This window comes from Octopus sinensis, linkage group LG5, assembly GCF_006345805.1.
Source record: "Octopus sinensis linkage group LG5, ASM634580v1, whole genome shotgun sequence".
NCBI lineage: Eukaryota > Metazoa > Mollusca > Cephalopoda > Octopoda > Octopodidae > Octopus > Octopus sinensis.
Window position 1 is genome coordinate 62,854,610 of NC_043001.1, and position 64,560 is coordinate 62,919,169.

General features: G+C 39.2%; 2 protein-coding genes and 1 pseudogene across 2 annotated transcripts; 2 read left to right on the forward strand and 1 right to left on the reverse strand.

The window, feature by feature from the left end:
• Positions 1-21,377: 21,377 nt before the first annotated feature.
• Positions 21,378-23,413, forward strand: LOC115212159 (annotated as a pseudogene).
• A 14,462-nt stretch (positions 23,414-37,875) lies between these two features.
• LOC115211926 (DNA-directed RNA polymerase II subunit RPB9) lies at positions 37,876-38,731 on the reverse strand. Its single transcript, XM_029780673.2, has one exon. The coding sequence runs from the start codon at positions 38,624-38,626 to the stop codon at positions 38,234-38,236; it is 393 nt and encodes a 130-aa protein (XP_029636533.1). The 5' UTR covers positions 38,627-38,731; the 3' UTR covers positions 37,876-38,233.
• Positions 38,732-39,238: 507 nt separating this feature from the next.
• On the forward strand, positions 39,239-59,730 carry LOC115212030 (KRR1 small subunit processome component homolog). Its single transcript, XM_029780830.2, has 7 exons — positions 39,239-39,391; positions 40,100-40,287; positions 44,191-44,325; positions 46,920-47,045; positions 56,054-56,137; positions 57,622-57,678; positions 59,686-59,730. Exons 1-7 carry the CDS (start codon positions 39,346-39,348, stop codon positions 59,728-59,730), a joined length of 681 nt encoding a protein of 226 aa, XP_029636690.2. The 5' UTR covers positions 39,239-39,345.
• Positions 59,731-64,560: the final 4,830 nt, after the last annotated feature.

Genomic DNA, 64,560 nt, shown 5'->3' on the forward strand with positions numbered 1-64,560 from the left:
CAGGAGTTCCAACTTTAAGTGCTAATATGTGTGGAGGTAGTCCAGGAGGCTCCAGTGAACTGAGAAATTCAGGAGGATAGTTCACAACTTCATTTATATCTGGAATTGTATCAACAGACTTGTAAGTGTGTATAGTGCCGGGAAGATTAGCTGTTGATTAATTTTGTTAACAGTGACATTTTTTGGAGCTAATATTGCTCTTTCACACAGCCAATTGAGATTTTGGTAGTTTTGTGTGAAGTTGGGAAAGACTTTGTTTTTGAGGTCATCTACAGAATTAACAACAGAGGAAAATGACCACACTTCCATTTGTCCTGCAGCATCGAGAGGCATCTTGCCTTCACCAAGTGTCAAAATGTCCTGTGCAAACTTTGTGGACATTTTGTCGCCGTGTAGCTGAGCTCTCATGTTAGTGGTGAGACTGAGGATTGTAACATGATGCCACAGGGTAGAGGACTTTAGGCATGCTTGAACTTCATCAGCTCTAGTGCCTTTCAGAATGACAGGAAGAGTTGGCCTGAAATCACCTGAGAACAGAAGCGTTACACCTCCCATTGGAGCCTGACAGTCTCGGATGTCTTTCAGGTCTCTATCTAATGCTTCCAAAGTATCCCTTGTGAGCCATAGTGCACTCATCCCAGACAATTACGTAACACATTTTAAGTACTTGTCCCTGATCTGAGCTTTTGTTGATGTTGCATGAAGGCATTTCGGATGCTGCTAAATTGAAAGGGAGTTTAAAAGTTGAGTGTGCTGTCCTACCACTGGGTAACAAAGTAGCTGCAATGCCAGAGGAGGCTACAGCTACTGCAATGCTACCTAACTTCTGCAAGGAGAAGCTTTGTAATAAATGTTTTTCCTGTCCCTCCAGGAGCATCGAGGAAGAAGATTCGTCCCTCGTGTTCGCGTACACTGTTAAGAATAGTTCTGTAGTCCTGCAGCTGGTCCAGAAGTAATTTAGGCTCATTTTCAACAATGTACTTTGAAAGCACTTCAGTGTTGTAGGTTGTTTCACAAATGACAGCAATGGGAAGGCTATTTGACCCTGACCTGAATGCTTGTGGCAGGCCATACGTCGACAATTCATTTCCACCCAGTTTAGCAATTCTGTCTTCAACGTCAATGAGTGTTTTGTTATAGATTTCATTGCTGATACCCTCCATGTCAGGATAGAGCAGTTGAGCTTGGTGCTGAAGGGGACAATGTTTTTGAGATTCCGGTTCGAATGTAAGGCAGGTTTGAAAGTGTTCCCAACAGTTATTAGTTGTAGTGGTAGAGTGTTTATGCTGAATATGTACGTATGCATGTATATATATGTATGTATGCCTGTATATATGTACGAAATCCACTGAGAAGGCTTTTGTTGGTCTGAAGCTACAGCAGAAGACACATGCCAAGTCACCACACAGTGGGACTGAACCCAGGACCATGTGTTTGGAACGTAGTTTGTTACCACACAGCCACACCTGCCCCTGTGTGTGTGTGCGCGCATATGTGTGTATGGGTAGATATATTATGCATGTATATATGTGTACATATTACATGTACATCTATATATATATATACATCTACACATGAAATACAAAATACAAAGTTATATCTTGATATCGCCAGTGATAACAATACTCAAAATATATATCAGACTGGAATTGTCTCTTGCAATTTCGATCAATTGGATTTTGTCCTCCCTCTTGTATAGAAGTGTACGGCTGCAGCGAAATTCATTTTTGGACTTTCTTCTGTCAAAGGCATTTTAACAAAAATGCTTCCGTAAAGACGGTGAAAATATTGTCAATTTCCCCAAACAGGGACACAATTCAATTTTTAAACAATAACCAAAGCCCCTTCTCCAAAAGGGGGAGGGTTACGGTTTACAATTATTTAACAAATGCAACACAACAACGTTTCCCTGACGAGGAACCAACAAACGTGATTACAATAGTCAAACAGTAATAATAATAACAACAAGCCTTTTTAATTTATCCCTATTTATGTGAAACCACTTATTCAAGTTCAAGTCATTGATGCGATTTTGTACGAATTGCTAATACACACACACACATAATAAGGGTGAAAAATTGAATATTAATTTGATTAATATGAATTGAAAACCAGTGGTGTAGCATATAAGACCATAGCAGATCTTCCTCTAGCAAAAAGGATGACCACTATTAATGGCTCATCCCTGTTATATAATACTTTCACTTTAATAGTTTCACACTTGCAAAGAGAAAGTAGGAGAAAGTGTGGTGGTAATAGCAGGAGTAAACCACTTGAAATGAGAGAGGTAAATCGTAAAATATTGAGTTTTCTCGAATTTTTGCTTAATTGGGGGTCAAATTGAAAAAACTTTTTATGCCATGACCCAATCGAATCTACTTGGAAAAATCATAGGTAAATTCCAATTGAAGAAATTCTATATTGTAGAATTGTATTAAAAAGGAACATGGGAACAGGCAGAGAAAATCTGCTTTTTATCATAAGAGATACTGTGTTTTCTTTTCCTTTAATGTAAACTATCAAATTTAACCCAAACACCCTAAATATATGAATATATAAACACACACAAACGTGCACATACACACACACACAAACACAAGCACACACACACACACACACACACACACAATATAGGCTTGTTTCAATTTCTGTCTACTAAATCCACTAACAAGGCTTTGGTTGACCTGAGACTATAGTAGAAGACACCAGCCCAAGTTGCAATGTGGGACTGAAACCAAAATGGTTCCGAAGCAAACTTACTAGCCTTATGGCCATGCCTGTACCTATCATCATCATCATTTAACACCCATTATCAATGCTGGCCTGGGTTGGATGGTTTGACAGGTATTAGCAAGCAAGAGAAGTGCACCAAGTTCCATTGCTGGCTTTATGGAACTCTCATCAGTCCCAAATAAGATGCTCTTGGTAACCTGAGAGCATATGATCCAAAGGAACAAAATTGATCAGGGAACATAACTCCTGTTATTTATGTATCTTGATCAATTCTCTTGCTTTGCATCAAGTGATTTCAGGTTAAAATCACCATCTTATTTGAAATTGATGAGACCATAAGAAACCTAGCTTGCTTGCTTCATGCTTTTGTTTGATTGTGCTGGGGTCATCCCAAGTTAGTTCCAGAGACGTCATCATGCATGGAGCCAACCAAGTCCACCAGTGTTCTCCATCACTGGCAGTCCCATGCCAGCCCTTCTGCATCCTCCAAGGTGATGTTGAGCCTCTGGAGTTCCAGCCATCTGGTGCGAGGCCTGCCAATCACATCCAGCCATCTTGTGCAGGGCTTGCTACAAGGCCTCTTCTAGCCCACAGCTTCTGTGTTGAATGAGAGTAAAGCCTTGTTGATCTAGCAGAAGATGGAGGACATGTTCATACCAGTGCATGCAATGGATAGCTATGAGGTGTGAGGCTATGGGCTGCTGTGTGTGCATATACAGTAGTTTATTGGAAATGTGATAGTACCATCTCATGTTCTTGATGGTTCTCAGGGCTCTACTATTGAAGCTATTAATCATCTTTGTCAGGGTCTTCAAGAGGGGCCATGTTTCTGACCATAGAAGAGAATGGAGAGAGCAGATGCATTGTGCGTGCAGAGTTTCATCTTCCAAGAGATAGAGTAGTGTGTGAGTGTGTATACATGCTGGTATCAAACGATAAGAATAAGCACTCCACATTGCATTGAAGGATAAATATTCTTAATCCATAATGTGTGTCTGTGTGTGTAGTTGTGTGTGTGTGTGTGCGTGCATGCAGGGAACATGTGAAGACCAGAAAGAAATGGAGCTAGTATGCTTTGATGCATATACAACATTATTGTAGTGTACAACCAAGTACAAATATGTTGCAAGAGAAACTGAGCATAAGGAGCATCAGATGAGGTGTGCAACAGAAATAACTGCTCTTGTATGGTTATGTGATGCAAACAGATAAGGATAGCTGTATAAAGAAATACTGATTACTAAAAGAGGAAGGAACCTGTGGAAGAGGGAGACCAGAAGAGACATGAGATGAAGTGGTAAAGATTGACTTTAAGTTATTGCATCTCTTGGAGAAAATGACATGGACCTGAGATGAATGGCAATATGCTGTGCTTGAGAAGACCCATCCATCTCAGCAAAAATGAGGTTCTGTCTAGCTTTCTCCTACATTGTATCCCTTGTCCCTCCTACCTACTGACCACTCCTATTTCCTTCTTCACTCCCCCACCAAACTGATATTTACTGTGCCCAACTCAATCTCCCTCTCTAATCATGTGTCACACTATTTTCACTTTGGCACCCTTGTCTACCTACCCACCTTTTCTTCTATGTCCTATACTCTTTTAAATTTACCTTGTACCTTAACTTCACATTTCTCTTTGTCTCTCACTCTCTCTTTTTCAGAGATGGGAAAGCCATGTATGCATTTATAATGGCAGGAAGGTTTTTATGATACTTTTGGGGTATCTTCTTCCATTATAATTATTCTGTTGATTCAAGGAGCTTGAAATATGAAGAATGAAGTTCTCAGGCAGAGTAAATTCAATAACTGTTTATTCACAGCTGCTTCGTACAAAGGGTTTGCTTTCAATAACCATCTTCACAGCAGTGTGTAGTTAGCCTTCTCACCCATACACGTGAGGTTCAATAACCTCTGGAGACAATGCATGCGGTTTCACAGCAGGACAAAAGTCCACTGTGAGCTCCTGGCTTCAAAGTCTTGCTTGGCATCTGCGTGAGAAGAATGAGATAGCAAATGTTGTCTTTTCCTTAAATAATGGTTGCAGGCGAGATCTCGTTTTTGTCTCGTGTATGAAAATGGTTGCAAGTGAGATCTCACTGTTTCAAAATGGCACTGGCTTCTTTGTGCCTTGCTACAGGGGCTTCCCCCTGAGAACGCCAGTGTGAAAATAGAGAATAACTGGAGCAGGCACAAGAAAAGAGCAAAGATGGTAACCGATCGCAAACAACAAGATATGGTACAAAAATGTGACACGTCAAAATGAAAAATAATTGCAAGAAATATAAATTGGCATGCACAAAATTTGACAAAATGTTCAATGGTAGAGTATTGGAATTGTTCAGTAACACAAGAAAGCAACTGTCTGTCACAGGAAACACAAAAGAGATTGTCAGATATAAATAGTTTTGGTAAGTTTTTGGGGCCAATGCACAGTACAACCTGTCCTGATGACATAAGATTTGTTTGTGTTAAGTTGTGGCAATGAAGGTGGAAGACAGATAAGTAAGAACACACAGCTGATTTCATGCTTTAGTGAACTAGGCTACACTACTTCATGATGTGTATTTTAGCATTTGCTGTATTTTAATGATTTTATATGCATTTATTCTTATTTATTGTAACATGATTTTATGTGCTTTTAATGTTTTTTAGTGTTTTACGATTCCAATATTGTTGGCGGGCCAACATAAAGTCAAATAAAATGACTTAACTTGACTTTTATCTTTCCCTATATTATTTTTGAAAACCGACATATCTTCAAGAATGACCTAAGTTGAAACGACTTAAGCCGAGGTATCCCTGTATATATATGTCTATGTACATACATGTGCATTTGGCACACCGCCAAATATCATGAACTACAAGTGGTGATGTTGTTCTGTCTCCTATCAACAAATCATTCACTGGCTTAAGGATCCCTTACTTGAAAACAGGAAATCAATCTGGCTGTGAAGCAATGACTCGATAAGATATTCATCTAATCCTAAAATGGACCTGTAAACATTGAGAAACGAGCATAAAAACAAATTTTGTGTGTGTGTAATAAGCTTGTATGTTGATATTCCATGGTGTCACCGGTTGAGTGAAGCAATGGTCATGTTGACATTATGGCTGATCATTCTGTGTTTTCCAAGACTTGTGAAATAAAGGAATCCCTTACTTGAGAAGTAGGTAATGGTTGGCAGCAAAAAGAGCATCCAGCAGTAAAATTTTGCCTTAAATAATGTTTTGTGAAAGTGCATGGCTCAGTGGTTAGAGCGATGAACTTACGACCGTGAGGTTGTGAGTTCGAATCCTGGACCGGGTTGCATGTTGTGTTCTTGAGCAAGACACTTTATTTCATGTTGCTCAAGTTCACTCAGCTGTAGAAATGAGTTGCGACATCACTGGTGCCAAGCTATATCAGCTTTTGTCTTTCCCTTGGATAACATCGGTGGCATGGAGCGGGGAGGCTGGTATGCATTGGCAACTGCTGACCTTCCGTAAACAACCTTGCCTGGACTTGTGCCTTGGAGGGTAACTTTCTAGGTGCAATCATTCATGACCAAACTGGGTCTCCGAAATAATGTTCCATCTAAACCTATGGAAAAATGGATGTTGAATGAATGAATAATTGTTGTGCTCTCTACCATTTCCCCAAGCTTACAAGGAAGCCTCTATTGGTCTCTGTTTGCCTCAAACACCAGCCAAGTCTCCCTCAAATTACACCCTACCATAATAAAAAAAGGAGAGACACATTCCTTTTTCTTTAATCCTGGATATGGAAAGATCATGGTTTAAATATTTTGGTCATAGGTCAGCGTGATCAGAGTAGGGTTGGAGTTAAACAACTGTAACTATTTTCTATATGGTAATATATATGTCTATGAATTCCTAATAAAAACAAAAAAAAGCTTTATAACTTACCTTGAAAAGAAGCTTAGTTTGGAAAAATATGGCATTCATGTCCAGTTTTCATTTGATGATTAATCTCAATAAACTGCAATTTGATCAGATTTATTTCATGTTAGTCTTAAAAAATACACTGAACTGCAAAAGAAACATGATTTTTTTCAAATGTCATTTTTATATGGTAAATTCTGAAAATTTATTTCAGAGATGTAGGTGTAAATATTCCAAGACATACCAGTTTATGGCTGAGATCCAAATTGCAGGTAACCTTTCAACTTTCCCTGAAACGAGATGCCAAAATGCAGCTGTGTTGAATGCCATGGGTGACAGTCACAAACAATTGTCACGAAAACCAAAATGTATGTGCATCTTGTGGAGGTTATGGGTACAAAAATCAACTTGAACTGCATTCCTGGCATTCATAATTTGGATGCATCAGGTATGACTCAACGGTCAGCAGCACAGAGAAAACAAGCTATTGGCCCGTTGCAAGCATGGCGGTACACCCTGGTTGTTGCGAAAGCTTACAATGTCCATGTCAGCACCTTCTATTGCCTGCAACAGTGATACAAAACCAATAGCACTACAGACCATGCCTGAAGAGGGCACCTCCAGGTGACCATGCTCAGGCAGGACCGTTTCATCCACCTGCAACACCTCTGTGATCACTTCAGACCAACTAGTGGGACAGCTCACAGGACCAATGGCACTGGACAGCAACCCATCAGTGACGACACTGCACAACTGGCTGCCAACAACCTGCATCGCTGTCGTTCTGCTCAAGGGCCTGTCCTCACTGCCTGCCACTATCAGGCACAACTAGAGTGGGCTACACAACACCGACATTAGCGGCATCAACAATGGAGGTCGATAGTCTTCTCTGACGAGAGCTGGTACTGCGTTTTTACCTCGAATGGCAGAGTGAGAGTGTGGCATAGGAGGGCTGAATGCTACAGAGTTGCATGTGTCATGGAGAGAGACATGTGGGGTGGCTAAAGCATCATGGTTGGGGGTGCTATAGGCCTGAATCAGACAATTGGGCCCCATGTGTTCCAAAATGTTGGTGCAGGCAGAGGGAATGGCATCACAGCACAGCTCTACATTGACCAGATCCTAAGACCTCACATCACACCCTTCGTTGTGCATCACCATAGCCACATGATCCAGTAGGACAATGCTCCCTCCAACATGGCCAGGGTCACCATAGACTTCCTACATCAGCACAACATCAAAACCATGCTGTGGCCAGCTCTCAGCCTGGATTTAAACCCAACTGAGCACCTGTGGGATGAAATCCAGAGATGGCTGAACCAGGTGGTCCTAAGACCAACAACTTGTGTGGAACTGGAGGCAGCTTTCCTCAGGGTGTGGGCACAGGTGCCTATGGCTTTTGTGAATCACCTCATGCGCTCCATGTACCAATGGTGTATGGTCGTTTTGAACACCCAGTGAGAGCAAACACAGTATTGAACATGTCATGCCCTACAATCTCGCTGGATCCACCCACTACCAGAACACATGACAACTCATAGACAACTCATCCAAGAAATTGACTTTATCAGATTTATCAAAATTTATCTCTGACATAATGAAATTAAAACATATTTCACAGTCACACACATCTCGTGTTTCTTTTGTGGTTCAGCATAGTTTCAAAGAAAACTTATAACTTTATAGAATGGTTGTATACTGTCAATCTAATGTGAACGTGACAGTAGGGGGTTACACCACCGCTGTTTACCCCTAGGAAGCATCAACGCTTCCTGCTGGCTTCGACACATTTTTCCTGTGTCCTTATATACATTTACGAAGGGGAGACAAACACCCCCAGCAGCCAGGCCTGCATCTAGAGACACGCATGTCTCAGGATCATTGTCCATCATCGGTCTAGAGTAGCAGACGCCCGCCAGCCGAGAATATCTGTCCCAATTTGCAAATGTATATATCTAATTTTCAGTGAAGTTTATTCACTGATTACCAAAATCAGAAATATTAAATTTCTAAATCTCTCATAGAGATATATAAAGTGGTGGGGCGATAGAATGGTTGTATACTGTCTTTATATCCTTAATTGCTTCATCTATCATATTAATGTCGACTTTGAATAGAGAATAGAGATATTGTGGGTGAGAAAAGACAGGAAAAGCCCCTGGACCATCAGGATTACCACTGAGATTATTAAAATATCTGGCGGAATAGGATATAGCCTGGTCACTTGTATAGTTAATATACTGAGATTTGGTCTGTAATTCTCAGTAGATTGTCCCACAGGAACTTCCAATTGTTCCCTAAGCTATATATATGTGAGCCCAATAAAATATAAAACAATACACTTAGACCAAGCATCCAGCCTGAATGTTTGCAACAGAATGGACTCCACTAAAGGTAGCCAAGGATCAGTAGTGATGTTAACTGGGTGACAACAGAGTGGACTTCTACTAAAGGTACCCAAGGACCATGGTGGTGTTAAACCACACAATGGGTTATGTCTACCACCTAAATAATACTTCAGAATATTTCATTTTCTCACCTATGAAATGAACATTGATATGGTTTGTTGACAATCAATGTTTCATTTATTAAAATTCTAATACAACTTGATATTTTTCCACTCATAACCAAGTCCCAGCCAGACCAAGGGTGACATGGTGGTGGAACAAAGAAGTAGACAGTGCTATAAAAGCAAAGAGAAAAATTGTTGCAGCAGATAATTATATTGGGTAACTGGAAGGGAAGCTATGCAATAGGTTTACATAGCAAAGAGAAAAGCAGAAAGTAGGAGACTGCCATGTCTTACTGTGTGAGGTATCCCAGATTGCAAAGAAGTGTATCAGAGAGAGAGAGAGAATAGAGATATTGTGGGTGAGAAATGTGTGCAAATAGATAATGGTATACTTGTACTTAGTGATTCAGAGAAGAAAAATGCATGGAAATGCCACAATAAAAGTTTGCTAAATGTGGAGTATTCATGGGAGGAGAGTCAAATATGGACCCAACTGAGGGACCAGCCATCAAAGTCGACATTAATATGATAGATGAAGCAATTAAGGATATAAAAACAGGAAAAGCCCCTGGACCATCAGGATTACCACTGAGATTATTAAAATATCTGGCGGAATAGGATATAGCCTAGTCACTTGTATAGTTAATCAGGTTATCCAGGAAGGCATCATCCCCAATGACTGGTGGAGTAGCAGCTATAAGGGTAAAGATGATACTTTAGATAGAAACTACTACAGAGGACTAGGTCATGTAAGTTACAGAGAGAGTTATACCCCAATTGATTAGGGACAGAATTAAACTAGATGAGACACTGTTTTGTTTTGTACCAGTGATACAGCTGCAGAAGTATCTAGCCAAAAGTAAATCAATGTACTTGGTGTTGTTAAGGTTGGGAGAAGCAGCCGCTATTTCTAGCGTTCGGGTCGGGCTGTGTTAAAGGATCCATTTCCGCTGAAGGGTCTCCATCTGAGCGAAGAGAAGGTAGGTGCCTTATTTCGAATCTCTCGCATACACCACAAGCTATTTCGGCACTCTATATAAGACGTCACCACGATGGCAGCGAAAATCAGGATCGCCAGTGACATCATCAGACCCTTTAATGGTGAAGGCGATGTAGTGGCCTGGATGCGAAAAATCAGGCTGGTGGCAAGACTGCAAGGTATAAGCGATGTGGCAAGTCTTATGGTGCTGTATTTGGAAGGGAGCACGTTGACGCTATATCTTGAGATGGACGAGGAAGAACGTCTGAGCAAGGAAAAGATAGAGCAACGTCTGAGGGATGCCTATACAGAGTGTGAATACACAGCTTTTGCTAAGCTGGGTACAATTAGATGGTGGACGAGTACGAGGCAGAAGTTCAAAGGTTCCCTTTATGGTTTTATTTTACCCTACTGGAGAGTACAGTTGTGTATCATGAGAGAGCTAGAGGTATTGTTATATTTTTCTTGTTGAATTAGTTTTTGTTACTGTTTTGGTGTTGTTACACATGCTGCTATTAGCAGATTTATTTTTCAAGATTTTCCCCTTTTTAAAGGGAGAACCTTTTATTTTTGTTTAATTTTTGAAAAAAAAAGGGAAATGAGCAACATTAAACGCTCACCAGGGCAAAATTCCTGAATTACTGGACGAAATAGTCCCGGAGTTACTGAATACCAAAGAAAAAGATAATTTACAAATGATGACAGGAATACCACAAAAAAAAAAAAAGGATTTTGCAGCAGTAGTTACCATTAATAGTAAAACTGTAAACATAAAAATCAACAAACTAGATAAATACAAATGCCTCCTACAAAAGGAGGGAAACAATGTAAAGCTGATGCCACCAGGTAATGTTACACACTACAAAAAGGGGGACAATAATTTATAAGACATTTTCGGTGAAAACAAAAAAAAGCAGACATGGCTTCTAAGGAAGCAACAGAAAAATGCCTTAGGCCTATCTGGCAAGAGACAATGTATGTGGTGAGAGGCAAAAAATTCACAACCATTGAAGTCTGGTTTCAAAAAGAGGAGAAAGCAAGGCAACACTCTACCACTTCACTGAAAACAGCAGACCTGGTTCTCCTACTGACATACCTTGAAAGCTGTACTTCCAAGGTGGAGGAAATTTTACCAGAGGTGGATGTTGCCAGGCTATCATCCTTGGCTTGAAAGATAAAATTATCATCCTCCAAGACACAAAGTACCACCAACAGTACTAGCAGGAGCAGGGACTTGAAATGTTAATTCAAGCTATCCCAACGGATTTGGAAGAAATTGCAGATCAAAGGGGACGAGACTACACTGAGGGTTATGGAGGAGGGTCACAATCCCCACTATTATAAGTGAGGTCAGAAGGGTCGCATCAGGGCTGAATGCCCACCTCCAGCCACATCCCTCTACCCTCTAACCCTCCACAAGAAAAAACAACAAAAAGGAATGAAAAGCTACCTCCAAGGAAGGAGCCAGCGAGACTAGCTGAGAAATAACCTACCACCACTCAACCAGCCACCATTCAACCTACCACCACAGAACAAAACTGGCAAATTGTAAGCCCCAAAACAAGAAGAGAAAAAATTCCCTCCCACCCCACACAGACAAAAACACACATGCACTCACCACAAGCACACAGGAACCCCAAACTCCCCTCCCACAACCACCCAAAACAATAATAAATCTAACCACAATAAATGTGAATAATACTGAACTCATAGAAAAATTCAAAAAATCCCACATGCCAAACCATACAACACATTAAACAATCTGAAGACATTGGCCCTCTCCAGAACTTCTCTGCTTATTTGTACAACCAGTTCAGAGGGAGCACCCCTCAAACCACACCACATATCACTATGGAAGAGCAAGTACATGCACCCCTCCTCAAAGAATTTTTTAAAAAAACAAAAAAAAAGAAAGTTAGTAAACCTTTTCTTATGTTCTTGTTCAATGTAGGTTATATAAATGTATGTGGTCTGGGGTCAGATTGGAAGCAAAGATGCCTCCTCGAAGATCTCAGGTTGCATAGATTGGATTTAGTAGTCACTACTGAAACTAGATGGAGAGGAAATCCTTGCCTCAGTGGTCTACTAAATCATTTTCAGCTAGCAGACCGATTTAGACTGGATCACCTGGATGTCTCATTGTGGACATGGGCAAATAACAATGGGTCTTACAGATCTTTTCTAGATAGGATTATTGTTAGAATTAAGAATAAGAATAGTTAGTTGTCCTCAACATCATATTTTCAACTACAGTGATCGCAAATTTGTGGCCTGTAGGTTTGACTTAGTATGTGTAGACAGGGACCCAGTTACTGGAAGCTAAACAGGTCACTAATGGTCTATGAAGCCTACAGGCAGTTAGTGATAAAGGACATTAACAGGCACTATTACTACAACAAAAGGTGGGATGCCCTCAAAAGTACCATTAAATTTAGTAAGGAACTAGTCAATAATAGAAATAGAATAAAAAGGATTTTAGTTATGGCTCTAGAAGAGGCAATGGAGTCAGGCTCTTCATCCAGAGTTTTAGCTGCAAGGCTGGCACTCGATCAATATCCAAAAACTAAGCATGAAGGATACATTATCAGGGCTAAGTTACGTGCAATGGGACAAGAGGGAATCAACATTGCTGGATGGGCCCATGTATTAGAGACCCAATGTGACAATAGAACCATAATAAGGTCTTTGACAGACCAACACGAATGTTCAGTAAACGAACCCGAGGAGATGTGCAAGAGGTTTCACGAGCATTTTGCCCAGCTTTTTGGGAGGGGTGGTGAATAGGAGCATGGGGAGGACCTTGCAGACTTCCTCACCAGTTTGCCACACCTCTTGGTGCAGGAAACAGAATGCTGTGAAGGGCCAATCACAGCTGCAGAGGTGGAGGAGGCATTGTCGAAATGTGGCGAGGACAAGCATCTTGAAAAGAAGGAGTAGACATAGAAGATAATGTAGTCCTCAATACATGATACTACCCGAGAAAAAGATAGGATGGTCACAATTTGAATGCTTTTTAAAGTAACACCTTTTCACCTATAAACACTGTTTGGCAACTGATTAACTCACCTCACTTCTAGCCGGAAGATGACCTCTTAGAGTCATGCAGATTTGATCTTTTGCACAGATGAAACATTTTTCAGCTATGAAAAGTTGGTTTTAACTGCTATTTCACACAGGCTAAAAATTTAGTGTCTCAGTCATTGTTATTAGACAATACTATTAGTATATTAACTCAGTCTTCACACAATTACTGTAAGATTGTTATGGTATTAAATAACAGACTAACATATCACAGAGGGATGACTTCAAACCTTTGAAACACAAGTATACAATTTTGAGCTAGAGGAAAGAAATGAGACTTTGATGGCAACAATTAATTAAATGGAGAATTCCTTTGGCAGACTCTCATCATCCCATTCATTCTCCACATTTAACAGTCTTTCGTAATGGCTTCTCCAAGCCTCTTTCTTTGCAGAAGCATTAAACTTACGGGCACCATCATCCATGTAGACATATTTCTCTCCTATGACATCACGATTGTCTCTCACTCACTGTCTTGCAACACGAAACACCTCAAGTCTTTGACAAATTACTTCTTTTCTGCTTCCCTTTTGGCTATTTGATACAATCTCCTGCTACCCCCACTCTTCCAGGCCTGTTTCTTTGCTCTAATGGCCCTGTCTACAGTGTTGTGGCCCTGAATATGCTAATTGATTACCATTTGGTAATTATGATACTACTTCTACAATTGAAGATAATCTTAATAAACAAAGAATTTATGTATTATTGTGTTTGATACCTGTCTATTGTCTACGTTGTTCACATAAATGCCAGTACCAGGCAGAGGTGGTTTCCAGCAGTAACAGAACTGTAAGAATAAATGGAAATATGTAGGTGAAACAAAGTTAGTAACCACAAGTCACCTTTTACACTCTCAGTGTTGTGATAAGAGTCAAAGTACCCTCTTGTGAGGAATGGACTGAACTGAGAGAGTATATATGGTTTGTGTGGGTTGGTTTGTTCATTTGGAATATTTATTCTTGGTTCGTGAGAGATAGTTACATTCTTATTGCTACTGCATTATCTTATTGTATCGCACTGGTACTGTGTATTGTAGGCCATTATCCCAATAGTGGTGGTACTACTATATTGGATACAAACCACATTATAGCATCTGGCGACGAGAGTTTCGAAGCTTACATAGGTTGTATTTCACCTGCAAACCAAGCATTAAATCCTTTCTTACCAGATTGTCAGTCTTATGAAATTCCTTTGCCCATGTTTTTTCTTCAGCAGTCATCAACATATTCAAGATCGACTGCATCAATCTTACCAGTTTTTAAGGCACAGCTCTTGCCTTTCGTCTGAAAAGGAATGAAAAAGCCAAGGATATAGCCCCCTTTATCCAGCCAAATTGTTCAAATAAAACAGTGAGAAAAAAAACACCCACTGCTATTCCTGTGAATTAATAAGCTGTATACTATATCAAACTGAGCCCACATCATCATCTTTAACATGTCTCACAGCTCAAACATCATCATCATCATTATCATCATGATGAAAACCTTATACTAAATATTTTATCCAATCATTTCTCTCCAAAATATGCGGAAAAATACAGAGATTATGATTCTCTTTTACTCTTTTACTTGTTTCAGTTATTTAACTGCAGCCATGCTGGAGCACTGCCTTTAGTTGAGCAAATCTACCCCAGGACTTATTCTATTGGTCTCTTTTGCCGAACCACTAAGTTACAGGGACATAAACACACCAACATTGGTTGTCAAGCGATGTTGGGGGGGGATAAACACAGACACAAACATATATATACATATATACGACGGGCTTCTTTCAGTTTCCGTCTACCAAATCCACTCACAAGGCTTTGGTTGGCCTGAGGATATAGAAGACACTTGCCCAAGGTGCCCCGCAGTGGGACTGAACCCAGAACCACGTGGTTGGTAAGCAAGTCCAGCACCTATAAAATCTGATAAAAATTCAAAAAAAGTTTTGTAAATTTTTTTTTTCTAAATATGCAGAAAAATATGGACGTTATGATTTGGACAAAAATTTCAAAACATTTCTGTAGTTAGGGTTAGAGTTATGGTTAGCAATGGGGAAAAAAGTCAAAATTGAAGAATGGGTGGGGGGGAATTTAACAGTGCCGATTTTTGGCAATTTTCCGAAAACGTGGGCTTTTGGCAAAAAATGAAATTTTTAAATTAACAAATTTGGGAGAAAATGGTGGTGGGGTGGGTGGGCGGAAGTCTTTCCATAATTTCAAACCAGTAGAAAACCACAAAACGTTCTTTTTTCAGGGGAAGTGGGGGTGTACTTGATTTAATTGATCCCAATAATCAAGTAAAACTATTTTATCACACTTTTTTGTGTGACGATGAAAGAATCATTTAGGAAATGTACAAGAATCAAATAGTTTTTCTAGTTATCTACTCCTTGCATTTAATATGTTAACAACTAGTGCTTTTTAAGTGTAATTTACAGGTTAGAAAGAAAACAAACAAAATATAGAGTAAAGACTGAAAATAGTAGCTGAAAAACAGAAAAAATAAGCAATTTCAAAAAAGCTAAAAGCAGTAAAAAACGCATGAACAATTATGGTGGTGGTGGGATGTTGGTGTTTGTCTGAAAGGTAATGAAGTATACGTGCTTCTGATACACTTGTTTATTCATACGGACGTAACTGAGATAAAATGTTTTAAATAACAGTGACAAATGAATTATACACTGCCGAAAGTTGTTGTTTGTAATCAACAGCAGTAATTCTCTTCAGCTGAATAAACGTCATTGATTGGTTGAAATTACCCAAATATGACAACTTTAACACGAAATAACTTCTAAAATACAAACTTTTGTCAACAATGATAAGAGTAAAAACTCTTCTATATGACACATTCTACTAGTATCCAAAGTTTCAAAGTGTTTAGTTAAAGAAAATTAATTAATCGACTTGGCTACCAGATTGAAAAGATCTTTGTGTCACTGACATACATAACTTCTCTCTCTCTCCCTCTTTTTTTCTGTCAATCACTCACACATTCACTACAAGTAAATAATTATAAAAATTTTCATTTATCTCTCTCTCAATCACACACACCAGCAAAACACCTTCACATACATACACATTTTTTCTGGCAAACCCTATCAACACACATCTATTGCCTCTCTGTCTCTTCACACACATTAACAAAACAACTTCAGGATCTTTACCTTTTGACCTACATATTTAAAAAAATTTTTTTTGCAACTAAACACTTTAAAACTTCGAGCACTGGTAGAATGTGTCATATAAAACATCTTTTAGCATTTTTGAGAAAAACTTATATTTACAAAGTAATTTCACATTAAAGTTGTCGTATTTCAGTAATTTCAACCAATCAGTGATGTGTGTGCCGATGCATAAACATCGATTCTGTTTTCTGCTTGGAAATTTGTGGATTTTACATACACACATGAAAAAAAAAGCAGGTAAGAACAAATATGCAAGGCTTTTTGCTGGCATAATTCGTTATATCTATATTCCACAACACATAAATACATAAAAAACAGAACAAGCACACATGCACACACAACCTATTAGCTTTCTTCTTCTCCTACCGCTTTAGTAGCTGTCACAAAGATATCCGAAGGAAATTGTTGAGTTGTCACGGAAACAACCGACTTCTTGTCAGTGAATCGTCGAGTTAATTTGAAAGATTGCCCAATTTTATTTAATCCCATACAGTTTTAGATTTAACATTTATTTACCACATTGTAGCCCTTGCGCACAAATAGTAGCAGCAACAGCAGTGGAGATGGTGGCGGTTGAGGCTAACTCCCAGGATGGAAGTGGAGTAATATGGAATCGACTTCAGATTACTAGATGTAGGTAACTTGAAGTTGTCTACGTATGGCTCCAAATAAGAATATGTGGTTAATACAAGGCACTAGCGTAGTAGGGGGTGGGGACGGCAGCAGTTTTAAAGGAGCATCACTTTTGGGTCTGCTGTGGGCAATGTGTTTTTTTTGGGGTCAAGAAGTGGCACACATTCTAGCTACGCTAGTGGTACAAGGGTACCTTTGATCTGTAGCATAGACATGTGTGAAATTCCTCTCTCCCTTTATTATATATACGTGCATTGGCCACTATTTGGATCCCGTTGTGTCCACAACGTAGCAGGGAACAGCTAACCATTGGCTGCTATTTGTGTCCACTATGATTGGTTGGTATTGGAGCAATTTGTCTCTTATTCGAGTGTGCCAACTGCCATGTATAACCAGTCAGAATCCCTAAATAGGACCATGTGGGACAGTCTGTTTACCACCTATTTTGAACCTACTGCTCCTTATAAAAAACTCAGCTTTTCCTCGTTTCAACGTCCTTAGTTCCAGACCTTTTAAGGTCTAGCCACTGACCACAATGATACAGCCAGTTCCAGTGACAACACCAGAAATCACCAACACAGCAGCTATGTTGAGACTCACCAACAAATTGCCCCAATACCAACCAATCTGAGTAGTGGACACAATGGGATCCAAATAGCAGCCAAAGGGTAGCTGTTCCCTGCTACGTTCTAATGCATATATATAATAAAGGGAGAAAAGAATTTCACCCATGTCTACGCTACAGACCTAAGTATGTTAAATATTCCTGTTATAGTAGAGTTACTACTTTTTTTAGTTTTAGGTAAATGAGCATAAATAAGTGAATTATTTTTCTAGTATAGAGCTTGGCAAAGTCATCTGACTTACCAGCATCTCTCAAACTGCCAAGCTCATGCTAGCATGGAAGGAGGATGTTAAATGATGGTGCTAATTTCTAAAAAATTCATGTTTATTAAAATGTAGCATGAAATTTCAAAGAATAAAACTTGAATAACAAAATGAAATAGCTTTAACTTCAACAGCTTTTAATTGCTAAGTTTGAAAACAGTAGGTTTACGGCAGGTAGGTAGGAATTACTATTTAATGCTACAAAGATAGTATTCATATCATCATCCATTTGGTTTTTCTTGTTTATTATCATATTAGTTAGAATTGAAACCAATGTTTCACAGGAATATATTGATGAAAAAATGGTTAGCAGAAATATTACAAAAACAGCCATAATGTTTTGGAATACAATTCCATACTTTCAGACTTTACATCTGAAAGTTTATTTGGAATTTAATTTCTTAAGAATGTGCTCTAAGTCCAATGAATTTTACTTCCAAACAGGACTAGATTGGAAGGCAACTCACTTGAAATCTTCATCAAGAGATTTTAGAAATTGTTTTGTTTTCTCTAACTTTCTGTCACAGACTTAGCATTTGTATAAACAATTACGCATTTTGTTTAAGATTCTTACACTTGATTTCACCATCATCATTTAACATCCATGTTCCATGCTGGCATGAACCGAATGATCTGACAGGTACAAGGACTGCATCATGCTCCACTATCTACTTTGGAATAGTTTCTTCAGCAGAGTGTCCTTCCTAACAGCAAAGTTGATTTCTTTTGGAAAGTACATGAAACTTTCAAAATCACACTGAAACATGTTGACTTTACATTTAAAACTCTTACTTAATCATGACTCAACCATTGTACATTATTGTATATTAGTAAAGTATTGTAAACTGATTTGCCATCATTTGAAAGTAAATTGAATTCTTATCTCTAATAGCCATCAAACAACCACAACTCTCACATCAGTAAAATCTTTAACACCTACGTTTGTGCACTATAGTTCATGATGTATAGATCTTCATTCAATAGAGTAGCCCCTTATTACAATGAAACCAGTTTAAGCATGAAATTAAATAGACAATATCATGCATGTAAAAAATTTAAAAATGTAAAATCATTTGACACTCGCTGTTTGTGTACATGTCATAAGGTCATAAACTGTGCATACAAAATGTAATTCAGGTATTTCAAAATTAGTCCTTTATTGAGCAAACGTGTTTACAATATCCAAACATATTGGGTTAACTGGAAATAAATTTAAAGAATTATTTTATCAACATCTACATCCTTTCAGAAAGCCAGAAAGGTCTTGGGACACAAGTTTGTGAAAATACAAATAGTCCTTGAAAAATAATTACCATATTTGATAGCCTATAAGATACACTTTTGTTTACCCCAAAATGGCATAAAAAATAAATCCCCCTACATCCAGTGCACTCAATGTAGGCTCAAAACAGTATGTATGTTTACAAAATGTGTGCTGCCATCTATTGATGAACAATCGCCTACGGTATGTTTATACTGAATGTGGATGTAATTGCTTATAATTACTGGTAATAACATAAAGTTATACAGGTAACTGGAGGAATTAAAACATTATTTTAGTGGTAATTTATTTTACAAAAGTATAGCTTAGGCTAGGATGCATCCTATGTACTCGTGCATCTTATAGGCCATCAAATACATATGTACAAGGCTGTATAAAATTATTTAGAATAACTACAGTGTGGGGATGAGGTGAACCAGAAGTAAAGGGTCAGTGACGTCAACAGCTGAGGGGCCCTACCAGAAGAGCAGGAGTGAGGGGGATCACATGGGTGGAAGTAGGACAAGCATGGGCCTCTCTGCTCTGGTGCGCAGGGTGCCTTTTGGATGTAGCCTAGCTGGAAAATTGACACTGCAAGAGAACCTGAGAAGTAGGTGAATCACACTTTGCTCTTCATACAAGCTATTTCAGCCTTCATGTATTTTTTTTGTCCTCTTCCATGATATGTTAGCAAAAATAAGGATTGGTAGTGATGCCATCAGACCTGTCTGTGGCGAAGATGTTATCATCTGGATTCGAAAGATCAAGGTGGTGGCCAGGCTGCAAAGCATTGAAAATGTAGCAGGTCTCATAGCTCTGCTTTGAAGAGAAATGCATTGGCACTGTACCTTGAAATGGATGAAACAGACCAACTGGTTGCAGAGAAGATTGAACAGCGCTTAAAGGAAACATTTACAGAAGGATCATATGCTGCATTCACCGAGTTAGGAAAGGCCAGGAGGACATATATGCAGCAAAATTTCAGTGACTGACCATACTCTCTGGTTTTACTGGAGAAGGATTAGAAAAGTCAGCACAGTTGGCATTCACGAATGGCTTCCCTGATGAGATATTGTTGTGGCTGCAACAGCTGCCGAGTAGTGAGAAGATAATGAATGAACTCATCACTGAAGCCTGTGTGTCGATGCAAAACGCCAAAATGCAGTGGCAATTGCAACTACAGAAGCCCACAGTATCATGTGACAATTGTAGAAGAATGAGGAGAGAAAAGTCACTGTAAAGCAGCCATTACCATTTATGGGCCAGTATTTTAAGTATCAGGGACTGCACATGGCAAAGGACTGTGAGGAGTCAAAGCCTGAACCCATCTGCTACCAGTGCAAGTGGACAGAGCATATCACTAGAAACTGCAGCCAGGGAAAAGGCCACAGGGAAGTTGCTGCCTCTCAAACTTTCCATGTGAGCATGTAGAGGCTCTTGTACAGTTGCTGCCTATAGTTGATGTCCTGCTGGAGGAAAGGTGTTCAAAGTCCTCATGGATACAGGCTGTACAATGTCTCTTGTGACCCTAAAGGTGACTAAAACATGGAAGGGGATGAGTAGTGTTAGGGCAGTTGATGGCAGTGTAATGTAGAAGTGGAGATGGCAGTGTGGGGCACAACACTAAGAGAGCAAATAATAGAGATTGATCATGTGGTAGAAGGAATTGATGTAGTGATGAGCAAGGATGTAATCAACTGCCTAGGAGGTGTCATTGTTAGTAGAGACATGGCTTTATTTGGTAGCGCAGGAGCATCATGCACTGTGAGTCTGCAACAAGAAAGAGGGAAGAGTTCCAGTGAGTACTGTACTGCTTACACCAGACATGTCAAACTCCCAGCCCATGCAGCAATTTCATCTGGCCCACGGGACCATTTTGCTATCAGCATGAAACTGATCAAATGGTGGCATCAGCAGGACATTACATTATATATAGCATTGACTGCACTACCTTTCTTACTAAGAGTATCACCAAAGTAGCAATAATTTAATACACAACTAGAAACAACACCACTGTAACTAATACACCCTGTTTGTGCAAACAAACACATTAAAGAGGCATGATAACACAGTCACAAGTCTTAATTGTAACTGCAACAAAGCATGCTAGAAATGCCTCCTTCTATTCTCTAATTGCGTGTTGTGAAGCGCTACTAATCCCATAATGCACTGCAATTGCCGCCTTCAGGTGATCATTTTCATGGGACGTCATTCAGTAGTAGTAACTATCTATATCAATGGCCAAGAGAAAAGTCAATGCTGAAAACAGAGCCTTTCAAATCCGGTGGCAAGCTGAGTACCTGTTTACTGACATTGATGGCAAACCCGCGTGTCTTAATTGTGGTACTAACGTTGCTGTACTTAAAGAGTATAATCTCAAACGCTACTAGACAAAACATCAGGATAAGTATAAATACCTCGCTGCTGAGCAGAAGTAATGAAAGGTAGACGAGTTGAAGAGGAATCTCACATTACAAGAGACTTTTTTTAACCAAAGCAAAATCTCAAAGTGAAGCTGCTGTCAAAGCAAGTTTTATTGTGAGCTTTATTGTGGCAGAGGAGATCACAAAACCAGCTTGACCAGAGTTTGTGAAGAGCTGTGTGATGAAAATGTGTAACATTTTGTGTCCAGACAAGAACCAACTGAGTATTAGCAGAAATATGGTTGCTAATCAGGTGTGTGAGATGGCCACTAATTTGAAAACACAGTTGATTGAAAAAGGAAAAGATTTTGTTGCATACTCTCTTGCTGTGGATGAGACTACTGACACGACCGATATGGCACAGCTGGCTATCATCATCTGTGGAGTGGACTCCAATTTGTTCATCATGGAGGAAATTTTGGACATTAAATTGATGCATGGGACAACAGGAAAGGACCTTTTTGAAAAAACATGTCAGTGTAACTGACATGAAACTGCCTTGCGACAAACTTGTTGGACTTATAATAGATGGAGCACTGGTGATGTGCTGTGAAAAAAGTGGGCTAGTGGGTAGGATAGATTTAAAGATGCAAGAAGAGAACTGTGCTGGTGAGTTGACAACATATCACTGCATTACACCAGGAAATGCTGTGCACTAAAGCCATGAAAATGGAACATGTAATGAGCACTGTAATGCAAACCATAAACTTTATCCAAGTCAAAAGGGTTAAATCACAGTCAATTTCAGTCTTTCCTGCTGGTTCAGTGATGTGCCTTATCATACAGAAGTGTGGTGGCTCAGTCAGAGAGAGGTCCTCAATATAGTTTTTGAGCTGGTTGAGGAGATATGTCAGTTCATGGACAGTAAAAGAAAAGAATACAAAGTTCTGCGGAATAATAAGGGGAAATGCGAGTTGGTGTTTCTGGTTGACAAAACTGCGCATCTCAATGTTTTAAACATCTAGCTCCAGGGATGGGATCACATGATCTGTGATACATATGACGCAGTGAAGGCATTTCAAGCGCACTTATGGGAAACACAAATGCACGAATTGAACTTGTCTCATTTTCCCTATTGCCAAGTAATGTTCAGCACCACGGTGTTCCCAAAGCAACACTTTGCTGATAAATTGAATGTGCCCCACACTGAATTCACACAGGGCTTTAGTGACTTTGAAGCACAAAAAAATAATTTTGAGCTGCTTTGCAACCCATTTGCTGTCAATGTGGAAACTACCTCTACAGATTCAAACGAAGCTGATAGAACTGCAGTGTAATGAGACATTAAAAGCAAATTACAACTCTGGGGCCTGCATAGTTCACTTGCTTCATATATTGGCGAAAGCGATGTGGTGGACAACGAAAAACCTGGCTGATGACAGTCAAGGCTGATCTGGAACCCAACCTAGGCCCCGATATCTATGGCGTTCGCTGCTGGAATAAGGAGTGGTTGGAGATCACGCAGTCATTAGCTTCAAATCGCCAGGCCTGGTCGGCGTTTGTGAGAGATGCAGCATTGAGGATGAATGAAGCCAGCTCAACCCACCCTGGGTGAATGCTGTCAAGTCAGTCAGTCTTCATACATGAAACAATTCCCCAGCTCCGTTTACACAAAGCTCAAATGCTGTCTTTGTTTGGAAGCACATATCTGTGTGAACAGCTGTTCTCTGTGATGAAGATGAATAAAATGTCACATAGGAGTTGTCTCACAGATGAACACCAGCAATCCATCATGAAAATCTCAACAACACAGAACCTAGCCCCAAACATCAATGAACTCATTGCCAAGAAAAGATGCCAAGTATGTAGCTTGGACAAAATTGCATAAAGAAAATTGAAAGTTTCGATTTATTATTTTAATTTTCACAGAAAGCACATTTTTGACAGGAGATATTTTTATGCAGAGCAAAATATTTTAAGTAATTTAAGTTGGAACAAATTTATATACCGTTTCAATACATGTTCATGTTCAAAAGGTTTTAGTCTGTTCAATAAATGTTTATCTTGTTCAGCCCACAACCTAAAGTGTGCTTTGAGTTTTGGCCCCCTGTGCAATTGACACTCTTGGCTTACACCATTGAAGATAAGGTTTTCAGGCAGCGTTCAATGTGGACAGTTGAATGGCGCTGGAAAGGTGAGCACCTGACACTTGAATAACAGGCTAAGCTTTTATCAGCATACCTTGAAAAGAGATGCCACGAATGAGTTTGAAGGAGAGGTAGAGGGATGGATCAAGGAGGATATCCTAATCCAGTGGAAGGAGAAAGCAAAGAGCAGAGTGCTGCCACTAATGGCAGTGGTGCAGCCAACGAAGGGCAAGACAGGCTGGAACTGGACTTTTGAGAGCTGAATGACTATGTGTTTTGATACACTGGAAGCAAGATTACTGTTTGTGGGGAGATGATACAAGAATGGAGGCAGATGATGAGGGCTGCAACAATTGTCGACTTGAAGTTGGCATATCTGCAGCTCCATGTGAACAAGAAATTGTGGAAGTATCAGCTTGTGAGACATAAGGGCCAGACATACTGTTTGACTAGGCTGGGTTTCAGGCTGAATTCTGCACCAAAGATAATAGCAACAGTGCTCAAATTTACCCTGGGAAAGGTGGATAAAGTAAAAAAGGCCACCAATTCCTGTATGGACGACGACAGCCTTGGTAGACAAGACTGTCGTATCTGCTGCAGAGGTCACAGGGCATCTGAAGAAGTTCAGGCTAACCACAAAACTACTGGAGCCAATGGTTAGAAGAGCTGCACTGGGGCATCTGAAGAAGTTTAGGCTAACCATGAAACCACTGGAGCCAATGGTTAGAAGAGCTGCACTGGGGCTTAAGCTACAAAGAGACAAGACAGGGGTGTTGGTATTTCAGAGAGGAAATGAGATTCTGGAACAGGGCACCAGCACGAACAGATAAGAACTGTTCTTGATGTGTGGGAGACTATTGGGCCACTATTCAATTGTGGGGTGGCTTCAAACAGCATGCAGCTATGTCAAGACATGAGCAGACAAGCTGTGAAGACAAAGTGGGAGAGAGGACCATGGTGATGATGCAGAAGATCCGAGAGAAGGTAAGAGCAGAAGACCCAGTAAGAGGAAGCTGGTATGTGCCCAAATTGAAGAAAGGAACCATATAGTGTGATGCTAGCAGCATAGCAATAGGGGTTGCCCTGAAAATCAGGGGTATTGAAGTGGAGGATGTAGTTCAGTTCAGAAAAGTAGATGATTACAACCACATAAACGTGGGTGAATTGGACAGTGCTGAAAGGGGTGAACCTGGTCCTGAGATGGGGACTGCATACTATTGAAATCCAAACTGATTCGGCTACTGTTTGGATGGGTGGTATCAGTGATCACTAATGAATGGAAGGTTCAGACAAAAGGGGCTGCAGAGATGTTAGTGAAGCACCGCCTAGGGGTTCTAGGAGAGTTAGCCGTCAAATTTAGTTTGAAGTTGTACGTAGTCAGAAAGGAATATGGCAGACATTATAACCAGGATGGTTGGTAGTGCCAGAAGATCTGGAGCAGGGGAGCACTGCAGTGTGTCAGCCAGGTGACTGCATACCATGCATCTTATCAGTGTGGATAGAACCTTGTATCTTTCCAGGAAGGTTGACTCTGACGTTACTAGGCAGAGCATTCAAAAAGTGATCAGGAGCTGTGACATATGTCAATCTCTCCAGGTGTGCATGAGTCAGGAAATATCTCAGTAAAGCATAACTGGAGATGATTGGCAGTGGATGTGACACACTACCAGCAGGGGACACATCTCTCAATGGTTGACTGTGGACCAGGGCAGATGGCAATATGGGCACTGCAGATGAGGTTGCACAAACCTTGAACAAGGGCCCTGTGGATGTATTGCTGATGGACAATGGCACTGAAGTTTGTTTGGAGGTGCTGGATAAGTGTCATGTGCACTGCTTCTTCAGGCTGAGTAGAAACGAGATTGTGGAAAGATACTATCACATGCTCAAGGCCATGGCAGAGAGGGGATGCATCTCACCACTAGAGGAGATATTTTGGTACAATATGTCACCCCAATCAGGACAGGCCAAAGAGTCATTTCCACACAGAGTGATATTCAGGTATGAATGACGACACCCATGTACAGCTTCACAGTGCCTTGTGAAAGAGAGAGAGAAAGAGCCTGCCTTCGTGCAGGTAGGAGGTGAGGTCTGGGTCAAGACTTCAAAGGCATGCAGCACATCTCAGTGAAATAGATGAATACTGACGGCTGTTAATTTCAAAAATAATATCTCTGTGAATTGAATGTCATGTCATGTTTTGGATGTTTGAAGAATTGATGCTTCATTGGATAATGGAAGGGGTGGAGAGGACGTGAACCGGCACTCCATCCCCGTGTGGATTTTAACATGGAGTGAAGTGAGGTGATCTTTGAGATCAGGAGGCATGTGGGGATGAAGTGAACCAGAAGTAAAGAGTCAATAATGTCAATGGCTGAGTGGCCCTACCGGAAGAGCAGAATAGAGGGAGGTTAAATGGACCTCTTCACTTTGAGGCAATTACTGCAGATGGATGCATGTCAATGTATGATCTAGAGAGGGAATTTGCTGTTAGGTACTGGCCTTAGATTAGGTGGATAGGGCGCCTTTCAGATGTAACCCAGCTGGAAAGTTGATGCTGCAAGAGAACCCGAGAGGTAGGTGAATTGCACTTCCTTCCTCATACTACACACAGCATGCCAAACTAAATAGTCATCAACATTTTAACATCAACTTTTCCATGTGTGCATGGGCCAGACAGAGTTCCTTGAGGCAGATTTTTTAATATCAGATGCCCTTCCTGTTGTCAACCATACCAGTTTCCAAGCAAGGTAATATTTTCCAGTAGCTGGACGTTTCAAAGAGTGGAAATGAAGAACACCATTTGTACGATGGTGATGCTTTTTTAGAACAATGATGTGATGTCAAGACAAGGAGCCACAAACACACACCTCCACATGAACGCATATGATACGTATACGATGGGTTTATTTTAGTTTTCGTCAACCAAATCCACTCATTGGCTGAAATGCAATGCAACGGGACTGAACCCAAAATCATGTGGTTGCAAAGCAAACGTTTTTTATGCCAGTGCCACACACACACACACACACATATATATATATAAAATGAGAGATAAAATATGGGTATGAACTTGGTATTCCTGATTAATTAATATCACACTATAAATGCAATTCATACATGTGCTATATACATAATCATACAGTACATGTCCTCCGTCAAGGCCAGAATATGGATCACAAGCATGCAATCGTCTTATATTAATACACATATACTATCTATATGTGAGGTCATACCTATGTCCATATATGTTATCAAAATAAGGAAACAAATCTGTAAAAGTAAAAATAATGCATGCAAGTGTGTATTAATTGCTTATTAAAAACAAGCAAGGCAGGTCCTATGACCCTTTTCAGGCCTTCAAGAATGGTGAGACCAAAGAACTGATCTGAATTTATGTAAAAAATTTACCTAAAACCCTCTTATTGCCACTGTAGAATAAACAAAAGTTTTATCAAAATTGATGACTGAAATGAAACAAAAGTAGTAGGTATCCTGAGTATCTAAAAGTAGGCAATCTTTCTGTGAAAGTATTATGGTGTTGTTTAACTCCAGATCAGCTCTGAACAGACACAAACATATTCAGACGTGACCAGCTTGCCTTTATTTCAGACAGTGCATTAAAGACTATAGTATCTAAAGTGTTCTTCCTTCTTTTAAGACAGTAGGGTGCGAGGCATTACATCAGCTCCTTTATTGGCTCAATTTTAATTGATGTTTTAATTAATTTTAATTAATTGATCAAATTGATTATAACGGTTTAGGGAGAATAATTGGGAAAGGCGAAATCAACAGCATTCAGACTCAGATTTGATCGTAAGAGAAGACAAAGTGGATTGCTAAAAATAAAGAATTCCAATTCTCAAGAGTGTCACTATAAGGAATATGGGAGCTACAAATTGTGATATTAGGGTACCAACACTAAGTCGAAGTTGCAATGATGGTCAAACCAAAGTGTTTGACCCGGTCAGAAAAACCAAAAAAAAAAAGTGTAATAGGTGCAAAGCAACTTGCTCTAAACGAATATGACAAAAAAAATGTGTGCTCGCGAAAGGGGAGTGAAGGAGAGGACTCGGAAAATTCACATATTGAATGTTCCGGGTCACATCTTCAGTCCATGGCCTTTAAACTATAGCGTTTGACCTGGGCCGGAAAAAAATTAAAAAATAGTGTAATTGGTGTAAAACTACTTGTTCTAAACGATTATCACAAAAAGAGAAATGGTTGGTTCAAGGCAAGTGTGCATTGAACTGAATTTAAATAAGCAAGAAAGATATTATCAAAGAAAAAGCCCAGCAATAAACATGAACAATGAACAGTTAGTAACATACCTGAAAAACAACACAGACACGAAAATTACAGATTTTGTTATACCCACACACAACACACCACCAAGCACACATACTTACATTAAAAGTTAGAACAGACTTAAAAAAAAACAAAAAAACATTCTAGATGTTGGGTTGCTAGGGAGAAATTTTTCCAAAAAACTTGGTGGAAACATCCATGCAAAAGCATAAGGGAGCCACCCCACCACACAACAACAACAGTAAATAGAGCCTTTTTCTCCTTAATAAATACCCCTTTTTTAAAACATGGTAAAACTCAGAATCAGTAGTATAAATGTGAGAGGCCTTGGGTCACCTGTTAAACGACCTGAAGTTTTATAGCATGGATGTAGCAGCCATTAGTGAAACCAGGCTCTCCGACCCGCGGGAACTCGCAGCCCTTTTCGGCGGATACAAGATTTTTCTATCTCCGTGTAAGCCGGGAGCGGGCAGTGTTATTTTGGAAAGGCCTGGATTTGAAAATAAAGACAGTCTTCCTGGATCCAGAAGGTAAGTTGGTGGTCCTTGACGTAGATGGTAGTGACGGTGGTGCTTTCAGACTGCTGGCTGCCTATGCTCCGACAGGAGCAGGGCAGTTGGATTATTTCAAGCATCTGGAAGTTTTCCTGGGTACATCACGCACTTTAGTACTAGTTGGGGATTGGAACACTGTCTTAGACGAATGTTTCGATCAGGTGGGCACAGGAGCATCTGATAGGAGAGGTGGGGTGCAAGAGCCTCGCCAACCTGCTCAGGTGCTTTCAGTTGTCCGACAGGTATCGACTAGACAACCCGAATGTACCAATGTGGACTTGGACTAATCGCATCGGGTCATCTAGATCGTACTTAGATAGAGATTTCTGTAGACCAGTGGATAAGGTTCAGCATAGGGTGTCCACAATTCCACCTAATCGACTACACAGACCAAAAATTTGTGATCTGTACGGTCGACTTAGATATGCTACATAGACAGGGTCCTGGCTACTGGAAGCTAAACGTGTTGTTAACAGCGTGCAAAGCCTACCGAGACTGGATTAGTTTATTAGTTAAACGGGCATTGACGGAAGCAATCATCAACAACAACTGGCGGTTCGCCCTCAAGAGAGCAATTAGAGCAAAATCAATTAAGTTTAGTAAGGCTTTAGCTGTAGAACGTAAGAAAACAGAGTGGGATTTAGTTAGAAAACTAGACGAGGCTCTTGAGACAGGCATCGCGACCGACGTGTTGGGCCTCGACCAACACTTTGACGCGTTGTCAGAGCTAAGGCACGTTCGCTAAGCGGGGAGGGAACTAATGCTGCTCGATGGGCCCATGTGGCAGAGGCGAAGCGTGGCAACAAAGCGACCATTCGGTCTTTGGTGGACCAGAATGGGCGCGAGGTTTCCAAAACGAAGCAGATGTGTGCGGTCTTTCAGCAACACTTTGCTCAGCTGTTTGGGACAAACGGTGGGACGGACAATGGGACAGACTTCGGTGTGTACCTGGACGGCCTACCACAACTCTCGGACAGCGAGGCAGAGTGCTGCGAAAGACCTATATCTGCCTGGGAAGTGGAGGAAGCAATGAAAAGCTGCACGAGAGGTAGATTGCTGAGTTTAGATGGTCTGCCCTACAAGCTTTACACTTCAATGCCAGACTTGTTTGCGGGCCTCTTGGCAAACGTCTACTGCAACTGGCAGCAAAATGGAAGAATTCCTGCTTTTGTTTGTCAAGAAGTGGTAGCTTTGCTGAGAAAGGACCCAAACAAGGGGGACGTTATAGGGAACTTTAGGCCCATCACTCTACTCAATGCAGAGTTGAAGATTTTGGCCAAGGTGTTAGCCAAGAGATTGGCATTCGTTGTGAACAAGCTGATTGGCAAGGCGCAGACATGTGCCGTGCCAACAAGGTCTATACACGATAATCTCCATCTCATGCACTACATCATAGAGAGGGTGGGTAACGAAGCTGGCGCGGGTGGGGCTTTGATAAATTTACATCAAAGTAAAGCCTTTGATAAGGTCAACCATCGATACCTGGCAGCTGTTCTCAAGGCAGCCGGTTTCAGTCTGGTCTTCCGCGGGTGGATCGCTGCTTTGTACAGCAACATCTGCTCGGTGATATGGGTGAATGGTCACCTTTTGGAGCCGTTCAACATCTCGCGTTCGGTTCACCAAGGATGCCCTTTCTCCTCCCTCCTGTACGTACTGACTCTCAAGTCATTACTGCGGAAGTTGGAGGCTTTGAGAGGTGTTCCGCGCGATCTAGGATGTGGAAACAGCGTATCTGCCTATGCCGACGACATCACCGTGATGGTGTCGAGCCACAGGCACATTGATCTGATCGGCGAGACACTAAGCACATACGAAGCGGTGACAGGTGCAAAGATTAATGCAGAAAAGTCAGTGGGCTTGCAACTGGGCACCTGGAGGGGCGAGAGGAAGCTGTCCCTGAAAGGTTGAGCGGAGGTGGCGAATGCATACATCACATCCATCATCTGTTACCGATTGACCATCATCCCTTGTCCTGACCGCTGGTTGGCCAAGCTGGTGCACTTGTTATTCAACTTTTTGTGGAAGGGTCAGGTACCACTGGTCAGGCGCTCCATCTGCTGTCAATGGCCGCTGAACGGAGGCCTTGGCATGCCGTGGTTAATGATGCGCAGACATTAGCTCAGGCTACAGCATCTCAAGTGTTTCCGCAGCTCGGCTCTTTGACAGAACTGCAGTCATGGATCAAACGCAGACTGAGAAAGGGCGCTTGGCACCTCGAGTGCTGTCAAGCTCTCTCCGCCCTCCACAAAGCAGGCAATGCAATCGGTAGTAGTTCCACTCTAGCGTTCTATAGAGGGTTAGTGGAAGAAAAGTGTGACGACATTCTTGGGGAAACTCTAGGCATCAACGATAACGAATTAAACAGTCTGTTCGGAAGAACTTTCGGGCCGGGGCCAATAGATAATTTCCAAAGGTAGCTCGCCTGGCAGTGCTACCGAGGGGCGCTGCCTGTTTGAGATAAACTCTACTGGCACGGAAGTGCTGTCAGCCGGTCCTGTCAGGATGATGAAACCGTTCTGCACGCACTCGTCCAGTGCCCAAGTATTGCTGACCTATGGGTTTATGTCGAACAGCTACTGTCACGTATAGGATGGATCCAGCTATCAGCTGAATCCATAGTGAAGATTGGCCCGTCAACCTCCTTTAACCGAGAGGGCAAGGCAATTTTCCTCTTTTAGACGGAGCAAATGATTTTAGCTCAATAGAGGCGATTCATTGGTTAAAATTCGAAAAATTAAACTACGTTAAACTTACAAATTACAATTTTCTTAAGAAAGCCAAGACAAAAAATGAGATCTTTTCCTTTTGAACGGCAGTTTTCAACACAATTTCTAGTAAACTAAACACTTTTAAACTTCGTATACTGGTAGAATGTGTCAAAATAAAACATTTTTTTCTCTTGGCTTTCTTGAGAAAATTGTAATTTGTAAGTTTAACGTAGTTTAATTTTTCGAATTTTAACCAATCCTATGCCCTCTATTTAGCTAAAATTATTTGCTGCATCTAAAATTGAGACAACATCCTGTCACTAACCCTAACCCTAAATTTTAGCCTTTCGGTTTTTTTTTTCTTAATTGTTAAATTAATTTAATTGTTATGCATGTGTCTAAAATTATTCGTTTTGTTTTTGTTTTGAGTTTTTGCTTTCATTTTTTTTCTTAATTGCTAAATTAAAATTATTTTCCATTGCTTTCGTTTTTTTTTTCTTAATTGTTATCCTTAAATTAATTTGACAATTAAGAAAAAAGAAAAATGAATAGCTAAAATTTAGGGTTAGGGTTAGTGACAGGATGTTGTCGGTTTTAGACGCAGCAAATGATTTTAGCTCATAAACTATGTTAAACTTACAAATTACAATTTTCTCAAGAAAGCCAAGACAAAAAAATGTTTTATTTTGACACATTCTACCAGTATACGAAGTTTAAAAGTGTTTAGTTAACTAGAAATTGCGTTGAAAACTGCCGTTCAAAAGGAAAAGATCCAAAAAATGTTTTATTTTGACACATTCTACCAGTATACGAAGTTTAAAAGTGTTTAGTTAACTAGAAATTGTGTTGAAAACTGCCGTTCAAAAGCAAAAGATCCATTATTTCTATAACATAATAATTTAAATGTATGTTAAAGAGAATTTAATAACACAAACTGTCTGCATAAAGAATTAAAAAAATTTTTTTGGTTAAACTAAAGTGTTAAACCCGGTCAAAAAAACAAAAAAAAATTTGTGTAATAGGTGTAAAACAACTTCCTCTAAACAAATATGAAAAAGATATGTGCGCATGCGAAAGGGGAGTGGGGGAGAGGCCTCGGAAAATTCACATCGGGAATTTCCGAAAGCATCTGAGGGGCTGACCTGGGCACCAAAACAAAACAAAAAATAGTGTAATATGTGTAAAACAACTTGCTCTAAATGAATATGACCAAAAAAAATGCGCACTCGCGAAAGGGGGTGGGGGAGAGGCCTCGGAAAATTTACATCGGGAATTTCCGAAAGCATCTGACCCGGAATCATAAACTCCGTATTTTTGTATGTATTCGCAAAAAAAAAAAAAAGAAATTCTGGAAAAAGTGAAGATATTTTAAAGTTAAAGAAAACATTCCTTATGAGATAACTTAATTTCACTTGTTAGTACCATGTTTTTCTACAAGATCTTTTCAAGAAATACAGTTACATAAACACAGGTGAAGCGAAACATTCTTTGATTGGTTTATTTATAATCCTTCCGAGTGAATATGCATATATCGCAGATAATCTTTTTCTTACTGTCAACTAATAGATGACCTGCTGGTAATTGAAATGAAAATATTCTGAACTTAGAGCTAAACATTTGCAAATTGTTAGGCTTTTTGGAAAATTATGATTAATATTACTTTGTTATTCTAGACTTAGGGAGGAACGACCAAATTTATCTCACTACCTGTTTTTTCCACTGAACAAATTTTAAAACACTTGACATTTGTTTGATAGATAGATACCCGAGAATTTTAAAAGGGTACATTACAAACGTACATTTATATTATTCTTTAAAAAAATGATCTGCTTACTTTTTATTTTATTATTTTTACTAGAACTTAATACAATCATACAGTATAGTATAACCTATTGTAGCCGACTGAATAAACTGTGGGATGATGTCAGCAGCTGGGTGCGTTGACCGGAAGCTGGGGCAACCAGAAGGGGCAGCTGTCAGGCGTGCGCAGGCAGCGGTCAATTGGGCCTTTTCCAACGTGGGTCGTCCAGGTGACAAGACGTGTGAGGACAGTCGCTAAGGGTTTGGGTGAGCAGCTGCTATCTTTAGTGTTCGGGTCAGGGCTGTGTCAAAGGATTAGCTACCACAGAAGGGTCTCCATCACGAGGAAGAGAAGGTAGGTGCCTTTATATTCAAATCGTGCATACACCACAAGCTATTTCGGCAGTTCTTAAACATTTACATTTCAACACGATTCGTTGCCACGATGTCTGCAAAAATTAGGATCGCCAGCGATGTCGTCAGACCTTTTAATGGTGAAGGCAATGTAGTGGCCTGGATTCGCAAAATCAGGCTGGTGGCAAGACTGCAAGGTATAAGCGATGTGGCAAGTCTTATGGCGCTGTATTTAGAAGGGAGTGCCTTAACGCTATACCTTGAGATGGATGAAGAGGAATGGCTCAGCGAGGAGAACATAGAGCGACGCTTGCAGGATGCCTACACGGAATGCGAATACACAGCTTTTGCTAAGCTAGGTGCGATCAGGTGGACGGGAAGCCAAGTGGATGACTATGCAGCAGAAGTTAGAAGGTTAGCGACTCTGGCTGGGTTTGCGGGAGAAGGGCTGGAGAGAGCAGCCCTGCTGGCGTTTGTGAATGGGTTCCCCGATGATGTAGGGATTCACCTACAACGACTGCCCGGGATTAAAAAGATGGCGCTGAGCGAACTCGTGGCTCAGGCCCGCATGTTGACGAGACACTCTGGGTGGAAGGCGATAGCGATGGCAGTGACGGAGGCGCTACTGGAGACGCTGCCATTGATTGATGTGGAGGCCAAGGGGAAGATGTTCAAGGCCCTCATGGATACGGGCTGTACGACCACCCTTGTGACTTCGAGGGTGACGAAGGAATGGAACGGGGTGAGTAGTGTCCAGGCGGTCGACGGCAGCGAAATCCGTTGCAGAGGCAGCAGCAAGGTAGAGATAGTGGTGCGCGGCGCGAGCTAAGGCTGCATTCAATTGTGGCCGAACGCGTGATAGATGGAGTTGATGTGGTGATGGGGATGGACGCCATCAACTGCCTCGGTGGCGTCAGTGTTGTGGGAAATGAGGTCACGTTCGGAAGCGTGGGGGTGTCGTGCACTGCGAGTCAGGATCGCCAGAGAGAGTAGAGCCCCGTGAGGGACTGCGCCGCTTACACCATTGAGAACAAAGACTTTCAGGCGGCGTTCGATGGTCAGTGGTGGACGATAGAGTGGCAATGGAAGGACAAGCCCCCAACGCTGGAAAACAGGGTGAGCTGTTACCAGCATACCCTGAAAGGCCGGCCACATCAGGGTCGAGTTTGAAGACGAGGTGGAGAGGTGGATCGAGGAAGGGGTCCTTGTCCCTTGGAAGGAGGAGGTAGCGGGTGGAGTGCTACCCCTGATGGCAGTGGTGCAGACTACGAAGGGAAAAGTCAGACTGGTGCTGGACTTCAGGGAGCTAAACCAGCACATATCGTGTCACACGGGAGGTGAGGCGTTACGTGCGTGGAGACAGTCGACTTGAGATCGGCATACTTGCAGCTCCATGTGAGCGACAAACTGTGGCGATATCAGCTGGTGCGGTACAAGGGCCGGACATACTGTTTAACCAGACTGGGTTTCGGGCTGAATTCTGCTCCAAAGATCAAGGTGGCAGAGCTTAGGTCCGTCCTAGGGAAAGATGGCAAGATTAGAAAGGCCACCAGCTCCTACATTGACGACATTTTGGTGGACAAAACTGTAGTGCCAGTCGACGAGGTAGTTAGTCATCTGGAGAAGTTCGGACTAATTGCTAAGCCACCGGAGTCGATTGAAGGGGGAGCCACGCTGGGGCTGAAGCTGCGAAGAGATGGATCGGGTGAATTGGTGTTCCGGAGAGGAAATGAGATCCCAGAGCTGAGTTCCAGCGTCAGCAGGAGAGAGCTGTTCTCGGTGTGTGGGAAGTTGGTCGGTCACTACCCGATCGCTGGATGGCTGCGCATGGCATGTAGTTACACCAAGAGACGAGCAGAAGGGGAGAGGTGGGGGCGACAAGGTGGGAGAAGGGACGGTGGCAATGATGCAGGAAATCCTAGAGAGGACGAGAGTGGAAGACCCGGTCAGGGGGATCTGGTACGTGCCCAAGACGGAATGCGGGACCGTCTGGTGTGATGCCAGCAGTATAGCGATAGGGGTGGTGTTGGCAATCGAAGGCGCTGCGGTGGAGGACGTGGCCTGGCTTCGGAAAGCAGATGATTTCAACCACATCAACGTCGCCGAATTAGACGCGGTGCTGAAAGGGGTGAACTTGGCCTTGAAATGGGGGCTGTGCACAATTGAAACCCGGACGGATTCAGCCACTGTGGTTGGCTGGGTAGGATCGGTGATCACCGGTGAAAGGAGAGTGCGGACGAAAGGTGCTGCGGAGATGTTAGTGAAGCGCTGTCTAGGAGTTCTAGGTGAATTGATCGCCGAGTTCGGACTGAAGCTGAGCGTGGTTTTCGTGCCTTCGGAGAAAAACAGGGCAGACATACTGACCAGGGTGAAAAGAGCGTGGTTGGAAGAACCGGAGGAGGCCCCGAAAGGGATAGCTGCGGCGTGTCGTTTGGATGACTCTGAACTGAAGAGACTGCATGCTATGCATCACTTGGGTGTGGACAGGACCCTGTATCTGGCGAAGAAAATTGATACTGACGTCACTAGGAGAAGCATACGGAAGGTGGTCGGGAGCTGCGACAGGTGTCAGTCCATCGACCCTGCTCCGTGTGGGCATGAACAGGGAAACCTTTCCGTGGAGCAGAACTGGAAAAGGCTAGCTGTGGATGTAACACACTACCGTCAGCAAATGTACCTCTCCATGGTCGACTGCGGGCCGGGCCGGCTGGCCATTTGGAGGGAGTTGAGATCGGGCATTGCTGACGAGATCACGCAGATCCTGAACGGGATATTCTTAGAGAGAGGTCCTATGGAAGAACTACTGATGGACAATGGGGCGGCGTTTCGTTCGGAAGCATTGAGGGTTATGCTTGATCGGTGGAATGTGCGACGCTTGTTCAGAGCAGCCTATAGGCCGAGCGGTAACGGGATCGTGGAGAGGCACCATCAGACAGTCAAGGCCATAGCGGAAAGAGGGCACATTTCGCCGCTTGAAGCAGTTTTTTGGTACAACTTGTCTCCCCGATCCAGACAAGCTGAAGAATCTGTGCTGCAGAGAGCTGTGTTCAAATATGAATGGAGGCACCCGAGCAAAGCGCCGGGGGATCACGAGGAAGAGAAGGGACCCGTTTGCGTGAAAATAGGGGAGGAAGTCTGGGTCAAGCCACCAAAGGCACGCTGTACGTCTCAATGGAGCAGAGGAACGGTGACGGCGGTCAATTCCAGAAACAACGTATCCGTAGATGGAATGCCACGACATGTCTTGGACCTATGCAGGATTGTCGCTTCGACGGACGACGATTCTGGAGAGGGGGAAAACGAGGAGCCCAGCTTGAGAAGATCTCGATGAGCAAGGCGCTCTCCCAGTTGGATGGTGAACTACGACATGGAGCGGAGAGATTGTGATCTTTAAGATCAGGGTGGCATGTGGGATGACGTCAGCAGCTGGGTGCGTTGACCGGAAGCTGGGGCAACCAGAAGGGGCAGCTGTCAGGCGTGCGCAGGCAGCGGTCAATTGGGCCTTTTCCAACATGGGTCGTCCAGGTGACAAGACGTGTGAGGACGGTCGCTAAGGGTTTGGGTGAGCAGCTGCTATCTTTAGTGTTCGGGTCGGGGCTGTGTCGAAGGATTAGCTACCACAGAAGGGTCTCCATCACAAGGAAGAGAAGGTAGGTGCCTTTATATTCAAATCGTGCACACACCACATAAACAACTGAGTACAATCTTGCTACGCTAGTAAATCTGTAAAATACCCATCGGATGCTTATCTGAAATGGAGAAAATACTTATAAACTTTATCAGGCTAAATAAAATTCGGTAAAAACGACTAAGCAAAGAGAAAGACGAATCCATATATGCATTGTCAATTGATTTATATATAGTTAGATTCTGACACGCATTTTGATTCACATGGCGGAGATCCAACATTTCTTCACTTTTTTCAGAATTTCTTCTCTTTTTTTTTTTTTTTGCGAAATACGTAGAAAAGTACGGAGTTTATGATTCATGTGTGTTCTTGATAATCGTTTAGAACAAGTAGTTTTACACCAATTACACTATTTTTTTCTTAGTTTAAAGGCCGTGGACTGAAGATGTGAAATTTCCGAGGCCTCTCCCCCACCCCCCTTTCGCGAGCGCGCATTTTTTTCATCATATTCGTTTAGAGCAAGTTGTTTTACACATATTACACTATTTTTTGTTTTGTTTTGGTGCCCGGGTCAGCCCCTCAGACGCTTTCGGAAATTCCCGATGTGAATTTTCCGAGGCCTCTCCCCCTTTCGCGTGCGCGCATTTTTTTTTTTTTGTCATGTGCGGAATTACTTTTACTGTCTTAAATCTAGCAAATACACGTTTTCTTCCAATTTAATAATGCAAATAAGTAATTTTTTTTTATACATGTTAAACCAGTTTCATGAAAGTGAAAAATATTTAAGGATATCTTAGAATTCAACACATTTAGTCATTCATTAAATATTGAGAAATCGTTTCTTGCTGAATAATATAAAGGAAAACAACAAAATATGTAAATCCAATGTTTATAATGAACATGATCCATATACAATAAAACGGTAAATTTATAGCCTGAAACACCAAAAGGTATTTAAAACGAATAGCTTTGTGTATTTCAACAGTCTGCAACTGCCTGAAGTTAGCCTATGTTCCAATACATGTAACTTACAGAAAACTTCTTAAAATGAATTACAATGAAGTTATATGAGTAATTAAGAAAATATATCCTTTCAGTAGTTTAGACTTATTAAGCCAATAATATACCAAATGTGTTCCAGCATGGCCACAGTCAAATGACTGAAACAAATAAAAGAATATTCGTATTATGTAAAAAATGCCACAAGTAATAATAATACACACGTGTGTTATTACTCAGTCCATTGATGAATACATTGTTGATTAGTACAAACATAATATAATTTCATGCCTTCCTCGGCCTTGGAACTATGAGACTGGAAAAATACCGCTTGTCTATGACCGCATCTTGGACAAGGATGATCTTCTGTTCTCGGCAATGTTGGATCAGCTATTACATCACCAATAATCTGTGTGAATTCATCCACTTCAGCAGTGATTCTGTTCACATAAATACACGTGTTGTCGGCAATTTCCTGATATTGACAATTACGACATGCATACAAGAGAATTTTGTTAGCTTTGTCTTCTTTAGGATACAACATATTGTTGCATTCTTTACAGAACTTGATACCAACAAAACCTGGACCAGAATCAGTCGGTTCAAAAAAGTCTTTATCAGCCATTTAAAATAATTAACAGGTTTGGAAAGAAGAAATCTAACCTAAGAAGTTTTCATAAATCCCGATAATGACGAAGTAGAATCAAAAATTGGGTAGCATATATGTAAACGTTAGTTTCGTAAATAAATATAGCTATTTAAAACCTTCAAAACTAAATCATTATCAAAAGTTACATTTATTGAAAATTAATATATTTTATCTTCTTCAATATTAAATATTTTATATTTAAATTTAAATTGATACAGAATATTTGGTGGTTATATATGTATAAATTTTATGTATATAACCATATTTTTATTAACAGAAATAATGTAAATAATAAAAAAGATATGATAAATTAATTTAACAATAATAACCTCTCAAACAACTCATAATATTTAGAAATTCAATAACAAATTGTTATAGTATCATATTATTCGAACAATTTTTGAAATTCATTTATGATAACGTTAATAGTATGCAAATAAGCTCCTATTTCATCATGCCGGTTACCGTCTAATGATACTGACTAGCGAGCCAGTTTTTCGGGGTTGCATCATGGTTATATCGATATAATGTAAGATAAATATAAGAATAATAATTCTAGGATAAAGTTTATAAATACTTAATACCTACCTCTCTCTCTCTCTCTCTCTCTCTCTCTCTTTCTCTCTCTCTTTCTCTCTCTCTCTCTCTCTCTCTATATATATATATACGGAAATGTGTATAGATACAATCCAAGTATGGCGTCGCAGCAACTTCTCGAATCCCCTGTAAAAAAATTAAAAGGTGATTCTTCTTTCATACGTTTGTTTTTATACATCATATTTTCAGAATAACTTTTTATGACTTAATGTTTGAGTTTTAAAATAAATTTCTAACGTATATTTGTACTACCTTTCATTCATTCTACACGTGCTTCTTTACACATGTTTTGTCGTCCCGATTTTCATTAGAAAATAAAAACTGTTTAAATGCGTTACAGATCTATTCTTGATGTTGACACAATAGAATGAGTATTCTATAACTAAATTGATATCATCATTTAAGGCAATCTAATTTCGAGTAACATTCTATTATTTTTATTCTTAACTTGCTGAGTGATACTCTCAAATATATACATGTGTGAATGTAGTTAACATTAATAGTTATTCTTGAAACAAGTTATAACAGTGGAAGGAATTTTCACCAATACTCTCAATAGAACTTTATTAAAGCCATCAGGCAATATGCTTCTGCTTTTCTATTTCTTTCTCTTCTTTTTACTGCAAATGTCAACAAAGCGATGGCCAAATTACTTTAGGATGGCATCAGTTGTGTGTTAGTAGTCTTTAATACTAGACATGCAACTATTATTGCCTGCTAAAATTGCTTATTATATTAATATTGGTAGCTATCTGCTGTGTGATATGATCATTCAGCAGCATCAGTCATGATATGTACAAGAATGAAATATATAAGATACATTTGAATGAAAGTTTACATGTTTACTTTCAGAGACTGAATCAAAAGGGAGTGAAAACTTACTGACAGTTCCTGAAGGATGGACAGAACCAAATTTTCAAAGAGAAGACAATATTCATGGTTTGATCTGTGAAAGTTCTTTTGCTACACTTTTCCCTAAATATCGTGAGAAATATTTAAAAAGTGCCTGGCCTCTTGTTGAGAAAGTGCTTAAGGAGCATGTAGGTGTATATGTATTTTCTAATGTTTGTGGGTTTTTAATACATTACATCATCATCATCATCTTTTAACGTCCATATTCCATGCTGGCATGGGTTGGATGGTTTGACAAGAATGCTGATGGGGATTAAAGGACTTCATTGTGCTGCAGTGTTTGCTTTGGTATGCTTAGGCACTCTTTCTAATGCCAACCATTTTACCATGTGTACTGGGTGCTTTTTTTTTCATTCCATCAACATTACAGAGGCTGCCATGCAGCTTGCAAGACATTAAACCCTGAGAGTGGTGACTTTATGCTGTGAGATGAGGGTTTAAAGTATAAGAGGAAGAAGAATAAGTTGTAGAGAGAATGAGAATGATCAGGTGGAGCTGCAAAGAGATACATACTTGAAATATCCTTAGATTAAAAAACTGGTGTGTAGAATAGCTCTAGATTTTGCATAAATCAGTAAAAGTTTTGTTTACTGATTTCTGTATTAGAACAAGTGTTTTTCAGCTTTGCTCTGAACACCTATTGTATTTGTCACTGAGGGGACAAAATCGCCTAGTACTTATTCTATCAGTCCCTTTTGCTGAACTGGTAAGTTACGGTGACATAAACACACTAACATCAGTTGTCAAGCGATGGTGGGGCAACAAAGAGACACACAAATACACATACACACACATACATACATACACATACACATATATATATATATATATATATATATAAATAAATACATGATGGACTTCTTTTGAGTTTCTGTCTACCAAATCCACTCACAAGGCTTTGGTTGGCCCAAGGCCATTGTAGAAGACACCCAATGTGCCACGCAATGGAAGTGAACCTGGAACCGTGTGGTTGGGAAGCAAGTTTCTTACAAAGTCACTCCTGGGCCCATATATATATATATATATATATGTATGTATCATCATCGTCATTTAACTGCTGCTTTCTGTGCTGGCATGGGTTGGACGGTTTGACTGAGGACTGGCGAGCCAGATGGCTGCACCAGGCTCCAATCTGATCTGGCATAGTTTCTACCGCTGGATGCCCTTCCTAATGCCAACCACTCCGAGAGTGTTGTGGGTGCTTTTACATGCCACCGGCACAAGGGCCAGTCAGGTGGTACTGGCGATGGCCACGCTCAAATGGTGTTTTTTATGTGTCATCTGCACAGGAGCCAGTCCAGCAGCATTGGCAATGACCTCGCTCGAATGTTGTTCTACACCGCTGGCATAGGCCACGGGTTATGGTTTCATGAATCAAAACACTGCCCTGTGTTTAATGCGGCCAAATTACAGGTGGGAGACCAAGTGTTGTGGCCTACGGAGCTGAATAAGCATCCTAATTGTTACTAATAAAATATTGAAAACAAGCCAAAATATCACAGTCTCCTAGTATAAACTGACAAGGAATTACTTACAGTATGTCAGCAGTCTTGTGGAGAGGTCAGATCATTTCATTATACTTTCTTATATATATATATTGTCTGTTGCAGCTTGATCTTTGAACAAAAAATGCCTTTGAATGGTGAGTGAAGCAGTTGGTATTGGCCCACCACACTGTCTCTGACTACCAAGTGGTGCACAAGAGTGCAACAGCTTGCTTGTTAGTTGACTCGGAATGATGATGATACAGATTCTTCTTGGCCACAATAACTTTCAAGCCATTGGTCTAGGACTCCTCCACTTTGTCAGTTATCCAATATCCTTCTGCTGACATCTTTACCATATCCGTAGCATGGGAGGCTAAGGGGTTCCTAGCACTTACTCAAAGTGCCATCCCAGTCTGTAGACAAAAGGAGCAACTCACTTTCCCTTTTATGGGCCTGTCACTGATGTGGGTGCCATACTGTATATATATATATGTGTGTGTATATATATATATATATAGATAATATATATATAGTGGGTAAATCAAATCTGAAAAAGAAGCAGTCTCTTAGTTGTAGAGCAGTAGAGTATATAGATAAAGATTGATATAGCTGGTCTGTGAGGTCACCCTGAATTTCATGTCCATAATGTACTTGGCTTTACAGTGTCTCTTCAGACCCTAAGCTTATGGCCACTCTACAAAACAGAGGAGGAAAAACTTCATTACTCTGTCAACAACAGAGGATTTTCTCCCCTACTCATACTTTACCCTGTTATGTGGATCTCAGGACGCCAACAGGAATTTCCTGAAATGCAAGCAGTCTGAAGACCTCCTTCCTGTAGTTAAGGATGTTCCCTGAGTTGAGGGTGTCCTTTAATATCCCTGTCCATTTGGCTATTTATGTAGGAGCCTGGATTTTCTAGGATCATCCATGATATTACATGTGGAGTTCTGTTGTCCTTCAGTCGCCAAACATAGCTGGCTAAGGGCATAGCCAATATCTCAAAAGAGTGAGTGTTGTAAAGTTTAGTAACATCCCACAAACACTAAAGTTTTCCCCCAAAATCTAGGGTTTTTATAACTGCTCAACTTGACTTTAAAGAATTGAAATCACATGAAAATATTCTTCAACTAATTTTCAGAATTCCTATATGAGCAGTTATTTCAACTAATGGGAAAACGACAATCATATTTCTTCAGCAATATGACGTTACATCATATTGCCAGCTACCACTAATTGGTGTCACTATTTGAAATGGCTGCACGCTACAATATATATATATACATGTGTGTATATGTATGTTTGTGTGTCTGTGTTTGTACCCCTAACATCACTTGAGAACTGATGCTGGTGTGTTTATGTCCCTGTAACTTAGCGGTTTGGCAAAAGAGACTTATAGTACTAGACTTATAAAGAATAAGTCCTGAGGTTGATTTGCTCGACTAAAGGTGGTGCTCCAGCATGGCCACAGTCAGATGACTAAAACAAGTAAGAGTAAGATATATTATGTAAGATCCTTGTCTAAATTAAAATTTTCTGACTTTTATAAATGGTAGAACTAATTAAAAGATAAGTGAAAGAATTATTTGTTATTTAAACAAATTTATGCTTGAGATTATAAATTTTCATAACACCTCCTCCAATGCTTCCTCTCCTCAAAATTACTTGTCTTGCAAGTTACTTGCTGACCTTGCCAGTGCTGGAACCACATAAAAAGCACCCAATCCAGCTGTAAAAACCATGCCAAAACTGACCTCACCTGTGGTGATGCCATGTAAAAAGCACTCAGTCCACTTTGCTGGATGGTTGGTGTTAGGAAGGGCATCCAGTTATAAAAACCATGCCAAAACAGACAGTAGCCTGGGGTAGTTTCTACCTGGCTGGCTCCTGTCAAACCGTCCATTGCATGCCTGCATATAAGGCAGACATTAAATGATAATGAAACCATTTTGCAATTCTGAAGTTTTGGAAATGTTTTGAGCTAATATTTGGTGATATCTTTATTCACATTATCATCCAAGCATGCATGACAACAAAGCTTTATTGTATAAAAAGTAGACTTTACAGAGCTTATAAAATACAGTTGAAGTAATTAAATTTTTTTTTAATGATAAACACTTATGATAAATATTCTGATTGGTGAGCATAAAATAATAAACAATTATAGATATTTTGATTGAAGATGAATTAAAACATCATCAAATGTTCTTTGGTCATCTTAATTTTGTAAGCACAAACATGGCTGTGAGGTTCAAAAACCTTTCTTTGCAACCACATGATTTTGGGTTCAGTCCCACTGCAGACCTTGGGCAGGTGTCTTCTACTATAGCTTCAGGCCACCCAATCAATGCCTTGTGAGTGAATTTGGTCAACATTCACTCAGTGTTGATGTTGAATAAGCATGGAGAAAGCCCTGATGAACTACTTTCCCATTTTGGAACTTTTCTGTGTTATTACATACTCAAATGCAAGACACACAAAACTAAAAAAGAAAGATAATTTGAAAACTTTAATATGAAACTCTCCTATTTACTTTTCTTCTAGGGATTAAAATGCCAACTCGATCTGGTTGAGGGTAAAATGACTGTCCTAACCACCAGAAAGGCCTGGGACCCATTCATAATTATCAAAGCTCGAGACTTAATTAAATTACTTTCTCGAAGTGTTCCCTTTCAGCAGGTTAGTTTCATTTCTTATTTTATAAATTCTTTTACTTTGTTGTTTAACTACAGAGTAACTCTATGCTCAAATGCATTCTAGCTGTACCCATCCCATCTAGTATATTGAGAACTAATTCATTGTTGAATGTATCCTTTTCCAGGAGAGCAAGGTAAGATGTAAGGGATATTGAGCTGACATTTCTAACAGATCAAGTGACTGTTTAGTGGTTTTACAAAGTTCAATGGTGGATGCTGTGGCCTGTAGTGTTTTTCTTGCAAGAAACTCACTTCTGTAATGCCTCTAGATAACAGTCCTTTCCTGGTCTAGTCTAAAGGAAGATTTCATCTCAGCAGTGTGAGGTAACAAGACACTTTAATTAAACAGAATCATTGAAAGGATCATAGTCCATTGTGATTTTCACTGCTAGGACAGTCCACTATCAGCTTGACTTTTAGGACAGTGCATAATCAACTTGACTGTTAAGAGAGTCTATAATCAACTTGACTGTTAGGAAAGTCTGCAAAAAATTTGACTGGTGGGACAGTCTACTGATGAATTTCTTGCTAAAACCATACACTATCAACTTGTAGAACAGTCCACTCTCAACTTGACTGGTAGGACAGTCCACTATCAACTTGACTAGATGTATAGTCCACTATGAACTTGGCTGGTGGGACAATCCACAATCAACTTGACTGGCAAGACAGTGCACTCTCCACTTGACTTGTAAGGTTCTGCTATCATTTTGCCTCTTAGGACAGTCCTCTATCACCTAGACTGACGGGACAGTTCACTATCACCTTGAGTGAGATGACTGTGCACTATCAATTGACTTGTAGGACAGTTTGTTATCAACATAACTGGTTGGACAGGACACTGTGAATTTCTCTGTTTGAAGAATCCACTATTCAATTAACTGGTAAAACATGCCACTATTAACTTGACTGATAGGAAAGTCCACTTTTAACTTGATTAGTGGCACAGTTGACAATCAGTTGCATTGATGGGACATTCCACTACTCACTCGACCGATGGAACCTTCCACTATTAGTTTGACTGGGAGGTGGTACAGTCCAATGTGAACTTGGGTGATGGGACAGTCCACTATCAACTTGACTGCTAGGGCAGTCCTATATCAACTTGAATGATGGTATAGTCTACTATGAACTTAACTGATGGGACAGTACACTATCAACTTCACTGGTAGGTCAGTCCACTATTGACTTGACTTGTAGAACAGTCTACTGTGAACGTAACTGGTAAAGCAGTTCATTATGAACTTGACTGGTAGGACAGTGTATTACCTGCTTCACTGGTATGACAGTCCAGTATCAATTTGGCTTGCTAGACAGTCCACTGTCAATAATCAGATAGAACAGTCTCCTATCATTTTGTCAGCTGGGACAGTCTACTATCAACTTGATAGCAGAATGAACTTGTCTTGACTCAACAATTTGCTATCAATTTATCAACTTGACTAAAAGACAGTCCATTATCAACTGGACTTGTAGGACAATCCACTATTGACATCACCTGTGAAATTGTCCTCTGTTAACTTGACTGATAGGACAGTCTGCTTTGTACTTGACTGATGGGACCCTCCACTAATTACTTGACTGACATGACAGTCCTCTAACAACTCGTGATATGACAGCCCAGACTCAACATAACTGGAATAACAGTCCTCTACCAAATTGACTAGTGGGATAGTCCACTATCAACTTGACTGGATGTATAGTCCACTATGAACTTGGCTGATGGGACTATCCATTTTGAACTTGACTGATAGGATAGTTTCTTAACTTTGGCAATATGACAGGACTATGAACATGACTGAATAATTCTGTCAACTTGACTGCTAGAACAGTCTACTATCAACTTGTCAGATGGGACAGTCACCTTTCAGCTTGTTTGATGGGACAATCCACTATCAATTTAGCTGATTATACACACCCCTATGAAGTGGACTAGTAGGACAGTCCACTATCAGCTTGTTTGAAGGGACAGTCTACTATCAGCTTAACTAATGGGGCAGTCCACTATCAACTTCCCTGTCAGTTTGACTAGTGTGATAGTCCAGTGACTGGTGGGTCATTCCACTCTCAGCATGGCTGGTAGGACAGTTCACTATCAACTTGGCTGGTAGGACAGTCCATTACCATCTGGGCTGGTGGAACAATCCACTATCAACTGGCTTGGTGGAACAGTCCATTATCAACTTGACTGATGGTCTACTATCAACCTGACTGGTGGGACTGTTCACTATCTAAATGCACAAACAAAGCCTGTTGCCATCCTTCAAAGCCTCCAAACTATATATTAGGGATTCCAACTAAATGGCCGCATCTCTGGATGACCTGCTTCTTTCTTGTTACACAGTTACTTTCAGTAGTTCTAGACATTAACTTCCTGAATCTGTCTGGAAGTATGACCTGCAAAGGTCAATGGCACTATGCCTTCTCACTTGACTTACAACAGAAAGAATGACCTCCTCCCCCTGAACCACAAGTTGAATGCTTCTCCCAATGTATCAATTAACAATAAACAAATGTTGATCGTAGTGAGAAATAAATGAATGTTATTGATTATTTTTTACTGTTTTATCTTTTTAGGCAGTTCGAGTATTAGAGGATGGCATTTATTGTGATATTATTAAGATAGGAACCATTGTTAATAAGAAAGAACGATTTATTAAACGTAGACAGAGACTGATTGGCCCACATGGATCAACTTTAAAAGTATGTATGATTTCTTGGAATTTCTCTCATCATTTTCTAAAATGATTTTTCTACTGGAAATGTTTTTCCTTTATCAACTTTGTCTTTATGGCTTTCATCATACAACTGAACTATTAAGATGTTCCTTTTGCAGCCACAAGGTTCCCAATTGGGTCCCACTGCTTAGGCAAATATTGTTGTAACCTTGGATCATCGTCATACCTTGGGAACAAAATTGGGTAGATGGAAATTGTATTGAAATCAATCAAATATATTGTACCTGTAATTCAAAGGTACAACCTCATCACATTCTATGTCATGCTGATTCTGCCCAACAATTATGTTAAGGGTAGAATGGGTATGTGGAATATTCAGCCATGTTAATGTATGTATGTGTGTGTGTATGTATAAATAGTTAATAAACCACTTAATTTAACACAATCACCTTTTGGTCTTTCAAAGTAGACATGAAAATGTTACATTATTTACATTTGACAGATATTTGTCCTCATCTTGTTTGTTGTTAACACAACGTTTCAGCTGATATACCCTCCAGCCTTCATCAGGTGTCTTGGAGAAATTTCGAACCTAGGTTCTCATTTCTAAGGTATTTTTCGATGTTGGTATTATTATTATTATTATTATTATTATTATTATTATTATTCAGGTCACTGCTTGGAATCATCATCATCATTTAACGTCCGCTTTCCATGCTAGCATGGGTTGGACAATTTGACTGAGGACTGGCGAACCAGATGGCTGCACCAGGCTCCAATCTGATCTGGCAGAGTTTCTACAACTGGATGCCCTTCCTAACGCCAACCACTCTAAGAATGTAGTGGGTGCTTTTATGTGTCACTGGCACAAGGGCCAGTCTGGCAGTACTGGCAATGGCCACGATCAAATGGTGTTTTTTACGTGCCACCTGCACAGGAGTCAGTCCAGCGGCACTGGCAACGTCCTCACTCGAATGTTTTGTTCACATGCCACCAGCACAAGTGCCAGTAAGGCGATGCTGGTAATGATCATGCTCAAATGGTGCTTTTTACGTGCCACCGGCATGGAAGCTAGACTGCTGCTCTGGCAGTGATCCCGCTCAGATGGAGCTGTTAGCGCTCCACTGGCACGGGTGCCAGTCATCGAATTTGGTTCAATTTCGATTTCACTTGCCTCAACAGGTCTTCACAAGCAGAGTTTTGTGTCCAAAGAAGGAAAGGTACACATAAGTGGGCTGACTACACCCCTGGTAAAGGCCATGGGTTATGGTCTCACTTGTCTTGCCGGGTCTTCTCACGCACAGCATATTTCCAAAGGTTACCTCAACTGCTAGGCTGTGGCACTTTTACACACAGCTATCCCCATCCATTCTCGCCACATGACCATACCAGCACAATCGTCTCTCTTGCACACCACAACTGATGCTTCTTAGGTCCAACTTTTCTCTCAAGGTACTTACACTCTGTCGAGTATGCACACTGACATTACACATCCATTGGAGCATACTGGCTTCATTTCTTGCGAGCTTACGCATACTGGAGGATATATCAGCTGAAACGTGTTAACAACAAAAAAGATTAGGACAAATATCCGTCAAATGTAAATAATGTACATAATTCCTCATCTCTTAAATATAGAACTGTATTATGAAAATGTTTTTAGAGAGGTTACTGATTGAGGAGAATGTATGGAGAAGAGAGAGAGGGAAGGACTATCCTAGTGGGTTCAACATGGTGGCCAACTATTGAAAATGGTAACCATAGGGTTGAGACAGTCATCAAAGGTATGTTGGTAGGCAAATTAACCAAACCATCAAAGATAATCACTGTGATACTGAAAATATCTGGCAAACTAGAACACACACTAAGACTTCACATTGTCAGTTATGTAACTGAAGCAGGTACCATTCTAATGACTGGTATAGCAGTGCCATCGTCAGCTGCTACAAGAGCAAAGATGAAGAAATGAAACTAAAGCAGCACCAAATTGATGGACTGTTATGTATGACCAGTAATTCCTGGTTCAAAGAAACTATTTTCCAGTCATACTCTAAAACAGTAAAGTGTCATATAGTGTTATCCATGATATTCTTCATTCAACATATGTTATTCAAAATGGCCACTCTCTCTGATCATCAAATGCGCATTCACTTTATATCATAGCACAATTTGTATAACATTCCCTCCCACTAAAAAAAAACAAACAGATTACTATAGAAGAGATATAGTTTAGATTTTAACCAAGAACAATTCACTATACATATCATTCATTGATCTAAAGATTTTGCACTCTAAGTCTTGTAGTCACTAAGAAAACTGAATGTAAATGATTGACATGTGAAAGCAGTGCGAGTCATGGACAGGAATGCTGTTAGCAGTGTGTGGGTTAGGGTGAGGCAAAGTGTCAAAATGTGTATTGTGTGATATAAACAAGAATATGTTTTTTTGCAAACACTGAATTGCCATTAGAACAGCAGAAATACTGGGTAAATTACCCTTACAAGACACAAAAATTTGTCAATAAACAGCCATGGAACTCAAACCCATATCCCCAAAACTTCGGCTGAGTGCTTTACCATTATGCTAAACTACCTGTTGACAAATTCATCCATGAATTTAGATGCTAAATAGCTTATTAAATATAAACAAACTAACATTTGTTTTTATTAGAAACATCAAAATGTGTATTGAGCAATACAAACAAAAAGATATTTTTTCTTTCCACCTTTGTACAGGTAATTTACCCAATATTTCTGCTATTTTAACAGCAAGAAAGTATATTTTTTTCGTGTTCGTCTTATACAATACACATTTCGACGCTTCTAATAAAAACAAATGTTAGTTTGTTTATATTTATATACACATATTGTTCATTAAGCTATTTTGTGCCTAAATCGGTGGATAAATTTGTCAGCAGGCAGTTTAGCTTAATGGTAAAGCACTCAGCTGGAGTCTTGGGATGTGGATTCAAGTCTCATGGCTGTTTGTTGACAAATTTTTGTTGTTCTAACGGTAATTCTGCATTTGAAAAATATATCTTCTTGTTTGTATCATATACATATTTCTTAGTTTGTTGTCCTTTTCCTCTAATATATACCTGCTAGCACGGAAGCCTAATATGGATCTCTCGCTCCAGCTTCAGCTGTGAACTTGGAACCTAACGGATGACCAATTATAGTACTTACTCAGTGCACCTATTTGTTTATATCACCAGTGAACTAAACCCCGCATACTCTCTCTCTCTCTCTTTCTCTCTCTCTCTCTCTGTATATATATATACCACCCCAATCACAAAGGACAACAAATGACGAAGAAACAAAAACTGACACAAACCAAGAAAAACCTTCAAAACCCCAAGACTGGAACAAACTTCTAAACCAACGCAAATATGCTTATTGGAAAAGCATACGCTGTAAGAACATAGCCAACATATATCAAAACTGGTGGGACTTGAAGAACCCAATACTCCCTAGAAAATTTCTTATCAAAGAAATAAGGGGTGAAACACTAGAAGAAACAACAATACGTGCAAACCTAGCCCTCTGCCGACTAGAAACGGAAATTTCCCTTCAACTAACACGAAGCACACACCAGGAAGATAAGATTAAAACAATCGATACCGTCATAATGGCCGAGATAACAGAAAGGAACAATAACCAAAACAAAGAAAAACTACAACAATTATGGAAAGAGGATACCAAACGAGAGGAGGAAAGATCCAGAATTATGTGGACCAAACAACAGGAGTGGTTTTTAAACTACGTAAAGAACTATGGGGAAAAATCAATTATGAAGACAAAAAAACTACCAAAACAAATGAATAGATACAACAAACCAACACCACAAACATATTGGACTCCCAGACATCCAAATAAGCCCTACCAAACACAAACCAAAATCCCGCTCCTTACACTGCCAAACCCCCCAATAAACAAATACACAAAATATGAAAGACAACCATCAACCCAAAACTCCACAAAAACAAACACACAAACAGCAAGACGAGCACAATACATACAACCAACAACCTATAACACTTGGAGAGAACAAATAGAATATGAACAACCACCAACACATAACACTGGACATCCTAAAAGGACACACACATGGAACAATAAACAAATGGATAGAAATCAACACATAACCTACAACAAACATCGAGGAAATCGAAACCACACAAACACCAACCACATGCAACCCCACAAATTTACAAGATGGATAAAAAACAACTCCCTCTATCAATACAATACAAACACAATACATGAACCATCCACCTACCCACAAAGAAACCTGAACCCCAGTAATAGATATTGGCTCAACAAACACAGAAGATGAGAAGAAAACAACTACCAAAGACAAAACAACACATACAGACCACCCCTACTACAAGAAAACCTAAGAACTAAAAATGGAATTTGGAGACGTAACAACACAACCCATTTTTTAGGGAGAGGATACTTCAACCATACTCCAGACCCAATACACCAAAAATTCCGGATGAACTCACAAAACACATAGACCCCAAAATAATAAACTTATCTAAAAGAGAACTTGACGAAAATGAAATGAACCTACTACTAAAAGGCCTCAAATTTACACCTACACCCACTCCAAACCTCATAGAACTAAAAACTGATATAGACAACTTCAGCCGCCACCTCCGCTTTATGGAATTCTTTGAAAATAAAGAAACAGAAGATAACTCAATCATAAGAAAAAAATCCCATTTCACCCCTTACGAGGGAAGTGACAAACACCTTGACACATACATAGAGACAATATCCAAATTCCCTCTCCACACACACAAATGCAAACAGAATCTCCGCAGAGAAGAAAAACAAGCCTTACAAAAACTGAAAAATGACAAGTCAATCATTATAAAAGAAGCTGACAAAGGTGGAGCAATAGTAATTATGAATACAGATTACTACAAAGAAAAGATACTGGAGTTGCTGAACAACCAGACATACTATAAAGAGGAACCAACACCACCAAAGAAAGCAACAATAAAAAAAATTAGAACTTTAGTCAATGAATACCAGGACTCCTTTACAGATAAGGAGAAAGACTACCTATGCAACTCACGAACCAAAGAAAGCAATTTTTATGGATTACCTAAAATTCATAAAAGCTCTGAAATACAGAGAGCCATAAAGGAACAGAAGAACCACTATATAAAAATACAAAGGCCTGCAGACCTCACAATGAGACCAATAGTGGCAGGACCCCAGGCACCAACACAACAACTAAGCCACTTCATAGATATACTCCTCAAACCTTTATGCCCACAGATACCAAGCTACATAAGGGATGACATAGACTTCCTCACACACATTCCAAATACAGTCCCAAAAAACACCATACTTGCAAGCTTTGATATCACAAATCTATACACAAACATACCACATACCCTAGGTCTAGAAGCTATAAAACAATCAATAGAAAAATACAGAGAACTTATAGACGAACGCTTCAAGACAAACTTTATCACCCAAGCCACCCAACTAATACTTGAAGAAAATACATTCTCATTCAACAACAAGACATACTGACAGATAAAAGGCACAGCTATGGGTACAAAATTCGCACCTTCATATGCCAACCTGGTGATGGGTTTCCTGGAGAAAAAGCTATATGATGAAATAGGGAAAGTCTTCGAACACGACTTCAGAGAAGACATCAAGAAAAAGTGGAAACGCTACCTCGATGACTGCTTCATCTTTTGGAACAGATCAGAAGAAGACCTACGAACATTCCACAACATCCTCAATACGCTGCACCCATCTATCAACTTCACAATAGATATCAGCCACAACGAACTTCCCTTCCTAGATATCAACATCAAAATACACAACTCCATTGTCACAACAGACATCCACTACAAAAAACTGACACACACCAATATTTAAATTTCCACTCCTGCCACCCATCCCACACAAAAAGAAACATCCCATATAGTATGGCAAGACGAATATGTAGCATAATAACTGATTCACAAATACGACTAATAAGACTAGATGAACTCAAAAACTTCCTCCTAGAGCAAAAATAGAAACTAATAGAAAATGGAATCACAAGAACATTAAAACTAGACATCGCACAACTCAGGACACCCAAAACAAAAAACAAAGAAAACATTATCCCTTTTATAAACACACACAACCCTGGAGTTACCATCTTCCAAACCTTGCATTCAAACCTACCAATAGCCTTACAAAGCCCCAAAATGAAAAACATATTAAACAAATATAGCATAAAAAACAGTAGACGACAGGACAAAAACTTAAAGAAACACCTAACAAGAGCGAAATTATCTTCAGAAACTAAAACGGAATTCTTTGCAAAAGAGTGCGGAGATGGTAGATGTGGGATCTGCAGCAACCCCACCTACAAATACATAGAGGGAAACAGAGAGATGAGATTTAAAAGTGGTGACATATTCAAAGTAAATGCAGATATGAACTGCAAGACGCAGAACATTACATACTGCATAACCTGCCCCACGTGCAAGGAGAATTACGTAGGTGAAACTGGTGATTCTTTGTGCCAGCGAGCCAGGATTCACCGACAACATATTCGGCAGGAAGAACTACGCAAAATACCACTAAGTACACACCTAGCTACATGTGGAGAGGGAAAATTTAAGATCTTTCCCTTCTACAAATGTCCGAAGAACGACACCTCTTTCAGGAGGAATATGGAAAAATATTTCATAGCTAAGTTCTCCCCCAAATTAAATGGCTGAAACTTTACTCATCATACATTGAAGGACATATCTTTCGATTTACAATATGATATAGTAGAACATTTAATATGTGTTGTATATATATATATATATATATATATATATATATAGGTGTGTGTATATATATATATATATATATATATATTACCTGTTATATACATTATATTGTTTTTGTAATTTACTTGATCTTTACTTGCCAATTGTCATTCTAATTTTAACCTTCCTATGATATGCAATTTTCAAGATGGTTCATTTTGAATCGATAGAAGGTGGTTTTTTTCTAATATTTCATGTGTAAGCATGTATATATATATACAACAAGAATATCTTCGGTAATTTGGTATGATCGTTTCACGCTACATCATTTTATTAAACCTTGTAAGTATTACAACAGTTTTAAAATGTTGAGCAATCATTAGCCATTTATAGAGGTTTCCTATCAATACATATACTTATTTTCATGTTAATTGATAACATTATAAAGAGGGTAGATATATAGACAGAGATGTTGATTTGAAGGTTAAGAACATTAAGGTATTAGAATTTATCTTCTGACTGAAGTATATTGAACTGTTAGAAAGTGGGGAGGGATGTTCTGTTGAATGGAGACAAAAGAGATTTTCTATTTATAAACGTTTAAACAATCATTTTTCCTCCTTTAGGCTTAAACACAAAGCAGGTTGCACAACATTATCTAGTAAAATTTGGGAACTGAAAAGAAATAATATAGAATTCAACCTGAAATGGGATATAGTAAGGAAAGCACGGCCTTATAAAAATAGTAGAGATGGTTGTGAACTTTGTTCTATGGAAACATATGAAATTTTAAAACATAGGAATAATACAAATTTGTTAAATAACCGTTCTGAACTAGGAGTATCTTGCATTCATCGCACGCCCATACGTTTAAATATTTTAAATAATTAATATTGTGACCATTCCTAAATTTTTCAAATTCTAGTTCTTTATAACTAAATAAGAACAAATATACCATACTTGCTTTTATTCAACATGCACAGATTACTAAAAAACTTCATTGCATATTTATGATTAAATTCTTTTTTTTTTCTTTTCTGAAAATCTCCTATATTAAATAGTAAAAATTCTATGTCCCTAAGGAAACTACTCAGTTCATCTTGATTACCTCACTTCCATTTTTAATATATCATTGACCCCGGATATTTTTACCTAACTGATTAGTTTTTTCTTCGCGGGTAGTAAATATTATGTCTAACAGATTCTTTAATTTAATTCATTAATAACAATTCTCTATCTGCTAAATCTGAGAAATTTACTCTTCTTGATTACTTCTCTTCCTAAAAATGAATCACCATCTACTAAACCTAAGAAATTGACTCATCTTGATTACTTTTTCTAATATATATCATTGACCCCTAATATATTCACTTAATTAATAAGACTTTTGTCCACAGTTATTGAGTATTATGCCTACTCATAATAAATGATAGATTTTTTCTCCAAAATTAATAAATATTAGATTTATAATTCTCTTTTAATCCAACTTATTAAAATAATCAACACCTACTAGCTAAGTATAAACTGATGCATATTTGAATATGTTTGTATAAGTGTAAATGAATCTCTGTATTTTCTATAACTTTTTAATATATAGTTGGTCATTTAGCATTGACCTAGTTTCCTTGATACAAAATCTGTTTGCCAAATAGTAGTAAACAGCATCTAAGGAATTATAATCCCCTTTCCATTTTAATTTCTTTAGGAATAACTTCTGACATTTATTTCACCCCTATCTACTTCTATAAATAGAAAATCTCTTTTGTCTCCATTCAACTGAATATCCCTCCCCACTTTCTAGCAGTTCAATATACTTCAGTCAGAAGATAAATTCTAATACCTTAATGTTCTTAACCTTCAAATCAACATCTCTGTCTATGTATCTACCCTCTTTATAATGTTATCAATTAACATGAAAATAAGTATATGTATTGATAGAAAACCTCTATAAATGGCTGATAATTGCTCAACATTTTAAAACTGTTGTAATACTTACAAGGTTTAATAGAATGATGTAGCGTGAAACGATCGTACCAAATTACCGAAGATATTCTTGTTGCTTATTTTGATTATAATCACCCCATGGATTTATATGGATAACACCATACAAAATTCTGGTGCTTAAGTACCATATTCATTTGAATCTAAATTTTGCTGAACACACATATATATATATATATATATATATATATACACACATATACATTTTCTACATTCTCTTTCACAACTATTCTATTTATCTACTTTTTCAGGCAATTGAATTACTCACTAACTGTTATGTATTAGTTCAAGGAAACACAGTATCTGCACTTGGAACATTTCGAGGAATCAAAGAGGTTAGGTTCATTTGAATTATTGCTGAAATTAGAATTTTTTTAAACTACTTGCTCTGAGAAAGAGGTAGTGTGAGGCATAACCTTCACAGACCCTCCAAGACCTGTGAGGTTGATCCAGTAATGCTCCTCTTGAACCTTTGTAAGTCAACATTTGAAGGAAAGGAAGGAATTTCCGGAGGAATGATGTTCTTTGAAGGAAGGATTGGGTGTAGTGAGAGGATGAGAGATGAGGGGGTTAGGAATGCCTGGGTGGAGGCATCAAGAACCCAGCTAGCTCCAAGAAGCAGAGGCCATTATAATTGCTATAGAAACAGCAGTGAGAGGAGACAGTGTATCTGTGGATGAAAAGGTGGAACATATGTATGTGCAGATACAGCTTTGTAAAGAATTTTTATTGTGCAATCATGTGTTTCTTGATTCAATCTCTGTGCATGTAACCATAAAAAGGGTCTCCTTCTGTTGTTTTGAGTTGACCATGTGCCTGGCTCTGTGTTTACTTTTATCTGTGTGGAAAATTCAAACTCTAATTTAGTGCTTTTGTTAAAAAACAATCACTAAAACAAGGACCTGGAGTAAGCACTAGAGTTGATTATGATTGACAGAAAAGAAAATACATGTTGGTAGTGCTCTAACATATTTTGTTCTTGGTCTTTTAGTCAAGAGAGGAAGCAGTGCCCACAACATTTTATAGGGTCTCTGAGACTGTTGGGAAATTAGAGGATGTTCTCAAACCAGAGACCTGACACAAATACTTGCATCAGTGTGGACTCTGTTAAAAACAGGTGCCAAGTGATGGGTTAGGTCTATCACTCAGGTAGGCCATGGCAGGATTTGAATTCACAACAGAAAATTGGCTTAGTGCTTTTAAGCTGAAATGCAACCTGGAGATGAACATGATTTCTTAATCCTCTTAGGTTGATCAACTTTTCTACTATCTCAGGTGTTGGGATGCAAAATTATCTATTTTAAAATGTCTGTGTTTCAATTTAAACCTTTGATAATGGTTTTATGCAAGAAATTCTGTAAGTTATGTTCCAAACACACTGGATTAATAAGTAAACATGTTATTTTACAAACATACTCCAGATTATTAGTTTTCCAAGTTAATTGCAGAGTGTATTTCATGAGAAACATGATCACAAAATGATTTTAACAAGTAAAACTATATGACACAGCAAATTACATACTGATGATCTGGTTTGGTACATCTCATTTCTGAGTTCATATCCTTTATATCTATTAAGAAAATATCACTTCATTTATTCAGCTGGGCATAGTTTAACCTTAAATCAACAGTTACATTTGATTTATAACTCCCGGGTGTTATCTTTTGTTTTGTAAACACCTTTGCTAACTAGTTCCTGTGTAACGTCAATAAGTTGTGGCACAAACTGTAGTTGCTTATATTTATGACTAAAACATTAAGTTTAATGGGACAGCTTTCTTATATAATGTAACAGATTTTATTCTACTTCTCTTTTTAGGTACGGAAAATAGTGCTAGATACAATGAAAAATATCCATCCAATTTATAATATCAAGGTATGTACAACATTTTATATGTATTTCCAATATTATATATGCTATACTATCATACCTCTATCATTAAAATGCTGAGTTTTATTAATGATAGTAAATGGTACATCAAAATAATGGGAGAAACTGCTGATAAATGTCAGCAGTTGAGTAATAATCATCATCATCGTTTTAACGTCTGCTTTCCATGCTAGCATGGGTTGAACGATTTTGACTGAGGGCTGGCGAACCAGATGGCTGCACCAGGCTCCAGTCTTGATTTGGCAGAGTTTCTACAGCTGGATGCCCTTCCTAACGCCAACCACTCCGAGAGTGCAGTGGGTGCTTTTTACATGCCACTGGCACGGGGGCCAGTCAGGTGGTACTGGCAACGACCTCGCTCAAATCTTTTTACAAATGCCACCAGCACAGGTGCCAGTAAGGCGACGTTGGTAACGCTTACGCTCGAATGGTGCCCTTTTACGTGCCACCGGCATGGAAGCCAGCACAAGCACAAGTGCCAGTAAGGCGACGCTGGTAACGATCACACTCGAATGGTGCCTTTTATGTGCCACTGGCATGGAAACCGGTTAGCCGCTCTGTCAACGATCACGCTCAAATGGTGCTCTTTTCACCCCGCTAGTACAGATGCCAGTCATCGAATGTGATTTTGATTTCACTTGCCTCAACAGGTCTTCGCAAGCAGAGTTTAGTGTCCAAGGATGGAAAAGGTACGCATAAGCAGGCTGGTTACGCTCCTGGCATAGGCCACAGGTTATGGTCTCAATTGGCTTGCCGGGTCTTCTCAAGAACAGCATATTTCCAAAAGTCTTGGTCGCTAGTCATTTCCTTAGTGAGGCCTAATGTTCCAAGGTCATGCTTCTCCACTTCCTCCCAGGTCTTCCTGGGTCTACCTCTTCCACAGGTTCCCTCAACCGCTAGGGTGTGGCACTTTTTCACACAGCCATCCTCCTCCATTCTCGCCACATGACCATACCAGCACAGTCGTCTCTCTTGCACACTACATCTGATGCTTCTTAGGTCCAACTTTTCTCTCAAGGTACTTACACTCTGTCGAGTATGCACACTGACATTACACATCCATTGGATTATACTGGCTTCATTCCTTGCGAGCTTACCCATGTCCTCAGCAGTCACAGCCCATGTTTCACTAGCTCTCTCTATATCTCACTATTGTTTTCACTTAAGTCATATATATGTACATATGCAGTATTGAATCACTTAAATATTATGGTTGTAATGTCTTGGTTGAAAATATTATCTTCCATGTAATATAAGCATATATATATGAAATGTATATATATAATATAAATCCTGTTCTGTGTGTGTGTAAAAGATTATAACGGCCTTATTTTTCAACTGCTTTTCTCCAAACTGAGAACATACATTACTTATGTTCCAGGGATGGGTTAAGACTCTTAAAAATCTTTCACATAATGAGTAACGAGCCCCCGCTCCTCCTCCGGGGGCAGAAAACACCAATTCCTGGGTTACATGGAGAAGGGAGGCAATTCTTTGTAAAGTAACTTTCAGAAATTGATTCTCTCCCTTACAACCATTGCTTTTTATATTAGATTCACATCTTAGAAAGCTTTTAAAAAACATTTATTTCCGGTTTTCTAGCATCAGTGATGTCAATATCTTTCTATCAATCTCTCTCTATATCTCACTATTGTTTTCACTTGCTAACAATTGCTAACAATGACAAATTACTGACAGAAAGAAGTTCACAATTACTGATGAAAGTAATTTCATACATAATTTACTGACAGAAGTAGCTTCTTGAATTTAACTTTAATCCGTACACTTTGTGAAATTTGCCTACAAATCTCTCATTTACTTTTGCAACGTTTTGTATTTTTTTTGTTGTTCACGGAATTACTGATAAAAGTAAGTTCATAATTTACTGACAGAAGTAACTTCAAAAATTTGGCTTAAATCTGTACACTTAGTTAATTTCCCTAAAAATTTCTTATTTGCTTTTGCAATGGTTTTGTGTTTTTCTTTTGTTAGTGGCTTTTTTCTGGTTCCTTTGATACTGGCTTTTTGGTTCCCTAAGTGACAAATTTCGCTTCAACCTGTAAAATTCTTTATTTTCCATAAAAATTTCTTATTTACTTTCTGCCTGTTATATTAAGAAATATAATTTCCATTACCCAGTTATTTTCATTGTTTACTATGTTGTGCACCTGTGTATTTCTGTTTATGTATATAACCATGCCTAGAAGGAAAGTGTCAAATTTATCTACAATGTCAATGTCATCCGAAAGAATGTCTCTGTCTAGGGAAAGAGAGACAGCTGCAGAAAGGGAGGCATACCAAGAAATGAACAGATTGTGTATTACAAAAGCCAAAGCATCTGAAAGTGATGAACAAAGGCATGCAAGGCTAACAAGGAGTAGAATCTCCACTGCAAAATGAAGAGCAGTTGCAGCAGCTTTCAATTATAATGCAGCAGTTCATTATGCAGATGACACTAGAGTTTCCATTGGTAAAATGACAACTGAGTGCATACATTGTAAAGCAAGGAAGTGGCCTTGAGAGACACCTGCACTGTGCTACAGTGGTGGAAAGGTTAAACTTCCTGCAATCCACTAACCTCCAGAGCCATTGAAGAAACTGTTGTCATCAACTGACCAAGATTCCAACCATTTCTAAAACAAAATGAGACAATACAATGCTGCACTACAGATGACATCATTTGGAGCCACAAGAGATATAACTGAGCCAGGATTCATGCAAACTTTCAAGATCTAAGGTCAGATTTATTATCGGATTAGCTCTCTACTACCTCTATCAAATGAATCACCAAAGTTGGCTTTTTATCATTTATGATCTGTACCTGTTTTGATGCTTATGAAATAAGCTACACAAAACATGTTTTTGAATTATGCGTATTTACTTTATATATACATCTATGAGTTAAAAATTTCTCTTAACATTTCACTCAATGTCTATGTTGGAGAGTTATTAATGTAGAAAATTGGTATCTCAACTTCTAGCAGTTGAGACCTGTGTAATCTAGATGGCGTTTTAAAATTTCATTATTCTCTTTAACTCTGGCAACGCCTGGTATTTCTGCTAGTATATATATATCGTAAAACATTTTTACGATAATATGGTGAATCAGGTCAGTTCAAACTAAATATATCTCCCTCATTTACATATATATACTACCAAAATGTGACCTTTTTGAACTTATAACTTTCTGTGTATATATATATCATCATCATCATCGTTTAGCGTCCGCTTTCCATGGTAGCATGGGTTGGACGGTTCAACTGGGGTCTGTGAAGCCAGAAGGCTGCATCAGGCCCAGTCTGATCTGGCAGTGTTTCTACGGCTGGATCCCCTTCCTAACGCCAACCATGGAGGCCAGTTGGGGCAGCGCTGGCAACGGCCACGATCGGATGGTTCGCTTACTTGTCACCGGCACTGGTATCACAGCCGCAATTTCCATTGATGTTGATCGACTTCGATTTTGGTTCTGCTTTCTGATATCTGATTTGATTTGATTTGATTTTTATATATATATATATATATATATATATATAATTCCTCTGAACTTTTTAATAATTCTTTCTGTAAACTGTTTTTAACATGTTCTTATTATCAAAGAATGTATATATGTATTGTAATATTTTGTGACAACCAGTACCTAACACAACAAAGCTTTTACATGTTACTTTTGACAATCTTTTTCTAAAAAAATGAATAAACATCTTTTAAAATTGCTTTTTCAAACCTTCTTTCATATATAATTCCACTCGTGTGGTACCTTACAACTCCACTTTGTTATATATATATATATATTATAGATGTAGCCCCTCAGCTTACTAGTCCTGGTCAAACCGTCCAACCCATGCCATGGACAATGGACATTAAATGATGATGATGATGATGTACTGTTCCACAATGTACTGTTCCAAGATCAGCAAAAAAGATTACTCCATCTGCCACTATGAGTTAACTGATTGAAAAAATGTTAGTTAGTTCTAGATCCAAAATTTTCAGTGGTTGTAAGCACATGGCTAAGTTCCTGTTGACAAATTGGAAAGTGCCACCCTCACTGAATTAAACAACTGTACCACTATCTTTTTCGGCCTTAGAATTTATGGTCTAAAGAGAAATAACTCTAATCCCCACTTTTTATTTTCTTTTTCGCTTTCCAGTTTTTCAACCTTCCACCTTTTATATCTACTTCTTTTTCACTTTTTTCTGCATTTTCTCTCATCCTATCGTCACATTTATGGTTTGTTATATCATGTGGGCAGTGCCTGAAGATTGTACTAGGATGCTAGACATGTTAAAAATTACTGTCTGGCATACTATCAGCCCATTTAAGAGTACCCTTGATGCGTCGGGCAATATGATATTTTTAAGAAGACCTGTTGAGTAAAGTGAAACCAAAACCATGGCTGTGTCCAGTGCTCCCCCTGACTGTCACCCATTCCTGTGACGCATAAAATGCATCTCCTGAATGTGGTCAATGCCAGTGTACCCTGACTGGCTCCTGTGCTGGTGGCACGTAAAAAGCACCACCCGAACGGGGTCGATTCCAGGTCTGCCTGACTGGCTCCCTTGCTGGTGGCATGTAAAAAGCACTATCCAAATGTGATTGATACCAGAGCCACTTGACTGGCTCCTGTGCTGGTGGCATTTAAAAAGCAACATCTGAACATGGCCAATGCTAATGGCACTTAAAAAATGCTGGTGGCACTTAAAAAGCACTATTCAAATGTGATGGATGCCAGGCTTGCCTGACTAGCTCCTGTGCCAGTGGCATGTAAAAAGCACCCACTACACTCTTGGAGTGGTTGGCATTAGGAAGAGCATCCTACTATAGAAACATTGCCAGATCAGATTGGAGCCTGGTGTAACTGCTGGCTCTCCAGACCTCAGTCAAACTGTCCAATACATACCAACATGAAAAACAGACAATAAAAATTGATGATGGTAATGACATAAAATCATATATTGTGTTTATTAAATAATATGTACACACATGCATTCACACAGTATATACCTACATACATGCACACATCAATATGGTGGGCTTCTTTCAGTTTCTATCTACCAAATCTACCCTTAAGAATTTGGTTGGCCCTTACTGAAGGCACCTATTTATGCCTGTACATCGTTTGTGTGTGTGCATTACCTATTATCTCTTATTTATTTCAGATATTAGACTGTAACCATATAGTATAAGAGTTTTAGTCAAACAAATTGACCCCAGTACTTATTGTATCTTTTTATTTTTTAAAAATTTTTGTTGCACTACTAAGTTATGGAGACATAAACAAACCATGTGGCGGTGGTGGTGCAAACACAGGCCCAGACACACACATAGGTATATACATGACAGGCTTCTTTCTGTTTCAGTCTACTAGATCCACTCACAAGACTTTGATCGGCCTAGAGCTATAACATTGTTGAGCAGTAAACTTCTTAACACACAGCTGGACACATATGTACATGCATGCATTTATATAAGGTTATAATGGACACAGGTTCATGTGTCATACAACTAGCTAGAGGTGATGGCCTCTTGGAGCTAATCAACAGCAGCTTTTGTCCTATATTTATGGACTGCCATATTAGCTTGGCAATAACTATTAATATCCAGTACCGCTGCCATTGTCTCCTTTAGAGAGACTTAGAAATAATAATATTTCTATTTTTGAAAACCAGTGGATGTATTCCACTGAATTTAGGTAAATAATCCTTCGAACAGACGGTCAGTAGTGACGCCTGCTGGGTTCGGCTACTCAGCATTGATAAAAAGCAAATACCCTGAAACTTGTCTGCAGATGCCTGACCAGCTAGGGGAAGCGGCTGACCTCCCCTGTTCGAAGGTTATAATGGACACAGGTCCATGTGTCATATAGCTAGCTAGAGGTGATGGCCTCTTGGAGCTAATCAACAGCAGCTTTCGTCCTATATTTATGGACTGCCATATTAGCTTGGCAATAACTATTAATATCCAGTAGCGCTGCCATTGTCTCCTTTAGAGAGACTTAGAAATAATAATATTTCTATTTTTGAAAAACAGTGGATGTATTCCACTGAATTTAGGTAAATAATCCTTCGAACAGACGGTCAGTAGTGACGCCTCATAATATATATCTATATATATATATATATATATATATATTATATATATATATATATATATTATATATATATATATATGTATATATATATATATATATAAAAATGAATATATAAATATATATAAAAATGAATATATAAATATATATATATACAAATAAATATATATATTATAAATAAATATTATATATATAAATAAATATATATATATAAAAATAAATATATATATATATATATATATATAAAAATAAATATATATATATATATATAAATAAATTATATATATATAAAAAAATAAATAAATATATATATATAATATAAAAATAAATATATATATATATATATATATAAAAATAAATATAATATATATATATATAAAATAAATATATATTATATATATATAAAAATATATATATATATTAAAAATAAATATATATATAATATAAAAATAAATATATATATATATATAAAAATAAATATATATATATATATATAAATATATATATATATATATATTATATATATAAATAAATATATATGATTGATTGATTGATTCTAGTTTCAGCTTATGAGCTGTGGCCATGCTGGGGTACCGCCATTTGGTGTTGCTACTTGGTTTCACTTCATGAAGGCTTTCTAGCAACTGCTATTTGGTGCATGAGAGAGTTCGATGCAGCTGCCCTCTTCTGCCACTCCTGCTGTGAAGTTGGTTCATCTGGGGCACCTGACAGGAAGTGATCCAGCTTCATTTTAAAGACATCTGCATCCACCCCATGC

Excerpts from the sequence above, each read along its gene's own strand:
- LOC115211926 (XM_029780673.2), bottom strand. The coding sequence starts at position 38,626 with ATGGCTGATAAAGACTTTTTTGAACCGACTGATTCTGGTCCAGGTTTT.
- LOC115212030 (XM_029780830.2), top strand. The coding sequence starts at position 39,346 with ATGGCGTCGCAGCAACTTCTCGAATCCCCTGTAAAAAAATTAAAAG. Across the intron at positions 40,288-44,190 it reads AGAAAGTGCTTAAGGAGCAT|GGATTAAAATGCCAACTCGA; the intron begins GTAGGTGTATAT and ends CTTTTCTTCTAG. Across the intron at positions 56,138-57,621 it reads CATTTCGAGGAATCAAAGAG|GTACGGAAAATAGTGCTAGA; the intron begins GTTAGGTTCATT and ends TTCTCTTTTTAG.